The 72,089-nt window shown below is 39.4% G+C and overlaps 6 protein-coding genes across 8 annotated transcripts; 3 read left to right on the plus strand and 3 right to left on the minus strand.

Annotated features, from left to right (window-relative positions):
- Nucleotides 1-15,769: 15,769 nt before the first annotated feature.
- Nucleotides 15,770-25,239, plus strand: LOC121875905. The gene is made up of 4 exons (XM_042380648.1): nucleotides 15,770-16,223; nucleotides 22,541-22,652; nucleotides 23,640-23,784; nucleotides 24,275-25,239. Exons 1-4 carry the CDS (start codon nucleotides 16,179-16,181, stop codon nucleotides 24,603-24,605), a joined length of 633 nt encoding a protein of 210 aa, XP_042236582.1. The 5' UTR covers nucleotides 15,770-16,178; the 3' UTR covers nucleotides 24,606-25,239.
- Nucleotides 20,352-33,408, minus strand: LOC121875902 (protein adenylyltransferase SelO-like). 2 transcript variants are annotated; one of them, XM_042380644.1, is made up of 5 exons: nucleotides 32,483-33,408; nucleotides 31,969-32,099; nucleotides 31,106-31,235; nucleotides 29,738-30,698; nucleotides 20,352-20,466 (listed from the first exon to the last, which is right to left on the minus strand). In XM_042380644.1, the coding sequence occupies exons 1-4, from the start codon at nucleotides 33,130-33,132 to the stop codon at nucleotides 29,747-29,749; spliced, it is 1,863 nt and encodes a 620-aa protein (XP_042236578.1). In that variant the 5' UTR covers nucleotides 33,133-33,408; the 3' UTR covers nucleotides 20,352-20,466; nucleotides 29,738-29,746. The 2 variants fall into 2 exon arrangements, with proteins under 2 accessions (XP_042236578.1, XP_042236577.1); XM_042380643.1 differs by lacking the exon at nucleotides 20,352-20,466 and having other exon boundaries at nucleotides 29,511-30,698.
- Nucleotides 33,409-33,855: 447 nt separating this feature from the next.
- Nucleotides 33,856-37,564, plus strand: LOC121875903 (single-strand selective monofunctional uracil DNA glycosylase-like). 2 transcript variants are annotated; one of them, XM_042380645.1, is made up of 6 exons: nucleotides 33,856-33,948; nucleotides 34,610-34,979; nucleotides 35,972-36,091; nucleotides 36,417-36,560; nucleotides 37,038-37,190; nucleotides 37,423-37,564. In XM_042380645.1, exons 2-6 carry the CDS (start codon nucleotides 34,629-34,631, stop codon nucleotides 37,534-37,536), a joined length of 882 nt encoding a protein of 293 aa, XP_042236579.1. In that variant the 5' UTR covers nucleotides 33,856-33,948; nucleotides 34,610-34,628; the 3' UTR covers nucleotides 37,537-37,564. The 2 variants fall into 2 exon arrangements, with proteins under 2 accessions (XP_042236579.1, XP_042236580.1); XM_042380646.1 differs by having other exon boundaries at nucleotides 33,923-34,060.
- Nucleotides 37,565-37,645: 81 nt separating this feature from the next.
- Nucleotides 37,646-39,675, plus strand: LOC121875906 (tRNA-specific adenosine deaminase 2-like). Its single transcript, XM_042380649.1, has one exon. It carries the CDS (start codon nucleotides 37,646-37,648, stop codon nucleotides 38,195-38,197), a length of 552 nt encoding a protein of 183 aa, XP_042236583.1. The 3' UTR covers nucleotides 38,198-39,675.
- LOC121875904 (methyltransferase N6AMT1-like) lies at nucleotides 39,653-40,385 on the minus strand. Its single transcript, XM_042380647.1, has one exon. The coding sequence runs from the start codon at nucleotides 40,383-40,385 to the stop codon at nucleotides 39,726-39,728; it is 660 nt and encodes a 219-aa protein (XP_042236581.1). The 3' UTR covers nucleotides 39,653-39,725.
- A 573-nt stretch (nucleotides 40,386-40,958) lies between these two features.
- LOC121875907 (SNARE-associated protein Snapin-like) lies at nucleotides 40,959-42,814 on the minus strand. Its single transcript, XM_042380650.1, has 3 exons — nucleotides 42,640-42,814; nucleotides 41,587-41,752; nucleotides 40,959-41,094 (listed from the first exon to the last, which is right to left on the minus strand). The coding sequence occupies exons 1-3, from the start codon at nucleotides 42,783-42,785 to the stop codon at nucleotides 40,978-40,980; spliced, it is 429 nt and encodes a 142-aa protein (XP_042236584.1). The 5' UTR covers nucleotides 42,786-42,814; the 3' UTR covers nucleotides 40,959-40,977.
- Nucleotides 42,815-72,089: the final 29,275 nt, after the last annotated feature.

Genomic DNA, 72,089 nt, shown 5'->3' on the forward strand with positions numbered 1-72,089 from the left:
AAGTGTGGCATTAAAACTTTGGGGATATAAGTATGATGGGATTGGTTTTGGAGAGAGAGGGGGGGGGGGAGAGAGAGAGAGAGAGAGAGGCCACAGCGATATGTCTTGGTGAGTGTCTGTCTCTCTCACAACTCCCCCTTACGCCATTACCACACACACACACACACACACACACCAAACATTAAAAGGTTATAGAGTTGAGTGAGCGGACTCCACCTGCCTGCTGTTTAACGCTCGCTGTCACCTGTCATGGATTACTGCCTCCACTAGTGACCTCATCCTCTACCCCCCACCCCCCACACGGCACCCTCACGCCATCCTCACCCCACACGGCACCCTCACGTCATCCTCACCCCACACGGCACCCCCTCACGTCATCCTCACCCCACACGGCACCCCTCACGTCATCCCTCACCCCACACGGCACCCTCACGTCATCCCCACCCCACACGGCACCCCTCACGCCATCCTCACCCCTCACCCCACATAGCACCCCCTCACGTCATCATCCCCACCCCACACGGCACCCCCACGTCATCCTCACCCCACACGGCACCCCTCACGTCATCCCCACCCCACACGGCACCTCTCACGTCATCCTCACCCCACGGCACCCTCACGTCATCTCACCCCACACGGCACCTCACGTCATCCTCACCCCACACGGCACCCTCACGTCATCCTCACCCCACACGGCACCCCTCACGTCATCCCTACCCCACACGGCACCCTCACGTCATCTCACCCCACACGGCACCCTCACGTCATTCCCTCACCCCACACGGCACCCCTCACGCCATCCTCACCCCACACGGCACCTCACATCCTCACCCACACGGCACTCACGTCATCCTCACCCCACACGGCACCACGTCATCCTCACCCCACACGGCACCCCTCACGCCATCCTCACCCCCACACGGCACCCTCACGTCATCCCACTCCCCACACGGCACCTCACGTCATCCTCACCCCACACGGCACCACGTCATCCTCACCCCACGGCACCTCACGTCATCCTCACCCCACACGGCACCCCCTCACGCCATCCTTTCTCACTCCTTCCTCACCTCACTTCCTTCACCTCACCCCTTCCTCACCCCTTTCCTCACCTCACTTTTCTCACCCCTCTTCTCACTTCCTCACCTCACCCCTTCTCACCCTCATTCTCACTTTCTTCCTTCACTACCCTGAAGAAATTACCTGTATGTGAGAGGTCTCTGTGTTTGCTTGATGTAAATGGGGTTTCTTTCGTCTCATAATTTTGATAGCCATATATTTCATTGTTTTCACACTGACTCACATACAGTACATCTAGCAGCAAGTATTATCCTAGAGGTTAACGTGTATGTTGTTGTAGTGCGTCAACACGAGTAATAACCGAGAATGTAATACAATCTTCCTCAAGTGTAGACCGGTAAAAGCTTCTCTTGGTCAGTGAGTCGGACAGGCAGGCAGTGGCGATTTCTGTTATCTACAACACAAGTCAGTTATATATTGCTAAGTATATTAGATCTATATCAAGATTTTTTACAATAGCTCTTGTTTATCTGCTTGTTTAAAGATTACCGATACAACATTACACAAATTATTTAATAAGTTAATATATCGTCTCCATCTTGCCAACCACACATTACAGCCCAGGATGATAAAACGTGTGAGTAAGGTGATCTTTATGATGGGGACCTCTTAAATGTTCCATCTGTGTGTCGTGTTGTGGGTGGTGGGTGGTGTGGTGATGGAAAGGTAGATAATGTAGTGGTGTGGTGATGAGGTGGTGTAGATAATGTAATGGTGTGGTGATGAGGTGATGTAGATAATGTAGTGGTGTGGTGAGGTGGTGCAGATAATGTAGTGGTGGTGATGAGGTGATGTAGATAATGTAGTGGTGTGGTGATGAGGTGTAGATAATGGTGTGGTGATGGTGGTGTAGATAAGTAGTGGTGTGGTGATGAGGTGGTGTAGGTAATGTAATGGTGTGGTGATGAGGTGGTGTGATAATGTAGTGGTGTGGTGATGAGGTGGTGTAGATAATGTAGTGGTGTGGGTGATGAGGTGTGGTGAGAATGGTGTGGTATGAGGTGGTGCAGATAATGTAGTGGTGTGGTGATGAGATGTAGATAATGTAGTGGTGTGGTGATGAGGTGATGTAGATGATGTAGTGGTGTGGTGATGAGGTGGTGTAGATAATGTAAGTGTGGTGATGAGGTGGTGTAGATAATGTAGTGGTGTGGTGATGAGGTGGTGTAGATAATGGTGTATGTGGTGTATAATGTGTGGTGATGAGGGAGATAATGTGGTGTGGGTGATGAGGTGGTGTAGATAATGTAGTGGTGTGGTGATGAGGTGGTGTAGATAATGTAATGGTGTGTGGTGATGAGGTGGTGTAGATAATGTAGTGGTGTGGTGATGGAAAGGTGTAGATAATGTAGGGTGGTGATGAGGTGGTGTAGATAATGTAGTGGTGTGGTGATGAGGTGGTGTAGATAATGTAGTGGTGTGGTGATGAGGTGGTGTAGATAATGTGTGGTGTGGTGATGAGGTGGTGTAGATAATGGTGTGTGATAGGTGTGGGGTGATGAGGTGGTGTTGATAATGTAGTGGTGTGGTGATGAGGTGGTGCAGATAATGTAGTGGTGTGGTGATGAGGTGGTGTTGATAATGTAGTGGTGTGGTGATGAGGTGGGCGGATAATGAAGTGGTGGTGGTGGGTGATCTCAAAAGTTAACACGGTTAATATTTAAAATTACCATCTAACAATATCCTTTACGTGTTAACTTTGCTAAACCAGAAACTTAACTTCCAAAAATTGCTCTGAAATTATACCAAGACTCTGCCTCAACTAGATACCTTCATTAGTCCGGAGTTAAATGAGAGAATCACGGTAGAAAAGCTCTTAAGATGTACTGTGTAGTTCAGTGATGTCTCGTAAGGTTTTAAGTGAATGGTTAGGTTAGGTTAAGAAGACGTTTGTAATATCTTGTTCTTCATCCTTTCTGCACACAAATTAAAATGCGTAGTAAAAATCTTTAGTTTTGTGGATATTTGGTCAGTTTACTGAGGACAGAGTGTGTGTGTGGTGGGGCGGGCTGAGTATTGTTTTGCCATAATTTAATGAAAATATTTAGTACGTGGTGCACAGAGATGTTGAAATAGAGACCTTGGCTAATAATTAAAACTTTGGAAGGTGAATGGGTGTGTAGTTCATTGTGCTTTTATATTTTATTAAAGAAACATTTATGAATGGTTGGAGTGCACGAGATGATGATGATGATGATGATGATGATGATACAACAAGAGTGATACTCATATTCACTTCTGGTACCAATCTTGGGTTGACTGAACTATTCCTGTCGCCTCTTATCCTTCCGTCGGCGTCCTTGAATAAGAACAAAGAATGGAGAAAACTGCAGCGGGCCTATTGGTCCATACTGGGCAGTCCCGTTTACACCCAACCCTATTGCTCATATAAGCATCCAACCTATGTTTGAAGCTATCCAGTTTATTCGAGTTAATGATGATATTTGGTAACTTGTTCCATTCATCCACTACTCTGTTTCCAAACCAGTGTTTACCTATTTCGCGCCTAAATCTAAATTTGTCTAATTTAAAACGATTGTTACGAGTTCGCTCCTGGTTGGATAGTTTGAGTACCTTTGTAATGTCCTCTTTGTTTAGCCCTGACTTCCATTAATACACCTCTATCATGTCGCTCCTCGCTCTACGTCCTTGAATCATCCGTCGGTATCCTTGAATCATCCGTCGGCATCCTTGAATCATCCGTCGGTATCCTTGAATCATTCGTCGGCATCCTTGAATCATGAGTCGGCGTCCTGGAATCATGGTCGGCGTCCTGAATCATCCGGGTCCTGAATCATGAGTCGGCGTCCTTGAATCATCCGTCGGCGTCCTGAATCATGAGTCGGCGTCCTGAATCATCCGTCGGTGTCCTTGAATCATCCGTCGGCATCCTTGAATCATCCGTCGGCGTCCTTGAATCATAAGTCGGCATCCTGAATCATCCGTCGGCATCCTTGAATCATCCGTCGGCGTCCTGAATAGTCGGCGTCCTTGAATCATCCGTCGGCGTCCTTGAATCATTCGTCGGTATCCTTGAATCATTCGTCGGCATCCTTGAATCATTTGTCGGCATCCTTGAATCATCCGTCGGCGTCCTTGAATCATCCGTCGGCATCCTTGAATTATCCGTCGGCGTCCTGAATCACCCGTCGGCGTCCTCGAATCATCGTCGCGATTCGGCGTCCTTGAATCATTCGTCGGCGTCCTGGAATCACCGTCGGCGTCCTCGAATCATACGTCGGCGTCCTCGAATCATTCGTCGGCGTCCTCGAATCATTCGTCGGCGTCCTGAATCATTCGTCGGCGTCCTTGAATCATTCGTCGGCGTCCTCGAATCATTCGTCGGCGTCCTCGAATCATCCGTCGGCGTCCTTGAATCATTCGTCAGCGTCCGTCATTCACCGCCATCTCAAAAGTCGTTTGGTAGATCGTTTTGATACTCCACTCTGGCCCTACTGAACGTTAGTGTCACCCTTGGGAAGTAAATGAATGAATTAATTAAATTCACTACACCGAGAGAGAGACAGACAGACAGACGAACGGAGAGGGAGAGAGAGAGAGAGAGAGAGAGGACCACTAAACACACACACACATTATTCTCACTTGACTTGGGGTTTATTATTATTAGATGGTAATGCAGTGGAAACGCCCCTTGGAGAAAAACCCGAACCAGCACAACAACATTCAAATTACTAGAAAATGAATTCTCCGTGACCCGTGGAAGGATAGCACCTGTGATTGGGGTGAATGAGACTCACTGTAAAATTTTAGACACTTCAATTCTCCAACACTACAGACACAATCAATAATGGTACACCAACATATGCACACCTCTTAACCTGGCTTAAAACACTACTCTGGGGAACAAAAGTTATACATGATATTGAAATTATTAGAAACTTAGAAAATGCCTTATTAGACAACAATAAATTCAAAGTATTAAGAAATGTTTGCACATGAACAGGCTTAAGGGTTTAAACAAAATGACATCAATCACTGAGAAAATGGTATAGAAAATAAAAATTATTAACTCCACCATGAATAGGCCTTAATGGCACTCAACAAAATAATGTTACTACCAACAGATGCACAGCTCTTAACCTGGCTTAAGACACTACACTGGGGAACACAAGTTATACATGATATTGAAATTATAAAGAAATATTAAATGCATTAAAGGAAATAAATCAACAGTATTACTTACAACAGGAAGGATGAACCTCATCTGAAGACAGTTCCTTGTTATCTGACATCAATTAGTGGCACATAAACATTGGAAAACAATACTATCAAAATATTTCAGAAATATTAACTACACACAGCAAGACAATATTAGTCACTGAAAAATAGTATCACTATATGAAGAGGGTTATTGACCCCACCAATACCCGTGAAAACATGCTCTTAACCTCACACATAGGTTCCACAAGCACCCGTATTTTTCTTAAGGCACAAACAAGCCCTTCACAACCTTGGAGAATGTTCCTCTAAGTACCCACTAGACTCCTGGTCTCAGTGTGTGAACATTCATTCACTCAGCTAGCCTCATTTTATACTCAGTACTTCCATGAAACGGAAGGCAGTGAGCAAATCAGACCTTGTACAGTTGAGGGAGCTCTAGCTTCCTGTTAGTAAAAGGTTTTCACTAAACTGCCTTTAGATTTGTAGCATTGTAGCGAGGTGAAGAGATCTGGTGACCCCAAACGATCGTCAAACGGGGACAGACGCTGGTCCCACATCGTTAGTTGTACACCCAGACAGCTGGTTTCACTCCAACCCTCAGTGTTAACTCAACCGCGTGGGCTCAACTCAGATGAGTGGACGAATTCAGATCGTGTGGACGTTCATACCGTATGGACGCTCGAACGTATGGACGCGTGGGCTCTACAGAAACCCTGCAACAAACCCTCTGTTAGCTATTATAAACTTCTCCTTAAGACTCACATTACCGTCACTCACTTACTGTTTGTTCCTACCGCCCTATCTAAGCTCTGAGAGATCGAATAAAACTTACGAACCAAGGGACCAGATCACGTGACCGTTTCTCTGGCCAACGCAGGAACGCAGGGTTCCGCTCTGTTTGACCACTGCCTAGTGACTGCCCTGCCTTGAAAGAGAGTACTTATTTACCGTGCAAACTAACTGCTTAATTAGGGCTAACGCAAATTTTTCAAACTGGGAAATGACCCATAATCATTTTCAATTTATTAACTGTCATTTAATTTCATAATTACGTCCAAATTAAGTCACAAGAGTATACTTAATATTATATGGGCAGTTCAAGAAACTATCACTACGTGCGGGCAGCGCCAACATCACTGAAATTTCTTTTATATATATATATATATATATATATATATATATATATATATATATATATATATATATATATATATTTATAGCTTTCGTCTTATTCACATTATGCCCGAATAAAAGACGAAAGCTAAGGTACTCAGTTGTTTCCATTTTCCCGTGTGATTTTATCAAGATTTATCTTATCACGTTTTCATTGTGATTTACATGAAATATATATATATATATATATATATATATATATATATATATATATATATATATATATATATATATATATATATATATACACACCACAACTCGAGAAGGAGTGACTAACAACACACTTGCCCAGTAATAACAACACGCTGCAGCTACAACCTAATTTATATATGTCCCCGTCGAGGCGGAGGTTGTGAACCCCTTTGAGCAACAGTGCAGAGCTTGTCACTCCAATATGGTTCAGTGTTAATCTAGTTGACAGATGAAATTTAATGTGGACAAATGTAATGTACTTAGTCTAGAGATGTAAACAGAGAAACCAGATATCAGATGAACAACGATGTTATAGAGAAATCCGCCTGTGTGAAAGATTTGGGAATAATGATAAGTAGGAAACTTAAATCAAGTCTACAATGTGCATTTGCTCAAACAAGGCTAACAAAGTACGGGTTCATACGAAGGAGTGTGTTGATACAAGACTTGCGAGGTTATCTACAGCAATAGCTCGTAGTAATGGTTTTAAATTAGACAAATTTAGATTTAGGCGCGAGATAGGTACATTGGTTTGGAAATAGAGTAGTGGATGAGTGGAACAAGTTACCAAACATCATCAATAATTCAAATACGCTGGATAGCTTCAAACATACGTTGGATGGATATAGGAGCGATAGGGTTGGGTGTAAACGGGATTGTCCACTATCGGTCAATCGGCCCGCTGCAGTTTCCTTCATTCTCATGTTATATTTTAGTTCATCCTGCACTTTACATTGTTTGTTTTTTTTTTCTAGTCCAACCTTACGGCGTATATTTAACTCCGTTGTTCATCCTACTCTCTAATCTTCAAGTATTTTGTGTTATTGCCATATTAGACGTCACCTGATGTACGGAAGATAATCGTCCGCGCCACAAAATGGAGGAGGCATTTTAATCTATGGTTGTAAGTCAGTGACCTTGATGTTTGACCTTAACCTTTTGTCATGGTTTTAGTATGAATCGGTGGTAGTAGGAGTGGATTATATTATATAAAGATAATAATATGACGTATTTCTTATTTCTTACTGTAGAGTTTGATACCTTCACACTGATTACTTACAGGAGATTATGGCGTATCTACGTGAAGTTCACTCCACCACTCGACATTCCATGATTTATACTTGATAAATGATGATTTAATGGATTCATTTAATTTTCAACATCTATCTAGTTACTGGGTATACTTTGTCATAACCAATCAGTCATTACCTTTAGTAATAATAAGATAGGATCACAGATACGGGCAGATAATTGCACTTACATTTATTTGTCAAGCTTCCATACAATGATTTACAATTTGCATGGATATATGATTCACTCACGTTCACGCTGTAATAAAATTAATCTTCTAAAGAGAATTTTAACTTGGGGACACATGTGATTACTCTATGGGTATAACTTAACAGAGCCTTAATTCTTCGTGATTCATTTACTGCCAGCCTGGATTGCTTTGTTGCAACCAGGCTTCATCACAAGAACTTCTTCCCACGGCCATTACAACAAAAAGGTACTCTTGGGTTTACCACACATAGTCTCGCGTCACTGACAGTCACTGTGGACGGTTGTCGCGGCAAGTTGAACTGGTAAGCGTGACTTGAATTAACCATTAGGTGCAATAGACCAGCCTGGATTGCTTTTGTCGCAACCAGGCTTCCACGTGATATTTCCACGGGATAACAAACCTAAGTTAACACACTTAGTCGTGTCGATCACGGTCACGGTAGACGGTGTCGTGCAGGAGAACTCTGTAAGCGTGAATTAATTAACCATTTACTGTAGGTTTGATAGGCCAGCCTGGATTGCTCTTGTCGCAACCAGGCATCCACACGTGATATTTCCACGGGGATAACAACCTGGTTAACACGCTTAGTCTCGTGTCGGCTTCCACGTGATATTTCCACGGATAACAACCTAAGTTAACACACTTAGTCTCGTGTCGACAACGGTTCACAGGACGGTGTGGCGGTGGAGGACTGTGTGGTGTGGTGTCCCCCCCTTTCAGGAGGGAGAGGATGGAACGACGTCTTAACTAACCCATGGCTCAGGGAGTTACTTAAAATGAGGTTTTTGGGTGTGAAGCGATGAACAGTACAACACTGTTTCACTGCCACCCCCCTAAATGCTGGCTAACATACACTAATTAAAAATACATGTCCCAGTTATGCCTCGCCGGGCGTCTCATCTCTGGTAAAACAAACTTTGGAGTTGGTTGTGTGGGTAAGCCTAACGCAACCCATGACACCTGTTGACCATCATGGGGGGGGCGGGGGGTGAATACAGTCTGGAATGAAGTCCAGTCAGTCCTCCATGAACCCTGAGAGCTCATGAACCTGAATCCGAGACATGACACAGTTCACTGGGTGATGCCTCGGATTCACAGGTTCGTGAGTCTCCGGTATTTAAACTTTGGACTTCCGTCTGTTTCACACCAAGGAATATATCACTCATGGTTCACCCTTTACAACACGGAAACACGTAAATAAATAAATAAATAAATAAATAAATAAATAAATAACACACTACAAAAAGGCCACAATCATTGCGTCGTAAATGTGGTACACTTGTATAATGTGAGTCTGACCGTTAATTAAGGCCAAGTTACGGCCTCGTGATATAACTCATTCAGTTGAGTTATTTAGGTAAGCCAACGCGCTCAGTCTCCGTTTATGAAAATGAATGTCGAATTGACCTAACAGAGGAATTTGTATGTCTAGAAATGTGGACGTTTTGTAAACCATGAACAACAAACTGGTCTTATAAATGCTACCGAAACATAGTGTGGTCTTATAAATGCTACAGAAACAGTGTGGTCTTATAAATGCTACAGAAACATAGTTTGGTCTTATAAATGCACAGAAACATAGTGTGGTCTTATAAATGCTACAGAAACATAGTGTGGTCTTATAAATGCTACAGAAACATAGTGTGGTCTTATAAATGCCACAAGCATAGTGTGGTCTTATAAATGCTACAGAAACATAGTGTGGTCTTATAAATGCTACAGAAACATAGTGTGGTCTTATAAATGCTACAGAAACATAGTGTGGTCTTATAAATGCCACAGAAACATAGTGTGGTCTTATAAATGCTACAGAGAAGACGATTTGACTCACTTCAGTTTATTTCAAATTGGTGACGAAAACAATAATAACAAATTAGCAATATTTTGGAAAACCTTCCTACCATCACAGATACACAGATGACGTCACAGAATATAAACAAAAACGGAAAAATACTGCTAACAACAGAACTGCCTCAGCCCACAGAACGAAGTGGTGAGGAAGACTGCTGAGCTCTGGTCCTTGATGTTGAGGAAATTAAAGTTGAAAAATGACAAAGGTGTTTTTAATAAGGGATTACCATTAATTATATACTTGCAGTGTCTACGGACATTGTTTGTATACCTGCAGTGTCTACGGGCATTATTTATATACCTGCAGTGTCTACGGACATTGTTTGTATACCTGCAGTGTCTGCGGACATTGTTTGTACACCTGCAGTGTCTACGGATATTGTTTGTATAACCTGCAGTGTCTACGGACATTGTTTGTACACCTGCAGTGTCTGAGCATTATTTTACTGCAGTGTCTACGGACATTGTTTGTATACCTGCAGTGTCTACGGACATTGTTTGTATACCCAGTGTCTCTACGGACTGTTTGTATACCTGCAGTGTCTTACAGTTGTTGTTTGTATACCTGCAGTGTCTACGGACATTGTTTGTATACCTGCAGTGTCTACGGACATTGTTGCACCTGCAGTGTTTACGGATGTGTTTGTATACCTGTAGTGTTTACGGACATTGTTTGTATACCTGGAGTGTTTACGGATATTGTTTGTATACCTGCAGTGTCTGGTTTATTGCTTGTATACCTGTAGTGTTTACGGACATTGTTTGTATACGTGAAGTGTTTACTGACATTGTATACCTGCAGTGTCTACGGACATTGTTGTATACCTGCAGTGTTTACGGACATTGTTTGTATACCTGCAGTGTTTACGGATATTGTTTGTATACCTGCAGTGTCTACGGACATTGCTTGTATACCTGTAGTGTTTACGGATATTGTTTGTATACCTGCAGTGTTTACTGATATTGTTTGTATACCTGTAGTGTTTACGGACATTGCTTGTATACCTGCAGTGTTACTGATATTGTTTGTATACCTGCAGTGTTTACGGACATTGTTTGTATACCTGCAGTGTTTACTGATATTGTTTGTATACCTGTAGTGTTTACGGACATTGTTTGTATACCTGCAGTGTTTACTGATATTGTTTGTATACCTGCAGTGTTTATGGACATTGTTTGTATACCTTTACGGATATTGTTGTATACCTGTAGTTTTACGGATATTGTTTGTATACCTGCAGTGTTTACGGATATTGTTTGTATACCTGTATTTATGGACATTGTTTGTATACCTGCAGTGTTTACGGATTTTGTTTGTATACCTGCAGTGTTTACGGACATTGTTTGTATACCTGCGGTGTTTGGACATTGTTTGTATACCTGCAGTGTTTACGGATATTGTTTTGCAGTGTTTACGGACATTGTTTGTATACCTGCAGTGTTTGTACCGGACATTGTTTTGTATACCTGCAGTGTTTACAGATATGTTTGTATACCTGTAGTGTTTACGGACATTGCTTGTATACGTGAAGTGTTTAGGACATTGTTTGTATACCTGCAGTGTTTACGGACATTGTTTGTATACCTGCAGTGTTTACGGATATTGTTTGTATACCTGCAGTGTTTACGGACATTGTTTGTATACCTGCAGTGTTTACGGACATTGTTTGTATACCTGCAGTGTTTGGACTTTGTTTATACCTGTAGTGTTTACGGACATTGCTTGTATACGTGAAGTGTTTACGGACATTGTTTGTATACGGTGTTTGCGGACATTGTTTGTATACCTGCAGTGTTTGGACATTGTTTGTATACCTGCAGTGTCTACGGACATGTTGCTTACCTGCAGTGTTTACGGATATTGTTTGTATACCTGTAGTGTCTACGAACATTGTTTTATACTCTGCAGTGTCTACGACATTGTTTGTATACTCTGCAGTGTCTACAGACATTGTTTTGTATACCTGCGTGTTTACGGACATTGTTTGTATACCTGCAGTGTCTACGGACATTGTTTGTATACGCACGTGTTTAGGGATATTGTTTGTATACCTGTAGTGTCTACGAACATTGTTTGTATACTCTGCGGTGTCTACGGACATTGTTTATGCACCTGCAGTGTTTACGGATATTGTTTGTATACCTGTAGTGTTTATGGATGTTTGTATACCTGCAGTGTTTACGGACATTGCTTGTATACATGAAGTGTTTACGGACATTGTTTATACTCTGCAATGTCTACGGATGTGTTGTTTATACCTGTAGTGTCTACGGATATTGTTTGTATACCTGCAGTGTTTACGGACATTGTTTGTATACCTGCAGTGTTTACGGACATTTTTGTATACCTGCAGTGTTTCGGACATTTTTATATACCTGCAGTGTCTGGATATTGTTTGTATACCTGCAGTGTCTACGGACATTTTTATATACCTGCAGTGTCTACGAACATTGTTTGTACCCGCGTTTATACGACATTGTTTGTATACCTGCAGTGTCTACGGACATTTTTTGTATACCCGCAGTGTCTGCTGAGAGTTTGTTGATACCTGCAGTGTCTACTGGGATATTGTTTGTATACCTGCAGTGTTTATGATTATTGCGTCTACTCGCAGTGTCTACGTACATTGTTTGTATACCTGCAGTGTCTATTGATATTGTTTGTATACCTGCAGTGTCTACGGACACATACCTGCAGGTTTACGGATATTGTATACCTGCAGTGTCTTAGACATTGTTTGTATACCTGCAGTGTCTACGGACATTGTTTGTATACCTGCAGTGTCTAGCGGACATTGTTGGTGTTTAGATACGTTTCTGCAGTGTCTACGGATATTGTTTGTATACCTGCAGTGTTTACGGACATTGTATACCTGCAGTGTCTGGATATTGTTTGTATACCTGCAGTGTCTGATGCGGACATTGTTTGTATACCTGCAGTGTTCATGGACATTGTTTGGTATACCGCAGTGTCTATGACATTGTTTGTATACCTGCAGTGTTTACGACATTGCATACCTGCAGTCTACGGTTATTGTTTGTATACCTGCAGTGCTCGGCGGACATTGTTTGTACCTGCAGTGCTTTGATGGACATTGTTTGTATACCTGCAGGTTACGGGACATTGTATACCTGCAGTGTCACGGATATTGTTTGTATACCGCAGTGTCTACGACATTGTTTGTATACCTGCAGTGTTTACGGACATTGTTTGTATACCTGCAGTGTTTACGACATTGTATACCTGCAGGTTTACGTGCATGTTTGTTACCTGCAGTGTTTATGTATTGTTTGTATACATGCAGTGTCTACGGACATTGTTTGTATACCCGCAGTGTCTACGGACATTGTTTGTATACCTGCATGTCGTTGACATTGTTTGTATACCTGCAGTGTCTAGCGGACATTGTTTGTATACCTGCAGTGCTTATGACATTGTTTTAGTACCTGCAGTGTTTACGGACATTGCTTGTTGTATACCTGCAGTGTCTATGGATACGTTTTATGCCTGCAGTGTCTAAGGACATTGGTTTGGTATACCGCAGTGTTTAGGTACTTTGTTTGTATGCCTGCAGTGTCTAGGGACATTTTTTGTATACCTGCAGTGTTTAGGACATTGTTTGTATACCTGTAGTGTCTAGGACATTTGTATACCGCAGTGTCTATAAATTGTTTGTATACCTGCAGTGTTTAGGGACATTTTTTTGTATACCTGCAGTGTCTAGGTACGGTTTGTATACCTGCAGTGTTTAGGTCATTGTTTGTATACCGCAGGTCTAGGGTATTGTTTATACCTGCAGTGTCTGAGTTCATTGTTTGTATACCTGCAGTGTTTGGGTTCGATTGTTTGTATACCTGCAGTGTCTGGATACGTTTGTATACCTGGTGTCTGTTGACATTGTTTGTATAATTTGCAGTGTCTAGGTGCATTGTTTGTATACCTGTAGTGTTCTTGAGTGTGATACCTGCAGTGTCTAGGTATTGTTTGTATACCTGCAGTGTTTAGGGACAAGTTTGTTACCTGCAGTGTTTAGGTACATTTTTGGGTGATACCTGCAGTGTTTATAGATATTGTTTGTATACCTGCAGTGTCTGGGACATTGTTTGTATACCTGCAGTGTCTGGGTATTGTTTATACTTGCAGTGTTTAGGTACATTGTTGTTTGTTACCTGCAGTGTCTAGGACGTTTTTTATACCTTGCAGTGTCTAGGTATATTGTTTGTATACCTGCAGTGTTAGATGTTTGTATACTTGCAGTGTTTAGTGTTCATTGTTTGTATACCTGCAGTGTGTTTAGGTACATTGTTTGTATACCTGCAGTGTTTAGGTTCATTGTTTGTATACCTGCATTGTCTAGGTGTATTTTTGTATACCTGCAGTGTTTAGGTTATTGTTTGTATGCCTGCGTTCTGGATATTGTTTGTATACCTGCAGTGTTTATGGCATGTGTTGTATACCGCAGTGTCTGGGTACATTGTTTGTTTACTCGTGCTGTGTTCATTGTTTGTTTACGGTTCTGCAGTGTTTAGGTTCATTGTTTGGTATGCGTTCTGGGCATTGTTTGTATACCTGCAGTGTCTAGGTACATTGTTTGTATACCTGCAGTGTCTGGCGGACATTGTTTGTATACCTGCAGTGTCTAGGTACATTGTTTTATACCTGCAGTGCTCGATGACATTGTTTGTATACCTGCAGTGTCTGGAATTTGTGTTTGTATACCTGCAGTGTCTGGGTGCATTGTTTGTATACCTGCGGTGTCTGGAGTACGTTGTTTGTATACCTGCAGTGTCTAGGTACATTGTTTGTATACCTGCAGTATAGGTACATTGTTTGTATGCAGTGTCTAGGTACATTCTGCCTTCATAGCTATTCATGCATTTCTATATACATGCTTAATCAATGTAAACTTCTAGACAAATTTACTGAATATCATCTGTGTCTATCTATTCATCTATCTATTCATCTATCTATCTATCTATCGAGACGGACATTGGTTGGCTAATTAACCTTGGCGTGTTAGTTTCACACCTTGGTCAGTCTAAAGGTAGGATATTGCCTATAAGCGTTGGTCAACACCTTGCGTAAGTGCAATGTCGTTGTTGGTAGTGGTTGTAATTGTTATTTGTTATGGTATTGTTGGTAGTAGTGGTGTTGATGTTGTTGGTGGTAATAGTTGGTAATGTTGTGCTTGTTGTTATTGTTGTTGGTACTAATGGTGATGTTGGTGGTAGTGTTTAGTTGTTGTTGTTTGGTGGTGGTGGTGGTGGTGGTGGTGGTGGTGGTGGTGGTGGTGGTGGTGGTGGTGGTGGTGGTGGTGGTGGTGGTGGTGGTGGTGGTGGTGGTGGTAGCAGTAGTTATTATTATTGGTGTTGTAGTATATTTTATTAAGTGTGACAACTAACGAGAACAGTAAAGACGTTCCCTAGATCTGAACTCTTTACAAACAAAAGTAATTTTTTTGTTATTATTAGGAAAGAACCATTTCTCTACGACAGTGTTTAAATCATCGTCGTCAAGGGGTTAAATCATCGTCATTAAAGGGTTAAATCATCGTCATTAAAGGGTTAAATCATCGTCATTAAATGGTTCAATCACCGTCATTAAAGGGTTAAATCATCGTCATTAAAGGGTTAAATCATCGTCATTAAAGGGTTAAATCACCGTCATTAAAGGGTTAAATCATCGTCATTAAATGGTTCAATCATCGTCGTCAACAGGTTAAATCACCGTCATTAAAGGGTTAAATCATCGTCGTTAAATGGTTAAATCATCGTCATTAAAGGGTTAAATCATCGTCGTCAAAGGGTTAATGTCGCGCTACTTACACAATAGTTCCGTGGAGATAAGACGAATGTGTTAAACTTTTAATTTCCTGTTATTCCTTACGTACGAGAGAATAATACAAACTCCAATAAGACAACATTTCATAGACTGATAACACCGTGACGTCATCCACACCTGGGAAAGTACAGCGAAAGGGAGGCTCGGTAAAGCCTCGTTTCCTACCACCCTCGCCTTAGTCTATTGCCAGCAGCCGAGGGGACAACACCTCCGTATTACTCTCCCGTGTTTATTATTGTCTTGCTTCGGGGATTCAATTCTTATAAGGAACTAAGGTTGTGGTTGGTGAATTTATGACTGTTTCTCCAAGTGACTAGTGGCATTAAGTAAGAAGTGGAGATACTATACAGTATAGTGAGACGGCAATACCCTATGAGATAATATTGGTGTAGTTATCGTTCTTTCTCTCTATAGTAGTATAGTTGAGCTTGGTGATTACACTATAACGGTGATTAAGACACAAACTAACCAACGTAAATAACGCATTAATAAAATAACAGCAAGAATTACTCAGTGCGGTACAGACGGGTGAGAAGCTCGCCTTGAGGGAGAGACTAGTAAACACAGCCCAAGCAAATGTCGAGTATGGAGGCCTCACAACCAGACAACAGCAGCAGAGACGTGAGTACGAATGTGTATTATGACACGTGTCTGTTATCACGAAAATCATAGCTAAATTCTGTCCATGATGTTAAGTAAAGCTGGCAGGCAAAGTACGTGAATCATACTCAAGCAACAAATACAATCTTATACTAATTAGTGCAACCACAAAAAAAAAAACAATAATGGTGTGAGTAACTATAGTATTGTGAGTGCATAAACTATAATAAATATAGTTTCAAATGTCAGTATTGAGTGCTTGCAGTAGCCATGTTTCAGATCAATCTGGTGTGTTATCAGTGGGAGTTAAGATATGATATGGATGGATAGGTGTGTTTATGACTTGAGGCCCTGGTTCAGCTTTCCACCGCATGAGGGCGCCACCAGACCATATAGATTTCATTATTCTTTTAATTTGTTATATAGTGTAGTTGATTTACCCGTCTGTCCAGGTAAAAAATCAAATTAATTATCTTCAGATCCATAATAAAGACTATTTTTCAGAATAGCACGAGGGATTTAGAAATATACATCCATATTATATCCACTATGCATCCTAAAACATGTACACTGTGAAGATGGTATGTGGCAACAACAACAACCCCCCCCCCCACACACACACACAAATTGAAACACCGGAAAAACGCAAGTAGAGAATTCATAGAAATTTTACACTTTTTTACCTCATCCTCAATTGCACGCTAAGGTATCCTTCCTCCCCGGTCTTTGTCCTCAATAGGTGTTTCGATGCATCCTCTACCGGAACTCCTGGTTCGAGGGAAGTCGTAGTGATAGTAAATAAAGTGTCGTGAAGTCACTTAAAAACCTGTATCGTGCATATATTCTCTCAAATATTACATCATGTACAATACAGCGTAGCTTCGAGCTACCACATTGCACCACTGAACGATGAGGGGGGGGAGGGGGGACGTTCGGTATGAAGCCAAGGTTACTACTTCCATCGAGACTATGATGTGGTATATCTTGACTTTAGCAAAGCCTTCGACATAGTCCCCCACGAAAGACTAATAAGAAAAGTGGAGGCTCACGGCATTGGAGAAGATATTCTAAAATGGATTAATGCGTTGTTACAGGACAGAAAACAGCGAGTGGGCATTAACGGCACGAGTGGAGTAACGTCACTACTAGTAGAGTACCCCAAAGCTCAGTACTTATTATTTATTATATACATAAACGACATTAATATCGGCGTAGACAGCGACGTAAGTAAATTTCCTGATGACACTAAAATAGGGGGTGTAATTAAATCTGACGAGGACTCCGCAAAACTACAGGAAGATTTAAACAAATTTTTCGAATGGTCTGAAAAATGGCAGATGAAAATCAATGTGGACAAATGTAAAGTACTTGGTCTAGAACAGGGGTTCTCAACCAGGGGGGAATTCCCCCCAGGGGGGGAATTCAGGTTTTCAGGGGGGAGGGAAAACTGATTCGGGAGCAAGAGATATGTTCGATGAGAAATCAATCACAGAATTTTGGCCCTTGATGTGCGATTCCTACCCAAAAGTGGCAGAAAGAGCTATCCGTGCATTGCTTCCGTTTGTGTTGACATATCTTTGTGAGTCAGGCTTTTCAACTCTGTTGCAAATTAAAACGAAGCAACGTAGTAGATTAGAGGTAGAAAATGACCTGCGTTGTGCCCTTTCAAGCACTCCTCCGCGTATCCCAGAATTGGCGAAGAAAAAACAATCACAGGTTTCTCATTGACTGTAATCTTCATCTGAATAAAATTAATTACAAATTTACAATATCCTGGTATTCTATTGAACTTTTTGTTTATTGCATTATGCTTCAGTTTGGTCTGTTAAGTAATTCATTATAAATATAAAAAAACTATTTTACTTTTATTCAAGTTTTATAAATCCATCAACATTTTCAATTGGCATTTAATTTGTAAAACTCCACTATAAAAATAATCCATGTAAAATTGTAAATGTATATGTACTAATATGGAAAAAATAAAGGATTTTCAGTATTATATGCATATTATTTGGAATGCACTTTTTGAGGCAGACAATCTTGGAAAGGAGGGGGGAATGACATTCTGACATATGGTGAAAGGGGTGCATGGGGCAAACAAGGTTGAGAACCACTGGTCTAGAAGATGTAAACAGAGAAACCAGATATCAGATGAACAACGATGTTATAGACAAATCCGAATGTGAGAAAGATTTAGGAGTAATGATAAGTAGGAATCTTAAGCCAAGTAAACAATGTGTATTTGCTCGAAACAAGGCTAATAAAGTACTTGGGTTCATACAAAGGAGTGTTAGTTACAAGACTAGAGAGGTCATCCTGAAACTATATCTTGCGCTTGTGAGACCTCACTTAGATTACGCAGTTCAATTCTGGTCACCGTATTACAGAATGGGGGGTGCTGGTGGTAGAGTGGTACCGCTCTTGCCTTCGCAAGCGAGATGTCACGGGTTCGATTCCCGGGCCGGTGGAAGTTATTAGGACGTACTTCCTAGCCCCCATTAGTCCCTGTTCACCTAGCAGTAAAGTAGGTACCTGATGTAAATCGAAAGTTGCGAATTCGTATTCAGGGACAAGTTGTTGGAGCTTCCAATAACTTGATGACATAAACCATTGACTCTTCAGGCTTCTACGCCCTTGACTCTTCAGGCTTCTACGCCCTTGACTCTTCAGGCTTCTACGCCCTTAATTCATGAGACATAAAGGCAAGCATGAACTTAGCATGCTTCCCTGTTGGGCACTGAAAACGCTTCTGCGCTTCACCTTGCACAAGGCTGCAGGGGAGTGCCCAATAAAAAAAAAAAAAAAATTACAGGATGGATATAGAATCCCTAGAAAGAATTCACAGGGGAATGACAAGACTAATCCCGGGCATTAGGAACCTTGAGTACAGAGACAGGTCAAAGCATCTTAATTTGCACTCCCCCTCGAGAGACGTAGAGTGAGGGGCGATATGATAGAGGTGTATATAAATGGAAGTCAGGGCTGAACAAAGGGGACATAACAAAGGTACTCAAACTATCCAACCAGGAGCAAACTCGTAACAATGGTTTTAAATTAGACAAATTTAGATTTAGGCGCGAAGTAGGTAAACACTGGTTTGGAAATATAGTGGATGAGTGGAACAAGTTACCAAGCATCATCATTAACTTGATTACGCTGAAGAGCTATAGGTTGGGTGGTTATATGAGCAATAGGGGTTGGGTGTAAATGAGACTGCCCAGTATGGCCCGCTGTAGTTTTCTCCATTCTCACGAGTCAGGAGTGAGGGTTGAGGGTGCATCGAAACTATGGCGCGTGAGTGTACAAATGGCGTCACTATTCTACTCGTTAAATATACAAAAAAGAAGTCGATTAGAATACGTGATATATACATCCTGTTTCGTTCATCAATATAGGAAATTAAAAACCCTCCCCAGCTTACGTCACTCCACGATTAAAGTAAGCAGCTACCAAACAGGGAGGTACTACTGCCTGGGAAGATATTGGAAGCATAATGTGTTGTCTAATGGTAGACCCTGCTGCCATATGGTATCACGAAAATTGTGACCAAGTCCCAGGTTGCTCATCTGACTTTCTGCTTCATTTACACACAATTGCAGGGTCTCAATTGTTTCTCTTACCATTGACAACACAACATAGCCTACATATATCGTTTCTCACTTTTGATCTTTTTTTTCATTTTTGTATTTATAGTTCTTTATTATTATTATTATTATTATTATTATTATTATTATTATTATTATTATTACAGTTACTGTATTATTATCATCATCATTATTTTATTATTTTATTTTTGTTTGTTTTATCATAAACTTATTTATTATGAATTATTATGACTATAATTTATTTTTATTATTATTATTATTATTATTAATATAATTATTATCATTATTATTATTATTATTATTATTATTATTACATTTTCGCCCCCCAGGCCCCGATGTGGGTCAGTGACCTGTGTCCGGGTGGGCATAATCCCCATATAAAAAAAAAAAAAAAAACTGAAATTTGGTAGACGGGTGCGGGTGACTTTGGAAAGCCTTGCATTGTCTCACGTCCCTGCATAAGAAACATGGCAGCGTGTGTATGATCAGAAAGTTTCTTAATCCTGCGGTGTGAGACTCTGGCAGGACTAGAGCAATTGCGTAACAAAACGTGAGCAAACTTACCTGGCCATTTAATATGTAATAGAGGTACGGTTAACAAGGACGTGGGCGACAACATGAGTGGACAACAACGAAGAACCACGACCTCCATCACACGTCTGTAATAAACCAAACGAAACAAAATATAATGCCTCTATATCCCTATAATATACATCTAATGGTGATAATTATTAACCATTTTAAAAGTTTGAAGAAAAAAATATATATCGTCACTCTCAATCCACACATCTCAAATCAAAATGCAAACATGTGAGGTGCTGGGAGAGGAGGAGGAGGGGTGGGGTGTTGTTCCCAAGAGCTGTGTGACGCACCCCCACTTGAATTTGAGATTTGTACAGTTGTGATCTTGTACAGTACTTCACACCACTAACCTATATGATAACAGGCCAACACCCCTAAGACCATAGGTATGTACACGTAACGCCCAGACGATGCTGTTGCTGAGTACTCGAAGGGAAATGTACTTTGGTAAATATTCCAAGTATAATGTAGTTTAGGTATGATGTAGTGTAAGTTAGGTTAGGTTAGGTTAGGTTAGGTTAGGCTAGGCTAGGTTAGGTTAGGCCAGGCTAGGTTAGGTTAGGCCAGGCTAGGTTAGTTTAGCGTAGGTTAGGTTAGTTTAGTTTAGTTTAGGTTAGGCTAGGTTAGTTTAGCGTAGGTTAGGTTAGTTTAGCTTAGGTTAGGCTAGGTTAGTTTAGCTTAGGTTAGGCTAGGTTAGTTTAGCTTAGGTTAGGCTAGGTTAGTTTAGCGTAGGTTAGGTTAGTTTAGTTTAGGTTAGGCTAGGTTAGTTTAGCGTAGGTTAGGTTAGTTTAGCTTAGGTTAGGCTAGGTTAGTTTAGCGTAGGTTAGGTTAGTTTAGCTTAGGTTAGGCTAGGTTAGTTTAGCGTAGGTTAGGTTAGTTTAGCTTAGGTTAGGCTAGGTTAGTTTAGCATAGGTTAGGTTAGTTTAGTTTAGGTTAGGTTAGGATGACCCTTAAACACTGACAGCTGGACCACCACGACGAATACTCAAGACCTCCCTCCACCTGTTTCCTTCCCTTGGTATGAGACATGGTAATAATGGTCTTAGTTTATGTCTCCTCTCTTCCCCCTGTCTCCAATTGGCTTATATTTTATTTACACTTAACCTAACCTAACCTAACCAAACCTTACGTAACCTAACCAAACCTTACCTAACCAAACCTTACCTAACCAAACCTTACCTAACCAAACCTTACCTAACCAAACCATATCAAAACCTTACCTAACCTTACCTAACCTTACCAAACCAAACCAAACCAAACCAAACCAAACCAAACCAAACCAAACCAAACCAAACCAAACCAAACCAAACCTAACCTAACCTAACCTAACCTAACCTAACCTAACCTAACCTAACCAACATGAGTCGTGATTAGTTACATTTACCTTTCGTTATTTGTAATTGTATATAAACTATTCATAAAAGACCTATTTTATTTCATTCATATCCGCCATAAACGCCGCAGATTATTGTATTTTTAGATGACACATTACTATTAGCTGTCACAAAGACTTGATGGACATAGAGAGAGAGAGATAGACAGAGAAGACAGACAGACAACGACAGACAGACAGACAGACAGATAGATAGATAGATAGATAGATAGAGAAGACAGACAGACAGACAGATAGATAGATAGATAGAGACAGATATATAGATAGACATACAGACATACAGTCAAATCACTCTAAGTAAACAATGTACATAACCAGTGCAGCTATACAAACAATGTAAACCTAGACAATATAGGTTTACAAACAATGGTAAACAGTGGTGACTCGAGTCGACCAAGGACATGATAATACAGAGACAATGCCAGCTTGAGAGTGTGTGTGTGTGTGTGTGTGCGTGCGTGTGTGTGTGTGCGTGCGTGTGAGTGTGTGCGTGCGTGTGAGTGCGTGTGATATATCAGAGACAGAGAGAAAGGGAGAGGGATTAGTAGACTGATTGCCCCAAAGTCTACAGAACACAATACTATATATACTGTATAGACTTTCCTCTTGGTTAAATTTGTACTTAGAAACGTCCATCACAACCTAACCTATATCTAACCTAACCTAACCTACTCCCCAATTAGCGATCACGTGTTTAAGTGTCACTGTATCACTATATTCACGTGTCACTGTATCACTAATATCCACGTGGTTTACAGTGGTGCGCCATCTGGAGCACTATAGTGGTATCGGTTGCCATTGTGTTCATCGGTATGTCTTTCTTGGTGCGAAGTTCAGCTACTGTGGGCCTGGTGCTGCTGTTCTCTGGCGGTGAGTGTGTGTGTATGTGTGTCTCTCTCTCTTTGTCTATATTTCAACACTTTAAGGCCACTTTTATTTATATTTCGACACTTTACGGCCACTTTGTCTATATTTCAACACTTCAGGCCACTTTTGTTTATATTTCAACACTTTATGGCCACTTTGTCAATATTTCAACACGTTATGGCCACTTTGCCTATATTTCAACACTTTATGGCCACTTTGTCAATATTTCAACTTTATGGCCACTTTGCCTATATTTCAACACTTTATGGCCACTTTGTCAATATTTCAACTTTATGGCCACTTTGTCTATATTTCTACACTTTATGGCCACTTTGTCATATACAGTATATCAACACCTAGAGGTCATGGTGTTTCATTGGCATGGCAACTGTTCCAAAACCAAAACACATCACTTGCATCTAAAACATTGACTTAATCTTTCAATATTTCATGAATCCTTGTTCACATCATGGCTTGTTTCCTCTTATAGTTTTGTAAGTTACCTGACTTACAAACTCTCTCGTACATAACAATACAAAAACAGTTCCTATTCACTTGTCTGGATCCATATATAGAAGATCCTGTATTGTATATTGAGATTTGATCATATCACCATTTATTAACTAACTCGCCATTAGGGCAGCTGATCTGTACATTGTTATGACCTCCATTGTGTAGTGTTAGTACAGTAGTTGGATACTGTAATACCCAGAGAAAACCTCCCATGTTTGAGTCGGGGATTGAACCCAGGACACAGTGGGAAGACATACTGTATGTGCATTACTGTACTGCTATGACATCAATACTGTATTGTACTTGTTACCTCATCAAATAAAACTGTATCTCTATCTACTCTATAACACTACTTGTTTTGTTTTACAAACTTGTGCTTCATAGTGCACAGTAGAGTACTGGGATCTTGTGAAGACTAGAAACCCCAGCTTTTTTCACTTGATTAAACACCCTGTATTAATCTTAAATTTCTTACAGGTGGCTTAATGGTGCTGGCTGTATGTGCCTTGGTGGGCAAGTGTAAAATAAACACTAACAAAGACCCTCTGCCAGACTATGACCGCCCTCCCTCCTATAGGGTCTCTTGGAGAAGGTCTTTCCTGCGCCGCATTCGAGAAAGAAAGTAGGTCTCTCTCTCTCTCTCTCTCTCTCTCTCTCTAAGATGTGTTCTTTTTCATGTTAAAAACTATATATATATATATATATATATATATATATATATATATATATATATATATATATATATATATATATATATATATATATATATATATATATATATATATATATATATATATATATATAATATCAATAACTGCAACCTTACTAACAGGGATTATCTTTTTTTAAATTGGTTGAAGACATTTCTTAAATATTAACACCGTAGTTGCAATATACAGTACCAATGTACACTGTAGACTGAGTGTACAGTACAGTACAGTATATAGTATTCTTATTTTCTCCTGTTGTCTAAACCCTGTACTGTACTGTACTTTAAATGAGGAAAATGTATGTCTTAACTGTTTGGTCAAATTATATTACTTAAATACACAACAAATATTTTTCAATATTATTTACTATACAGATTACTTTTATTAACGTTATTATTTCAGCTCACCAGAATCTGACCTAACAGAGGTATCACACACAACAAGTCAGATTGATCCACGCAACACCACCCAAGATCATGCCTCCAGCACCCCACACCCAGTCCCAGTCCACATTCAAACAGTGGTCACCTCTGTCCCTCCTATTCAGGCCTCTGTGAACACCTTAACAGAGTTTGGGAACAGCCTATACTATGACCCCAGCAGCAGACATGCCCAGTCACTGTCCAATATTGCAGACCCACCACCATACGAAGTTGCCCTGGCCGGCATGGACGAAGGCACGCTTAGGAAACTTAAGTCAGAAAATTGTTTACCCTTAGCACCACTTGACTGATGCCCAAAAAATTAAAGTGCATGATTAAAGTGACTCTTTGAATTGTAGTCTAACTTTATAAGTTATGTCTTGATTTTATATTTCAGATGATTTAAAGAGGATAATGAATATCCACAGAAACTCGTACACACACAAGTCCTCAGTGATTTCCTGGATTTTGTATATTTATGTGAGTTTTAATATCCAGCAGCTGTGGCAAGAGCTGTGCTTATTAATGCCAGCAGTACTGTGTGTGCTTAATACCAGTAGTACCGTATGTGCTTATTAATACCAATAGTACTGTATGTGCTTACTAATACCAGTCAGAATAAAATAAAGTGATTAATTACAGTATAAGCAGTTGTTAAAAACATACAGATTCCAAATAACACCTGAAATTTAAATTTAAACAAAGACAAATCCTAAACTGAAAAAAGGATTTCCTTTTACATAAGTTTTCATCAAGATGTTTATAATTATCTGCAAGTTTATTTACATGTATACCTGTATATGTTTTATGTGAATTAAAGACACAGTAGGTGGGAGATAGTTATAGCTTAACTACCAGAAATAACTGCAGACTGGTGGTGTGACTTATGACGTGTAAACTACTTAGCCATCTATATTAAACACCCTGTTCTTGAGTGCTGCACATTACGCTTCTATCATTATCCATTATGAATTCCAGGCATAATTTATCAAACTATAACTTATTCTTATCTCCCAGCACTTTTACGTGTAAGAATGATCGGAATGACTTGACAAATATAAAACCAAAAAATAGTTATGAAATACCTAGTCAAAATTGTGCTGTGAATTAGTATATCAGTTGATAATCTGCCATCTGTGGTTAAGGATAAAGCATTAATGAAAGCCTTAGGAAATTCAGACATAGGACACTTAATTAGCCACATGTATAGTGACCAGTTCAGTAAGTCATGTGTGGCTGAATAAAATCGTCTGGCATTAGCAAGAATAGAATACCTAAGGGCGCCGCTGCCCTCTAACAGGTTAAGGAGAGCGATTCATGTGTTATGGTAGTATGAGAAGCCAGTGATTCATGTGTTACTCTAAAATTCTGCATGTAACAATTTGTTTTGGCATGTTTAACCATAAGTACTTCTTTGGAGCCTACAGTAAATGGATACTGTACTTCATTCTAGTTCATTCAAATAGTATACAATAATACAGTACAATACTGTACAGAGGTATTGTACCAGTTGGCCTCAACATTATTTGATCAACATAAATGAGAATGATTGTGTGTATGTTTGTGGCAGTACAGTACCATCATGTTGTTTTTGGACTAGTGGACGTGTGAATCAGCCTGTGTGTGTGTGAGATACTGGTGATATTTTATACTTCTTCTCTTTGCCACAAGTCAGCTCACTGTAGTAGCTGGTCAGATGATGACACTGCAGCTGTTGAATCGATGATTTATGGGAAACCATAAGTGATACGGTATGTCTTAAGCTTTTTTATTTAATTATATATTACAAGAAAAATACTTAAAAACTACCCTGTATTATGAATATAAATGTGCTCAATTTTTATACAGGTATTTCAAGTATAACTTTTTTATAAATAAATTTCAAATATATTTTGTATTTATTAAAAAAAAAAATTCTTCAAAATCTCTATACGTGTAGCTCCTGAATGCTTGTACATATTGTACACACAACACTTAACAAATGTACAACTTGCCTTATTCAATTTAACCAGATAGACAAGTTCCCATACTCATGACGGCAGCCATCCCTACAGCTAGCTTCCTCTCATTATGGCTGTGTCCCTACAGGTAATTTATACTGATGATGGCAGTCATTTAAGGTGTAAAAAAGAGGGAAAGCTACATATAAAAGACTACAAAAAATATACAGTACAATCAGACTCAGAGTTGAAGCATTATAGACTGCAAATCTGCAGATGACACAAAGCTATTTGGGAAGGTAGCAAGTCAAGATGTTACAACCATACTAAAAGATCTGCACAAGCTATTCAAATGGAACAGTCCACCAGCTCAAGATGTGGAATCAAGAGCAGTACAGTACTGGGCCTCAAAATAGCCCTTGACATGACAATCAAAAACAATGGAAGGATCCTACATAGCCCACTGGCCTCCTTCCCTTGGCATGACCACCTCTAGATGGGTGGCCATTCGGAAAATATGGAATATACAGACTTAGTGATACCTGTGAACAACATTTATATGGTAATAAAGTATTTCTCTACCAACCTAAGCTATTTATTAATTTACCACTCATCAGCTTACTAGCCATTTGAGCAGCTGATCTGTTCTTCGTTATACAGCCCAGGGCTTGTGTGCTTTGAGATATTGTGATAGTAATGAGAGAAACATGAATCTTTATGTCCAATAAATACAACAGACACCAAATGAAACTAAATTAATGACTTATGACCAAGACTTATTGCCGAAGCTGTCCTTTCAACGATCTGCCTTGGAACTGTGACAAAAATATGGTAAACTATAATATCAAGTAACTCTGGCCTTACCCAAGATGGGATATAGGTGTCAATTTATAAATTCTAATGTTGTAATAATATCCTTGTTAATTTTTGTTTTTATATATACAGTACAGTGATCCCTCGGTTAACGATTTACCTTCCATAAAATTCTTCACTTCGGTTAACCAGTAATCCCTCCATTAACGAATTCCTTACGAGCGCCCCTCAACATGTTTTCGCTTGCTCACTAGCTGTCGTATTAGTACGCCAATACGGTAATCGGTTCTAGGGCTTAAATTCCTTACCATTTTAGTAAATATCAAGATGGTTGTACTATTCAATCATTTTAAAAGTTTTATATTAAATTTTTTAGCCATTTTAACAATTATTGAACATAATTGAAGTACAGTGGGGTATGCTATAACGAACGGATCCTACTACGAATATTCCTATAACGAACGGTTTTACCTATAAAATTGAGAATGCTATAACGAACGCAACTCCTACAACGAACGCGGATGAATACGGGACTACTTCGCCTGGCGCATGAATATTGTTGTACCACGACCACAACAAGAGCGTCAGGCGCCATCTTTGTCTCATTGTGTAGCCAGTGCACCACTGTTATTGTTGAAATTTCGTCTTTTGATGTGGAAATTCGCGTTATTTGTATAACTATTTTGTTATACAAGTATACAATTGTAACAATGAATCGTCCAAAGCGAGTGAGAAAGCTAATAACCCTTGAAACTAAGAAAGAAATTGTAAAGAAACGTGAGAATGGAAGAAGCATTGCGAAACTTAGTGATGTATGGGATGGCTAAATCGACTATATGTACGATTTTGAAGAATAAAGAGGAGTTAAAAACTGTGCAAGTGGCTAAGGGAATCTTTAGACTTAGCAAAGCAAGGTGTAATGTGATTGAAGAGATGGAAAATTTACTCTTAGTGTGGATAAAGGAGAAAGAAATGGCAGGTGGTAACATTAGTGAAGTGAGAAGACCAGACAATTGTTTGAGGACCTTAAAGCCAAGACTCCCAGTGGAAGTGATAGTGATGTGCCAGTGTTTAGGGGTACCTGCATGCTGAATAACACTAAGGTAAGATAAAGTACCGTATTTTTTACATTTTCCACAGAATTTTTTCAGTGTTAAGTGGTTGTATTTGGGGGCCTGGAAAGGATTAATCCTATAACGAACGAATGCTATAACGAACGAGGTTCTGGAACCAATTACGTTCGTTATAGCATACCCCACTGTACAGGAAACTAGTTTTATGTCCGCCAAACAGCCACTCAACACACCAACTTGGAGTCAGTTTGTTTACAGGTTCAGAGGAAGGAACATCTTGTTTGAGACTCTTCAACATAAATGCCTTTTTTCTGTTTCTAGACAAATTATTGGTCAATTTGAAATATACAGTGCAGTGCAGTGTTGATTTAAAGAAAATAATCTTGAATTACACCAAGTGAACTAAAATTTTATGGGTGAAATGGCGGCATGGGGTGACTTCTCTTCCACCCCAATGCCTTCTCTTCTCTCTTCTCCTCCACCCCCATTCTAATTCCCATCATCATCATCATCAACCAGGAGCCTTCTACATGCACACCTCAATGTAAGTGTACTTTACCGCATTTATTTTTCGTTTGTGTGTAATTTTGGGTGAGCTGGAACCAATTACCCAAAAACCCATTGAAACAATGGTTTCGGTTAACGAGCAACCTTCTGGAACGAATTGTGCTCGTTAACCGAGGGACCACTGTATTGCATAACAGGTGAGGACAGTTACATAAATATACAAGAGAAATTACAACAACCATTATATATTACCTTAATGTTCTACTGTACACTACTGCAAAATACTGTACTTTAATTAACATACACTCACCCCATCATACCCAGGCTATATAAAATGTCACAAGCTAATATATATAAGATAAAATACCGGTACAGTACTATCACCTTAAAATATGCCGTACATCACATCATGTTATAAAATACACGAGATGAACCACAAGCTATCCACTGCTTCTGAGTTTCTTTACAAAAACTGACTCTATGATGTACACATATCTGAAGCCTAAGTCTGGGTACAGCATACACATACATTACTGTATACAGTGGGGTATGCTATAACGAACGGATCCTACTACGAATATTCCTATAACGAACGGTTTTACCTATAAAATTGAGAATGCTATAACGAACGAAACTCCTACAATGAACACTATTTAATTTTTTTTTTTTTTTTTATTTATTGTTTTTTTATTACAAATGTTAATGATATTCTTTATTTCAGGGGTTTAGATGCATATTTATGCACTTTTTTACAATTTTATATTATATTTTTCAGTGTTAAGTGGTTGTATTTGGGGGCCTGGAACGGATTAATCCTATAACCAACGAATGCTATAACGAACAAGGTTCTAGAACCAATTAGATTCGTTATAGCATACCCCACTGTATACACCCACTGGCAATCTGATTACTACAGTACTACATTCATACTACTGATGAACAATAATATAAATTTCAATTACTATATACATACTATTGTGGTATTTAGGTCATTATACACACACACACACACACACACACACACACTGGAAACAATTATTAATGTAGACAGATACTGTTTATATACCACAACCAAAACTACTGTAGTACTTTTAAAACTTTATGACTTACCAGTAAATGTTAGCTGGAGCAACTAACTCTCAACTTCTGTGACCAGCATGGAGGAGCATTAGCATAGCCTTTCTTTTCAGCTTCATCTTGACTATGAAAAGGATTTCTTAGTATCCTTAAAACTAGATCTAAATCATGAAAGCTACTCTGCTCAACTTTCTCAATCACTTGTTGGGCAATCCAGTTTCTTAACACATATCTGGGATTGACGGTAGCCATGATCCCTCGCCGGCTATCGTCACTCAACTCTTCTTCTTGTAGTCTTGACTTGTACTTCTCCACAAACTGGGGAAACTTGTCATCGTTTACAATTTTGTCCAAAGCCCAAAACTTTCTTGACAGTTTCTTTGCTTCCAACTCCTGTAGCGTTATGTTTCCCAACTCCCAAAAGGTCATTGTAAAGTCTGCTTCATTAATCTTCATCATATTTAGCAAATTTTTAATAAGTTGTTCATCCTCCTGTTTGAAATTTTTAAATCCCAGTTTCTTTGAGAATAAAGTTAGATAAACTTGTCTGAATTTTGTGTCATATCCATCAAGAATAGTTTTCATCTGAGGTGTTTGGTCTGGAGTAAGAAGTTGGTCCAGCGCATTACCTAACCTCTGTAGGTTATTGAACCCAACACCCGGCTGGTTCTTATAGCTGTACATACCATCTTCATCAGAAGAATTGGGTACAAAATCTGGGTCATAAGTGTCCAAAAACCCATAAGGTCCGTAGTCTATAGTGACCGACACGATGCTCATGTTGTCAGTGTTCATTACACCGTGCGTGAAGCCAACACTCTGCCACTGGGCAATCATTTCTGCTGTTTCTTCCACCACAGTTGAAAACATACTCAAATATCTATCTGGATCAGTCACTGATATCGTTGGGAAGTGTTTGTTGATGATGTGATCAACCAAGAATTTCAGTGACTCCACCTCTTGCCTCTTGGCCAGTATTTCCAGGGAACCAAACCTAAAACATAAAAACAAATATTGATTACCCATAAAACAAATCATATTCACTCAAGTAACAAATTTCAACAAGTTTGTACTCTTACAGTAATGGAAAGCTCTTCAAGCACTAAAGATCAGTACTGTACAGTGCTTAAATTAATCATGGTACAGTACACCCATACAAAGGTCCCATATTTCTGCAAACTAAGATACCAACATATTAAATTTATTTTTTCCTGGTACCTGTATCCCAAAATTTTTTGATGACTCCTTTTATCTTTCCTTAATAAAATTCAAGATTAATTGCCCTTCACATAATATACATACAGTACATTAATTTTTTTTAGATGTGAAATACAGCAATCAACCACTATCTATCTATCACTTCTCCACAGTACTTGGTGTCAAATTATTTCCTCAAGTTACCTGAACCAGGTTGGAGCCAGCCTGAGTACCACTGCAGTCTTCTCCATCTTAAGGTTGCCATTGTAGAACTGGTCCCTCTTAGCCAACTCGTCCCCCACCACCAGCGATGCACTTCTTGATGTACGGAATCCTGAAAATAACGCCAAGTGTTATAAAATACGTACAAATAAAGAAAAACTGTCATCACTGGGTGGAAAAAAATGCTGTACAGTATTTAAATTTTGAGGAGAATGTAGATATTACTTTCCTTCATAAATTCATACTGTATACCGAAGAGAACAACATCTATGAACATTCACTACAAGTTTAGTTTAATTCTGGTATTTTGTATCAACCCCAAAGTACCTAAACTGTGATTCATTTCAACAAGTGAACATAGATCCTTCTAACACAAACAACACATTTTAGCATTTAGAGTTTCATCAACCTCTTATAACGAGCTTTGCAAAAACATTTACATATGCTAAACTATACTAAGGTAGTAAATTCATCCCATTGAGTACTAATAAGCTAATTCACTTCAGCTACTCATTAATGTATACATACAGCCAGGGTTAAAAATTTGCTCCATCCCAAACTGAAGCAATCTCGACCCCAATTGACTATACAGTACTGTAATTCCTGTGACTCAGTTTCACCAAGGGGAGCGAACTTTTTGGTGCGAGTGTACAAACATTTGCACAGACTAGCCTTACATACAAACTGTTACATGCAAAGAAAACTTCATCCACAGGTAAAATCAAGGTCTTTAAAATCAACCTCTCTAAGAAACACAGAAACAATCTCAAGTTCCTCCAACACATTTTAACTAAGGTGATATGAAAAACCTACTCAGTAACCAAATTCTTAAAGCTAACTGTTACCTAGTGCATCCATAGCTTCAGCGGCTAAAAATTCCCGGACGGATGAACGTATGACAGCTCGACCGTCCCCATAACGGGAATATGGCGTCTTCCCCGAACCTTTTAACTGCAGCTCCCACCATTTTCCTCTCCTGTAACAAGTACCAACATTTATTATACGGTACAGTATATATACGTATCATGGTCACACTTAGGGTTCAACGAAAAAAATAACAAAGCTGACTACATGATTATCTATTCTTTTATAGCAACAAATGATAAAATTTTATACAAAAATATCTGATGCTCTTAAAAACAACTGAAAACATCAGCCATGACTCTACAAGATAAGAAAACCTAACATAACTTAACTTACCTTTACCTAACCTAACCTAAATATCTTGTAGACCGCACACTATAGTAACACCACCTCACCTAACATGACCAATCCTAAACCTCCCAGGAAGCATTTATTAACTATACAAGTAAGTAATACCGTACAGACATTTTTAATATACAGTACTATACAACCAACCTGTTAGTATAATGACCCAGAAGATGAGCTCTGCCGTCCCCAAGCTGCTGCGCCCACCACCCAAACTGGTAGCCTCCATAGCGATGTGCCACGGGAGTTGATGATGGATGACGCCAGGCACCGGAAGCAAAGTCCCGGAATATAGACGACGTAGCGACGGAGGGGAGTAAGTCGATGAGGTCCAGAGCTGCCGATGATATTCCAGCTAACACCGTCTGCCCCTTAAGTGGTGTCGGCTCTACCACTGAAAATACTGCATTCGGTACGTTCCTTCTGTCGTAGTTTTCAGATATTGAGTCGAGAGGGAAAGTTAGAAATTCACTTGAACTAAATTTCCAATCTTCTTGAGTAATATCTTTGTACATATCAAGATGTTCCTGAGATTCTTCTTGCTGGCTGGTAGCTTTTAAGTGTATTTCCTCCATTTTATTATTAAATGTGAAAGGCTTATAATGTTTGTAACAGGAAGTTCTCTCTGTATAGGTTAAAGATGTACAGACACCTCTCTCAATAGTGACCCAGTCATTGTTCTCAAAACCATTAGATAGAAATATGGATGAAAGACATGGCCTTAACTTCGTTGCATTTACACTATGTGGAACAAAGACAAGCACAGATAAATTAGTTACCAGTATTCTAAGTGTGAACATTTTGTGGTCCTGATAACACTTATAATAACTATCGCCATCACTTGATCTGAGGCAAACGGTGACACGTGCTAATTCATTCACCTCTAAATGACGTCCATGTCAGTCATTATCTCACACTTACATTTACTTCATTGGTTCCTTATGTATCACAGATATAGCTTAATCACAATTTTGTTCTTCAGAATATTTCACCACCTGAGAAATTATGAGAAACATTTCCTACAGTGAAGACAACCTGTTCAGTTACAGTCTGGCACAAGAACCTTAACTCCCTACCTTAACTAACTTTCCAAACTTCAACATCTTAACTTCATGATAACACTAACCAAATTTTAAATCATATTTTTAATTAATTATAATTAATTTTATATAAGATTGGATCATACATTGACTGATATAGAGTTTAGTTAGCAGATAACGCTAACCTTAACTAATTCAGATTACTTTAAAACCTTGCTTTTAATGGTAAAAATAATAAAGGCTTACCTTATATATATATTTTTTTATGTTTGTTTATTTCATTTAAGATTAAATCATTCAAGATCTATAACAGTACAAATGGCTCTCTTAGCAACTTGTGCTTCATAAAGATGTTAAATAACGATCACTTGGTTTTAAGTTTATAACATTTGTTTAACAATACTAACATTATCCTAAACTTGTTCAATAATAAGTATCGACATTAAACTATAATTATCCCTTAAATAATGCTCTTTTATTGTGTATTATGGCTTAATATTTACTAGTTGGCAGCTTATCCTCCCATCACTCCATGTTGCGACTCTTGTGACTCCACCATAAAGAAGTTACTGTCAGGTAAACCAAACAAACTATTTCAACACCTTTATATCTCCAGCCACCACTACATCACCCCCATGGCCCAGGCAGTTAACTATTGATAGACTGATGTTGTAATAAGGGAACGTAGGTTAGTAAATTCCGTATCCATCATGTGCCTCCCAAGCTTATGGTAAACGTCATTGAAACTGATAGTGATTAACAATAGACTTCCCGGATATTCTACCACCCAGGTTATTGAGTGATATAGCCGCCCTTCAGATGTAGTGATAGGTAAGGATGTCAGCTGCTTTGTGAATTTGGTTAACAAGTGGATAATTAAGGGTCACCCCCCCTCCCCTACTGCTGGTGAAATGAAGGTTAAAATATCTTCCTGCTGGTGAAAGGAAGGTTAAAATGACATCCTGTTGGGTTAATAAGAGACGGCTTTTGGGCTGTAAATTGATCGGTAGATATGATGAGGGATGTAGTTTCTCCCATCTCAAGTGGTCATGGCCAGATACACAGACCAATAACCCCTTTTCACTTTGATATGCATTGTTTTGTCCTTAACTTTTTATTGTTTGTCTTAATATTGACTAATAAGTATTGCATGTATGATAGACATAAGTGTTATAGCATTGTATCAAAGAAGAATTTTGTTCATGTCGAATGAATGTAATTTTGTGCCTCTTTTTAGGGACTCTCGAACAAGCAGAATGGGACCCAAACGTAATAAGAAACTAAAAGTAAATGACGAGAAGACAAATGCTGAAGATCAGTCTCACTCTGCCGATGAGGAAAACAGCACAAACACTAGCGGTCCAAAAACTGTTCCAGGGAATCCCATTAACTGTGGGACACTTCCTGAACAGTTTCTGGACATTGAGAAAGATCAGTGTGAAGAACTCCTGAAATTAGACTATGGACCAGGGATATGTTACATATATAATCCTGTCGACTACGCTCATGAAATTCACTCAGATTTTGTCACAAAGTTCTGCAAAGGACAAAAGAAAGTGCTTATATTGGGGATGAACCCAGGACCATGGGGGATGGGGCAGACTGGGGTTAGTTGTCACTGTTTTTAATGGCGATGAGTTGTGTTTATATACAAAATTATTATTTACATATTTTTGGGTTGTGTAAAGATTTGACATCCCAGTTAATTTTACCTGAAGATTAAACATCATAATGCGTACCTTAATGAAAGCTAAATTAACCTAACTTACACGACTTAACCAAACAGAGCTAACTTAACAAGACCTAACCTAACTTAACCTAGACTAAACCCTTAGATAGCATAAGGGTGGTTAATCTCCAGGTGTAATAAGTTAGGGTGCGTAAAAATCTGGTGATCTATTTTACTGTATTTTGCACTTCTTTTGTAAATGAGAGTTGGTCAAGATGTTGTAGTACTGTAGATCTTCTGGTCTTATTCTACAAAAACCTTGACCCAGGGAGATGTAGAAGGTTATCAGAAGGAAATATAGTTTTAAGGTTTCTTCTCCATTGTTATTTCTTTCAATTTTTTTTTTTTTTAGTCTTCCTTGTGTCCAGCCAGACTAAGTTACTGCACCACCATACACTTATCTCTTGAGTAGCCTTTGAGAAGTTTATAGTGAACTTGAGTTTTGGCTACATAATTTTTCCTGTTAATTATAGACTGTCTCATAATTTCGTGTAGGTATACAATTATTATTACTTTCCATTATTTCCTGGTAACATATCCACTTCTTACATTATACCGTAAACTAAAATGCCTGTATAACTTTGTCCGTTTAGCAAGTCAATGTCATAATAGTATCAATAAGTAGATTTTTATTATGTTGTATCAGGATGATTCGCCTCATTACACCTTGTATGAAATATTAAAAAAAAAATAGAACTACATTGTCATAAGGATTAGATCAGTTTTGCAATATCATTACTGCATTATATAAGTACAGCATAGTAGTGTTGAAATTTACCCCCAAAAAGAAAGAATGTATATGATGGTATTTTATTGGAATATAACTTTAATCTTTATTGAATACTATAATTAAAAGGTAATTGTTTGCAGGTACCTTTTGGACATGTTGCTTACGCCAAAGATTGGTTGGGCGTCAAGGGTCGTGTTTCAAAGCCTGCAAAGGAACATCCCAAGCGTCTTATTACTGGACTTGAGTGTACAAGGAACGAGGTGTGATATTCTACAGTTTTAAACATTTAATTATAGCAATATCTATCTCCATATGTCTTTTCCATTGATGATTTTCTGAGGGCTATGTTACATAACCTTGGTGAAATTGCCTCACTTTTTACCATTGTTTGTATACCATTAATGTACAGTCTGTGACTATGCACACTGTACAGGGGTATACTGTACCTGTAATGTCTATATACAGGCTGAACTAATTATAAACTTGTATGATGATTTTATGGAATAATTATCTGTCTGTATTTACTGGAAACAACCTCCAAGTTTCCTGAAGAAAATATTTAATGAGAAAGATGATCTTGTGCAGGTGAGCGGTGATCGTATGTGGGCATTACTGAAGGAACTGAGTGGCACCCCTGATGTGTTATTTACCCACATCTTCCTTCACAACTACTGTCCTCTCTTCTTTCTCAAGGAGTCTGCAAAAAATGTTACACCTCCAGAACTGAAAGTAAGTTTGTACTCTTATCTATATTGATGACCATTTACCAGTACCAGTGTGTGACCTGCTTGTTAGACACTTATGTTTATCCATCTCTTTATCCCTGGCAGATGATGAGGATTAGGTTTCCTCCTTTCCTTGTACTCTAGTCTGGTTTCCTCCTTAGGCTCTAGCCTGTAGTTTCTTGGCAATAAAATAAATGCATCATGAGGTTTGCTTACCGATGATGGAAGTACCATTTGGTGGACTAAAAACCAAGGGGACAGGGTAACCCACTAGCTATTGAATACCATCTTAAATTCAAGGATATTTTTATTTGCCAAGTGTCCTGTTCAACATTGAATTTGCTCATATTAACAAACAAAAAAGTGGCAACTGTTTCATTCACAGCCCAACCAGTATGCATTATTCCACAGCAGAGTTTTATGCCTTAATATTGGTTAGCTGACATAGTTTAGTGTTGAGATCATAACTCTTTTCTTGCAGGTAAAAGAACGGTCTAGCTTAGAAGCAATCTGTGATGCAGCATTAGTGAGGACAGTTGAACTTCTTGGGGTTGAGCATGTTCTTGGTGTGGGGAACTACGCCAAAGAACGAGCAAAGGCTGCTTTACGGAAGGCAGGCTTGGAAACTGTCCAAGTATGTATACAGTATTTCAGTACTACAGATATCAATGTTTTCATTTATGGGTGTAAACTTATCAATAACTTTAACATTCTGGGTGTTGCATAAAAAGAAGTGAAATGTTTTATGAAATGAGGAATGACTGACTAACTGGATGAATACACTTCTAAATTACAATCTACAGTATAAGTGTGTTGGTATATCTATGTACTGTATGGTTCAGTTTTCATATATTTGTCTTTTACAGGTTAGTGTATTGATGCACCCCAGCCCGGTCAACCCAGCGGCAAATAAAGGTTGGAGAGAAATTGCCATAAAGCAGTTGACAGAAAATAATATTATACAATACTTTAAGCCATAAGTTTAAGGTTGCTCATGGGAAAGACTCACATACTGTATTACAAAAATTTTACCATCATTCCTTGAGGCATAAAAAACCCAGGAAGTACAGTATACAAGCGTATCTTTATATGAACAAGTGTCTTTGTTTGGTAAATGCTGTATTCAAAATGACTAATCAGCAAAAAGAACAGTGGATGGTTGAAGCTTTTAGCCAAGCAAGAGAGGCATTAACTGCCGGGGAGGTGCCGGTAGGCTGTGTGTTTGTTTACAATAATGAGATTGTTGGCAGAGGTCGAAACACGGTCAACGAAACCCATAATGCCACCAGACATGCTGAAATGAACTGTGTCGATCGAGTACTGGAGTGGTGCACGGTTCATCAGTTAGATTACAAGACTGTTTTTCCTCACGTGAGTGTTTATGTGACTGTGGAGCCGTGTGGCATGTGCGCTGATGCTCTGGGTCAGTTGAGTGTGAAGGACATCATATTTGGTTGCTCAAATGATCGCTTTGGTGGATGTGGGTCTGTTGTTGATATACCAAAATTATATAAGTATCCCATGAATTTCCAGAAGGGTGTTCAAGCTGAGGAAGCAATAGAACTTCTGAAGGAGTTTTACAAAGGAGAGAATCCTAATGCTCCAACAGGGAAAGTCAAGAGAAAAGTACCCAAGAATTAAAGGTACAATGGCAAGATGACTGAAGAAAATATTTTAGTTTTTAGTGCTTTTTATCTGTAGTTAAACTTTGATTCTTCATGTATAGCAAATAATTTTAAGGTACTTTTAACGTTTATTTCAACTTTTTAAAGTCGAGGTAAAGATTGCTCAATACTGTATGTCCATGAAAATATCATCAGACCCGACGACACCTGAATGTGGGTCTGATTGGCCTCGTAATCATCACTGATAGATCTTGTACCCGTATATGTTTCTTTAACTGTGATCTTTTTTATTGTTAGTTTAAATCTTTCATGAACAAGCAAAAGTTTTGCAGAAATTCAACTTGGGAGGAAAGGAAGTTTCTTGATGGCCAAAAGATGTAAAGATTATCCCTATGCATACTAGAAAAGCTTGTTAAATGTGATTTTAAAATTATTGGTATATAGGTATTTGTAAGAAAAAGAAGCATTAGAATATCACTTCACAAAGTACACTCGCCCCTCCCCCCCAAAAAGTTTTCGAACATTGGGCACTGCAGGTTACAGAATGAGCACTTGGGTTCGTGTCATGTCGGAATGGTTGGTATGTGTGGTGGCGAAGTGACTCAATATTTCGTAATAATATATGTTGCTCATCCTTATTGTATTTACAGGTTAAAAGAAGTAATTTAATTTGCAATAAAACTTCTTCAGAGAGCAATGATCAGATTTCTTGTTCATTTTGTCATATTGTATGACCCTTAGAGCGTTTGAGATCTTTTGTGGCGAGTGTACATTCAGGTACATACAGTATATTAAAATAATTTGCTTATTATTTAGGACAAGCAATACATAATTAGCTTGCTACTTAAAATAATGGCAAAATATAATTGAGGCTTCTGCAGTAGTAAGGCACAAGTGACATCTCTTTAAATGTCACTTGTGCCCTTACTACTGCAGTGGCCTATCTTATATTCACACCTCCACTCCTAAGGTGTGTGTTGGTGACCAACAGTGGGAGTTCACTGCAAGATATCTGTATCAATAGGTTTGTCCTCTGATTTTTGCCTCTCTGCACTGTACATTGTTTGCTTTTATGCTCCTACTCGAGACATTACCATCTTGGGTTGTTGGCCATCTATTCATTAGCACAAGAGTTTGACAATGTCATCTTCAAAGTTAATGCTCTCACTACAACTGTTGAGTTAGTTTAAACAGATTAATGTAAGTTAATTAATATAACCATGTTTATAATCTTGGAGAATTTCCTTGATGATTCCACACATGACCGTAATCTCTATAATTAAACCCATAATTTGCACAGGAGTGTTTTCACAAAATAAATCAACCAGTAAAATTTCTTATCTTCAACGTAGTACAGTAGTTATGAAAATTTTAGAAAATAATGAAACTATTCACAATTACTGTACTTCACATATGTTGTCATCTTATCATCCACAAATACTACAGTTGATAATGTAATAATAAGAATAAATAAAATAGATCTTTTTTACTGTATACATAGTTTTATTCAGATTCTATATTTCCAGTAATTAACAAGTTTCAATTTATCTTTGGCGAGAGAACCTTAACACGGACAAGTTCTCCGGTCCAGTCCTACGAGTTATAACACACGAACACGAATATCCGAATTTGGCCATCACGAGTTCAATATCTGCAGGATCATTCTCCTTCAATACCAATAGGTAAAATAGCCCTTGAGGGGATAAAAGGGAATCAACACTTGGAAACAATCTGTCCATGACCTCACGCCCATGCTCACCGCCCGCCCACGTGTGTTCCAAGTTTCCCCGCCCAACTTCGTCTGACGGAGTGACAACATAAGGAGGATTGAATAACAAAATATCAACACTCCCTACATCTTTATCTATCACACCCGAGACCAGATCTGTACACACAGCCTCGATGTCCACACCATTTAATCTTCCAACTTCTCTGGTCGTGTGACAGGCGCGGGGATTGATATCCGTGCTCATGTAGACACACGAGGGACCCAACACTGTGCCCAGGGCGGTAATTACAACACCTGAGCCTGATCCAACTTCCAAACAGAGTGATGGTTTTCTCTCACGTATAAGATGCAGATCCTTCTCTAAAGCATCAATGAGCAAGAAAGAGTCTTCAGCTGGCTCATATATGTGTTCCAGATCCTCACTTGTGATGTTTGAGAAGACTGGTGTTTTTATTTTGTTACCGGACTCCTCCATCTTTTGAGTACAGACTTTATGAAGAGATAAGAGTAAAACTAAGGATGATAGAAAATATATTACTAAACCTTAACTATTTAGCCTAATTAATATCAGCAGATAACAAACTTATTAACATTTCCGTTAAATGGATACAAGTTATAAACACAAATATCACAAGATAGATAAATGACTAGATGTATGATACACAATAAGCCTTTAGACAAGACTTATTAATGTGAACTTCATATAAAGAGTGTCTAACAGGTAGTTGGCAAAATTATAATGGAATGTCAATCACAAAAATATTGGCACAAAATATTTGCCTCTTGTACTAACTTCAGGCTATATTTTGAAGCAATACACTACTATGGAAAACCAGCATCTAAAGCAAAAACTGCTTAAAATGTTCAATATTTGACAAATTATTTACTGGACGTGAAACACAATCAAATCTCAGTCCCAATGCAAGTACAATACTGTACATCTGCATCATTACCTCATTCAATAAAAACTAAAGGTACTCTGGATATCACTTCAAATTTACTGATTTATAATAATTGAAAGTGCAAAGCATTTTTGTGAAGCAATTTTCAAATCCTCTAAGTATCAATTATGGAGCATGAAGAGAGGTGGAAGGTGTTGTTGACGAGGGTGAGGTAGTTTCTAGCAGAGCGCGACGGCGTGCGTTTTCCTTGTTTACTTGAGTGTGTAACTTGTTGAGACGGTCCTGCAGAGAAAAATCAAATAAATAGAATTGTACTAATGGTCAGGGTTTATAGAGGGACTGCATATGGCGAGCATAAGTGAAAATGTATTAATATAAATCTTGTTTAGGTCTACCATATACAGCTCCTCCCCGACTTACGACCTGCCTCAGGCGTACCAAAATTTTGTCAAATTACATATTTTCGAGTCCCAACGTCAGTACACAGACAAAATTTTCGTTTGTAATTCACTTTAAAATGGCTGGCAAGCTTAAAAGTGAGAGTTTTGTGGTGCTAAGAAGAAAAAGAAACACCCATTTTAGATTTTCTATGCATTATTCAAGCATTTTCGATTTACGACCATTTCGACTTACGACCTGGATTTGGGTCCCTAACCCCGTCGTAAGTCGGGGAGGAGCTGTATAATCATCCACAGTTTAAATTTGGACACTAATATGAGTCAAACAAGACAAGATTAGGGTTAACTCCAGCATACACTCGATCACATACAGTACCTGTGTGTTTTGAAGGATGTTATTAACTACAACAACTCTTCTTTTAGCATTCTGGAGCTTCTTAATGTAGGCATCCAGCTGTAACGGACACCTGGTCTGCTCCTGCACTCGAGCCAACTCTGCTGCCAGTCCTTCTAGCTGCTGGTGAAGCTCACTCTGACTCACCCTGCAAAACATAATCTTAACTAATACCACATGAATACAAAGAAACGATAATTGTATTGTAACATTTTTGCCCCAAACCAAACCAAACCTAGCCAAAAATAAGCAATCTTGTATTTAAATTCAAGAAAAAAGTTAATATTAAAAGAACCACTCACAGATTATGGCAAAAGGTTATTGTCAGACTAAACTTAGCGTTTCTCGTACACATTTTGTCAGTTTCATGAGGTAAGAAAGCTTTATTTGATAAGAGAAATTTCCTAAAATTGGTGTTACGGGTTATCAAGTAATACCTGTTATTCTAAACTTGCTACACCAGAAAAAAAGGCATCTATATCATTTTACCTCAATAAGTGGCAGTGAACCACCACAACTTGTCGCAAGATTCCATGCAAGACAACAATGAAAGTAATATTATAGTTGCAGTCATCCCTGTATTTAGATATCTAATCTAACTAATTAACAAACCAACCTAACCTAGCCACAGAACCCATGAGCTATATCTAACCTAACCAAAATTCCTAAGATTCCCCAGATGACCGAAACTAAAATAATGCCACAAAGAAATCACAAATTAGGACAGATGAGGATGGTTTAAAAAACAATGGATAGGAAAGGTTAAATACAGTGAAAATAATCCACCATAAAGAATATAAATGACCATTAACCTAAAGTGTATTATTTACGTACCACACAGATGCATCCATATGTTAAGACAATACGACTCCAAACTATAAAACCAAGTACAGAAGCTGTTTAATATACAGTCCAGAGCAATTATACCAACTGCCACTAACACACCCACAGTACACAACTCTTTCTTCCTCACTTCTCAGAATAACTTTCAAATTCATACCCTCGAAGGCTGGACATCCATCATGATGGCCTTACCTGGTGGCACGAACCCTGTCATCTAATTGATCTAGACAAGGCTTGAGGAGTCCTACAATACCGTCGACAAGGGCGTCTCTGGTGGGCGACACAAGGTCCTCGGTGCGGTCGTCCACAGAGGTGCAGGTGCTCTCTGTGTCCGCCATGTTTGTTTACACACCCCCACCTGGCACACTCCGATTACCTCCCTTCTCTCTCACAAAATATCTACTCGTAATACTTAATAATCTATACTTCTGTAAATTAATATAGCATTTTTTGTATCTAAAATGTCCTATTTATGAATATGGGTATTTATAATACGCAGGGCAGGGCCCTTGTTGAGCAGAGAGGAGCAATCTGATTCTCTAACTTCTTCACACAGGCGTCGTGTGTTATGAAAATATTATATAAAATAACACATTTTTCTGGAGTTTGGATATCTGTATTTCTAAGTTTGTTATAAGATTTCGACATATTTGTATTGTATTTAGTTTGCGCAGATCACAATCATCCACATAATTCTTTTGATGTTGACATAGTCGACTGAAAATAATTACACACTGGCAGTCGATGATAGATAGATAGATTGATAGATACTATCTTTCTGTAGTATACGATATTATTTTACCATTGACAACGTGCAGATGAAAACCGCTACAATAAATCAGTCTATAACCTTTTTAATTTTAATTTACCCCTTGACGAGGAAATAAAACTGGTATGCATAATCAATCTTCTGAAAATTATTATTTTTTTATAATAATAAAAACCGTTGTGTTATCTTAAATTAGAGTTGGGTAGTTGTATGTGTATCCTATCTACATTATGTACTGCACAACGAACACTTTAAAATCGTCAAAACTAAAAGATAATTACTACTGTTAATATCTCCTTGAAACTCGAAATTCGGCAAGTTTTATTATCTTATTTCAGAGTGTTTGAGATAAAATGCTCAAACAAGTTTCAACCTAAAGGCCGGAGAGTTCATAATGACATTACTATAGAAGGGCTGCTCGTGACGTCAGAGATCAACTGAGCTGATGTGCGTTTACCTAAGGTAGTCAGAGCAGTCTGTCACCAACAAAACGATTTCTTTTTTACCTTAAACTACAAAAGTATTTAAATATTCTTGTGTTGAGTGTACAGACATACAACCAAGAGGATGTTATTCAAGTGTGTGCAAGAAATAAACAGGATGTATCAACAGAACTACGGTAGGAGGGAGCGATGCACGAGGCTCAAAAGGTTAGTTAATGCTGTTGTCACTCATTGCATAAACAAACTGAAAATAACTTATTCTAATCTTTCCATCAACATTCAATATTTTAAAAGATAATTTAACTAAACAAGTAATATATGAATGTGTGTGTTATGCAGTTTCGCTGAGTCTAGGATTGTGTTAAGTTTTACATTGACATTACGAGTTATAGAAGTGAATAATTATGTACGGTATTATAACTTAGAATTACCACAAGCTTAACTGACAGGTGTTTTAAGCTGATGTGTAATTATGACAATTTCTCCTTCAGATATCTCAGGCTTAGTAATAAAAAAAATTCTGTACTTTGATAAAAAAATGGTTTCTCATTTCAATAACAATTTTGGATCACGGGAAAATTAGCCCATTCTTATTTCACCAAATAATTAGATACAGTACCTTAATTTTACCTGGGAGGGTATATATTACGTTAGGTTAAGGTGAAATATGCAAGGATGCCTAATCGATTTTCAAACAAGTTACACTATATAACTCTTAATTGTATTCTAAAAAAATAGCTTATTCATACATGTAAACAGAACCGTCTTATCTCTCCCTCCGCCATATGTTACAAGAAAAGAAAATAGAGAACCCGTTGTTGATAATTAGTGTGTGACGGCTCGACCCAAAATAGTTGAAGCTTGGGTTTTAATTCTCAAAGATTCATGTTATCATTTTTTTTTGTCGTAACTCAAAGATGTGAAAACTCATTTAACTGCTCCCTTTAAATATGTGACAAACTTGGTATTCAATTTGTGTTGTGACTACGGTAATGAAATAGTTCTTTATCCCCAGTCCCACACAAACAATGAGATACTAGTCTTTAAGAATTCACGATTTAGTTTGGTGTAAGACCCGCGGTGTTTGGTGTACCTCAGGGCAGCGTTCTTGGACCTATTGTTTTAGTAGAGAAGAGGCTAGTGAGCTTGAGTCACAGGCGTGAGCCTCTTCCAGAAGATCATCTGTGAGTATGATATCTGAATATTAATTGAAAAATATCACATGGCAGATTAATATTGTGACTTTCAGTTTCGTATAATAACTGGTCTTGTCAGGTAGAATAAAGTCTGAAGGTAGATGTGTTGAAGTGGAAGAAAATGAATCAGGAAAAGTCACGAACCTAACCTAACCCAACCAAACAACCATTTAAATGCCTAACCTAACTTCATTTAGTCTATTTAAAAATGTACCTATATCTAGTAACGCTTCTCCTAGCCAAAATTGTGACCTTTTCTATGAGTTATTTTTCTTCAGTTTTTTCCGTGTCTAATCCCTAAATTACCACCAATGGTTTTTTTTTTTTTTTTTTTTAATCTTCCGTTATGGGCGGTGTATACAAACTCACGTGATATTGAAGCTACTGGTACCATGATGGATTAAAGAAGAGAAATGAAAATAAATATCACAAAAGCCAATGATGTCCTCGCCTTACTATACACACACACACACAGACAGTCATGTAATCTGGGATCTTACTCCACAAGTCCTCAGAAGCCATGTTGACGTCATAGGTTGTGGCGAAGGATTTATTCCCAAGCTGCTGCTGCTGTTTTAAGAGTCTGGGAGTTGGTAGACATGTTTTATCGCGCCGTCTGTTCCAATATTACCTCTGACCCGGACCCTCAGTTAGTCCTACGATGATTTTTCCCCCTTAGAATACGTTTTTACTGGGTCCTGTCAAAATGGCGCTGAAATTGCATTGAAATTCTACCTTACTTTGGCGCACTTTCTAATTCTCATATGTGGATTGATTTCAAGGTTAAAAATTTATAAGAATTATTAATTTTTAACCTGACAACCGATATTTTATATTAACATTTTATCATAACTAATGCTGAATAATGTCTCTTGGTGATTTTAAGCTAGAAAATTAAGCTTCATAAATTTTAATATCTACTAACAGCTTGACTCGTCTGCAAAGCCCTTCCAAGCATATGTCAGTGATGGTAAAAACAACAGTCGCTGTATTTGAGAAGAAAAATTCAATCTATATTATATTAGTTTCTTATTGGGAATTCCTCTTTCTATTCGTCTTTGTGCCAAATATTTTGTTTCATTCTTTTCTTCTTCTACGATAGGTAACTGTATTTATTGATATTTATTCGTGTGTTCTAGTGTTCCGTAACTTGATACTTCACTCTCACGCGCTTGTGTCGAGGTGTTGGTATTTGTACTTTTTTATTCTGACACAATGATGCAAATATACCATATGACACACACACACACACACACACACACACACACACACACTCACACACACACACACACACACACACACAGAGGTAAAACGACAATAATGAAATAAGAATCTTGGCTGTATGTTGTCTGATCATAAACTATACGTATATCTATTTCGGGAAAAGTCGTTTACTGTATATTCACACCAGCCACAAAGACCCTATCATGGCCAGCCTTGTGGAACCATCATTAATCTCTTAAAGGTCTCTAGCACCACACACGGTGTCGTTAAAAATAAAAGCTGGACTGTGATTGGCTGATGCGAAGTTATGTGCAACTTATTGAATCCTTGTACGTGATTGGTCAATAAGTTAGGCACAGCGAGATCTTGATTGTGATTAGTGAATGAGTTATACCTGATATTATGCATCTTAGGGTAGTTTTGAAGTGTTGGTGGGATTATTATATAGCATTATTGAATATTTTGTGTAAGATCAGTGCCGGATTTAGACCTGTGGAGGCCCATGGGCAGCCTCTTTGAGGAGGCCCCCCTCATTATAACTACCCAAGAGGGTGGGGTGGCGAGTGAAGCGAGCCTAAACATCTGGGAGTTCCGGGGGGCGCTGTAAGTCCCCCGGGAAAATTTTGAAATTTGAACACTTATTTGGAGAATTTTGAAGCGATGATGGAATAGATAAACATGAATTTTAAAGAATGAAAATAAAAATAATCCAAATGAATAAACAAATAAATCAAATATTGTAATATGTGGAGGCCCCCAGATTGTGGAGGCCCCTGGGCAGCTGCCCACTTTACCCACTCCTGAATCCGGCCCTGTGTAAGATGCTGTACTTACAATGTTGAACGCCATATGCATACTGAATTATATTTACCTGTATTGTCTATATTTAAGCAGAACTGTATACCTGGTGTCTATTTTGTCTACATACACACTAACCCAATTATAAACTTATGTGATGAATTTATTGAATATCTATCTATCTATCTATCTATCTGTCTGTCTATCTGTCTATCTATCTATCTACCTATATATCTGTCTGTCTGTCTGTCTATCTATCTATCTATCTATCTATCTATCTAGAGTGTTGTTTATGTTGACACTGGAACGGAAGTGAGTTGGGGCGCTGGCTTGGTTGGCGGAACAAATGACAAGCACTAAGAAGCAGGTGGTGAGCGAGGACATGACAACACGCTGCTGGAGGTGTAGACGGACGGTGTGTGGTCGCTTGTCTTATTTATTTATGATGGCTGACAACACGCGCTGCTCTCTCTCTCTCTCTCTCTCTCTCTCTCTCTCTCTCTCTCTCTCTCTCTCTCTCTCTTTCTTAATCACAACAATTTACGAACGTTAAAGATTTCTGTTTATCTTTGTGTCATGGTTTTAGTGAGAATTTATCTTTTATCCTAAGTGAGCTCGTCAGGTTAATTCTCATATCAGGGAAAATTGAACTTAGGATAAATATTTTAAGAATTCATCTGTGTCGTACCGTAAGTTAGTCAGCCAGATACATTTTTCTCATTACTATTTCGTGAGGAAAAAATTACTATACAGAGCATTAACGTATTGTACTGAAGGGGTTGGAATAGCTCATAGAGTTAGGATAAACCATAGAGTGATGACAAAGACTAGTCAAGATTGTATCAGTGATAGAACAAACGAGCTCTTCCGATCCTCTAGATAAGGGATCTGACCCTAATTGAACCTGGGGAAAAACACGAGGTATTTCTTCTTCCTCAGTCCCTGATGCTTATCTCCGTCCTCAAGGATACTGGCCGGTGGTGGAACAGGGGGTGTATATAGTACAATAGTAATAATATTTGTTATTTGTTACAACTACTACAACTAATAATAATAATAATAATATTGAATACTTAATAGCTGGTATTAACATTATTAATTTTAGACTAAAGATAAAAGCCACCCATTCGTATTACAAGACTGGTTTCAACTCCACCTGTCTTCTCAAGTTATCAGTATATTTAAAAACTTGTTTGAGTTCATCTCTACACAGTGTCAATATCACGCTAGTTAACCAGTTCAAGCTTAACGGAGATATACCAGTAACACAGTTAAAGAAGTTTCCTGTTGCTGTCCAGGAACTAGACCAGTAACTTCTGTTCCCTGCCTCTCAAGGTGGGAGAGGTTGACCATTGCGTTGACTTCTTCAGTAAAGCAGCAGCCTTCAGTGTGATCACATCATAACCTGGCTCTCATATTCTCAAATCTATTTAGTTATGGTAGTTTGTTGTGTTTTATTGAGTTGTAATATATTGACACGTGCTTAAGTGTCTACTGACGATAATTTAATGATTTTTTCCTCGATCGGTATACTCATAGACCATATTTATTTCTTAGTTATGTTGCTTAGGTATGTGTACATCACATCATCGCATAAGACAGTGTGTTACTAATACTTGTACTGTTTCTAAATATATAAACAATACCTTCAGCAAATGGAAGACATGGGCTGTGAGTAAAGTACATTAATTAGTGCAAAAGTTGAACCAATGAAACCACATTTAAACAAACGCCACAAAAAATAAATTGCTGGAAAACACGATGACTGATGAAAATCTTGGAGGCCGATGCAGTCAGAGTTCCAGCAATTTTTTTGACGCTGAGGGTGGAGAGGGCATTTTATTGTGGTTACACCTTCAGTATTATATAATATACATTTTATGGGTTTTTAATTGCCAGCCCTGCATCTACTACTATTACTACCTGTACTACTTTTTTTAATGGCCTCCAGCCTCCCTGTACTACTACTACTACTACTACTAATAATAATAATGATAATACCATTTATACTGTTACTACTACTATTACTACTACAACTACTTATAATAATAATAATAATAATAAAAATAATCATAATTATTATTACCTCCCCACACTCGCACTTGACAGTAACACTCACACAAGCACCTCCTTGTCTACCACACTTAATACTCCGTGTTAATCACCTTCCTAAAACACACTTCTTAAAATATCTCGAATAATTGCGACAAAAACTTTCAAATTTAACCAAGAATTATAATTTGTTCTAGGAATAAAAAATAAAATTGAACGTGCCAAGGTGATGGAGAGTCAGATAATAATGTATGTTTAGGTCAGCTTAATAATTCGCAACTATTTACAGAGTACTTTACGTGTACTCAGTATATGTTTTTGCTGTTTGGAAGTAATATGTATGCAAATTTATCTCTGGTTTAAGGATATAATTTACATAAGCAAGGAAGAAAATTGGTCCTAATATTCACCTTTCGCTCGACTACCTTCGCAAGCCTAGCCTCAATACCATGGCGCACTGTGAGACTCCATTGTTTTGTGATGCTTGGCGGTTCATCCCAAGCAACTCAAATCGCCAAAACACACCCAAATATAGCCACGAATTTATGTTTTTCTTTTAGTCAACATTAAAAAACACTTATAATAATAAAAAAACATTTAATAAAACATAGAAAACACATGATATTATATGACATCTGGGGTTTAATCGTGCCGCCGCCGAACTGCCCTGTGACCTCCATATTTGTGTTTGGCTAATGTGAGGGATCAGTCCACCTTGGAGCGATATATTAAAGTTGTCCTGAGTTTAGCGATTCATTTCAAACAAAGTTTTTTTTTAGCCTGTCAGTGTGCTTATCAGTTAGGGTAGATAGATATTTATTAAGTTTACTCGTCGTTTAAGTTTACATTTGGTTCAGCATACATATACACAACACAGGTATACAGTTCACCACGCATATAGACGAACCAGTTACCCAGGTAAGTCGTTCACTAAGCTGTTTAACGACGATGAACGCAGGTAAATCAAGATCTTATCCGAAGCTGATATGTCGTAAAGTTAAGCGTTGAGAGAACTTTAGCTGGTGGTAATTTTTTTGGTCTTAACATTCACTTTATTAAGCTAATATCTCAGTATCTGATGGTCGGTATATCAACGGCGTGCAGGCTGTGTGATGACTTACATTTGGAAATAACCTGAAGATGCGCCCTCTCCTCTAAGCTTGTTTCACCAAAAGATTACCAATCACATCGTAATGTTTACCTAACCTAATCTCGTGGTTAGGTTAGCGTTAGGCAATGATAGGTTTGGTTTGGTTAGGTTGAGTTATCGTTTGGGTGGTTTATCTTAAGGTGGGCAAAGCTGAGGGAGGGGGGAGTCCCTTTTCATATCTTTATTAGTCAGTGTTTACATACATACATACATACATACATCCATACATTCATACATACATACACAAGTATATCTTAGCCTGGCTGCTAGATATTGTTTTAGTGATGAAGTTTTTGTCCAGGGGGGTGTGCTGTGGGTGGAGGGGGTGAGTCATGTTGGGGAGGGAAGGAGGGGCTGAGGGCAGGGCAGGGCAGTAGAGGGCTGAGGGCTGGATCCTCCTCCTCCCTCAGACGGCGCCTCTCTGGGGACGTGAAGGTCCAGCCGTCTGGGTCTTGCGTTCATTATGCCTCACACACACACACACACACACACACACACACACACACACACAATGCATTGCGATCTCTGGAATATAATTTTTTTTCTCCGCCTCTGTATAAGGCCGTAAGGGTGATAATGTTATATAATTTACTGTGGTAGGATGTTGTCTGGAACCTCCTGAAGGTGGTCTTGTGATCTGCTATAATACGTGTGGCCCCCATCATCCTTATCGTGTGGACCCCATCATCCCTGGTCGTGTGGCCCCATCATCCTTGTCGTGTGGCCCCATCATCCTTGTCGTGGCCCCATCACATGGTTGTCGTGGCCCCATCATCCTTGTCGTGTGGCCCCATCCTTGTCGTGTGGCCCCATCATCTTGTCGTGTGGCCCCCATCATCCTTGTCGTGTGGCCCCATCATCCTTGTCGTGTGGCCCCATCATTCTTGTCGTGTGGCCCCATCATCCTTGTCGTGTGGCCCCCATCATCCTTGTCGTGTGGCCCCATCATCCTTGTCGTCGACCAGGTACAGTACACACTAACGCCTGTCATCACATACTTAAAGTCTTCCAATTACTGCAATGTTTATGTTACCATCTGTTGATAATTAAAAAAAATCGCAAGAAGTTAAATCTGTATTAACGAGTAAGGTTATGTCGTATTATGTATAACGATGTATATAAACTAACACCCTGTTTTACGATGTTTCGATATAGCGTTTTGGGTCCTGGAGATTATTATTTTTTTATCGACAGTAATTCAGATACATAAAGAGAATTAAGAACACCCTAACCAATCCTAACCTAACTTCATAAAACCTAAACAAACTTAACCTTGAGCTAACCTTACCCTAACCTAACTTAATACAGTACCACTTGTGCTAAAGCTAACCTAACCCTAACCTAACCAAACTTCGACACGAAATATTAAAAAAAAAACCTTTGTTGAATTCTTCCCTTCCCCACACGACCACCACTATCACCCCCACCACTGCAACCACTATCCCCTCTCCCCCACCACCACCACCCCCCTACCACCACTACCTGGGTTTGAAGGGAGGCTTGTAAACTGCGGTGGCGTGTCAGTGCAATTTTTAAGCCATTTTCGCCGTCAACACTGTCTCGTAAGTTAATGGACTCACTTAAAGAGGTGTTCTCACGTCTCCAGTTAAGAGAAAACATTTAAACATTCGGAACCTTTGAGAATTTATCTTTGTGTCGTAGCTTAAACTCTAAATTAGGTTAGGTTTGGTTAAGTTAAGCGACGTTCCTTGTCTATACCTTCTTTCTGGTCACTGAGGCTGAATCAGAAACACTGCTACTACACGCTAACTAAAATCACCACAGCAACACGTCTCAAACATTTATTTTTTTCACTGCCACAACTACCACAGCAACAAGTGTCTTGCAACCAACTACTACCACAGTAACAGTAGATGGTAACAAAAGACTTGTTACCATCTACTACCACAACAACCACCACCACCGCCTTAACCATACCACAACTTATCCACTAATCACCACAATAACTGTGCTACTAGTATTACCCCACTACCAGTACCACCCCCTCCACCACCACCCCTGTCTACTACCATTACCCCCTCCACCACTAACCCCACCACCACTACCCCCATCATCAGTCAAGTAGCCAAAAATATCGCCACCAAAGGAGAGTTAGAAGGACGAGAGCAATCGCTTCCTTTTTAAGTTTTAACTCCGAGAATGACCCAACCATTGAGCAGCCCCTCGAGTATGTCAACTCAGGCACCGCAAGCACCCTCACCTCCCAAACACACACACACACACACACACACACATCGAACAAACTACTTGACCACTCTTCATCAAACTCAGTACCCAGATAGCCACTGTCTAGGACTATCGGCTCTATGTCTTATAGCTATTTCCGTCGATACTTTGTTGTGATTTTGTTTGAAGAAGATTAGAGGAGTAAAGTGCACGTTATATCTCTTTAGTCAGGATTGGTCTACTGGAGAGATGTTGAGGATCATTCACAGTGTCTCCTGTCCAGTGGTGGAGATGGTAATAGTTTACTTCGTGGCCCCAGTGTGTTCGTGTATGGCTTTAGTAGTACAATGCCATATGATATATATATATATATATATATATATATATATATATATATATATATATATATATATATATATATATATATATATATATATATATATATATATATATATATATTGAGAACGGTTGACTATCTACACTGAGACTCTTTAACTTGAAGGTAATTAGATGACTTCTTAACATTTTTAGTTACGATGGCTTGAGAATGGGTTATGGGAGGGAAAACGTATCGTACCGTACAGATCTTTGCTGACTAACTTAATCCACTCTCACGTCTTCAGTTAAGTTACTCGGCAAATATATTTACTTAACGATATGTTTTCCCTCCCTTAATTCACTTACGTCTTCAATTAAACTAGTCAGCAAATATATGATCGGTACGATATGTTTTCCCTCAATCCTCTCTCACGTCTTTAGTTAAGGGGTTCGGTAGCAAAGCTCTGTACGGTACGATATGTTTTCCCTCTCTTAACCCGCTCTCATGGCTTTAGTTAAGGGAGGGAAAACGTATCGTACCGTATGGATCTTTGCTAACTTGTCAACATCGGCCGCCGCCCAGCCACACACACACCCCTCAATCACTACATAATTATTAGTATCTGGGTTTTTGTTGATGTATATATTTATGGTTGTTGTTGTTAAGGGGTTATTTTTGTGTTTGCGGGTGAGCTTTTTGTTGTAGTTGATGTTATTGTTACTGTTGTGGTTGTTGTTATTATTGTTGTTGTGGTTGATATTGTTATTTTTTGTTACGTAGGGATGACGCTTTAAGTGCGTATGTTGTTATTTTTTAGGAATCTTGTTTTGTGTGCATGTTTTTTTTTTTTCATGGTTGTTGTTGTTGTCGTCGTTTATGTTGTTAAGGGAGCATGTTTTTGTGGTATGAGAGAGAGAGAGAGGAGAGAGAGAGAGAGAGAGAGAGAGAGAGAGAGAGAGAGAGATCTTAACCAACCTACACAAGGGCGTGTATGTCTATTAGATAACCTTTGAGCGAGACTGATGCATCAAGTATGTGTGTCATGTGTGGGATATATGGCCTCGTGTGTGTGTGTGTGTGTGTGTGTGTGTGTGTGTGTGTGTGTGTGTGTGTATAAGAGAGAGAAAGAGTGACAGAGAACACAACTTATCTCCGACATTGCCTCCTCAAAACACAGAGAAATCACTTAACTATCCTGTTTGAGTGTGTGCTATATTACCCCCCTGCACCCCCCGAAAAAAGACCTGATTGAAACTACGATAAAGTCATTCAAAGGTCAAGGTCATCCAAGAAGGTCATATAGTTCTTCATCGACGGAGAAGAGCTTTTAGGTATTAGTGTTTTAAAAGGTCAGTCAGTGTTGGTAATTTAGTTGTTGTGGTTGTGCTTATTGTTGTTGTGTTGTTGTTAGTGGTGGTGTTGTGGTTGTTGTGGTAATTGTTGTGGTGTTGGTTTGTTTGTTTGTTGTGTGAAGGTAGAAAGGTTTGTTTGTTGTGGTTGTTGTGAAGGTAGAAAGGTTTGTTTGTTGTGGTTGTTGTGAAGGTAGAAAGGTTTGTTTGTGGTAGTTGTGAAGGTAGAAAGGTTTGTTTGTTGTGATTTTGACAAGAATATATTGGTTTTAAAGATGGTTTATTGTACCTGCTTCTTTCTCCCTACTCTTCTCCTCCTCCTCCTGGTCTTCTTCCTCTTTCATCCTCATTCAACTACTTCCTCTCTCATCTTCCTGCTCCTTCTCCTCTAACACGTATACACCACCTACTTACTCGTCACCTGGACTCGCCTAATCCTCACTCACTCACTCACGTACCCACCACTGACTCACGCCTCAGAGAGCAGCTCCTGAAGAGGGTGTGAGAAAGGACAGACAGGACGTCAGGTCCTCCAGCCACCCATGTAGGGAAGACACTCTGTATACAGCCACCCTCCTACACCCACCACCCACTCTGTATACCACCTACCCCTCTTATTAACACCCACCACCCATCTAGGTCCTCTCTACTTCACCCAACCCCCCATCCCCATCCTCACCCCTCACCCCATCACACCATAAACTCTCCCACATCACCATCACCCATTCTCCCGACGGTCTTTCCCCATGCATTTCTCTCCCAAACCTTCCTGCCTTCCTTTTCCATATTCCCATCGTTCCTACTAGCGGTTTCTTCCAATATTTACTGAGGGTGTCGTCTGGCTAGTGATGGGGTGGGGGAAGTGGGATGTGTGGATAGTGAAGGGGTGGGAAAGGGGTCGTTTGGACAGTGAGAAAGGAGGAGGAGGAATAAGAGTCATTCGGTCACATACAAATGGAGAAGAGAGGAGGAGGAGGAAGGGGGGGGGGGAGATATTTGGTGGTTTGATTAATCTCATGACAGCTAGAGATATGAGAATTGGACACAGAAATTAATCTCACCGCGGGGGAACGAGCCAGCCTCACCCTCTAAGGAGGTTCATCTCACAGGCGTACTGTATATAGAGATCTTAAGACAAGCTGAGACGCTCACTGATCTATGGTACGAGACAGGCCGCTGGCTGGTTGTCAGAGTCCGTCTTAATTCTGGGCTGAATAGAAACCGGAAGATGGTAGGATGCAGGAATCGATCTTATCACAGAAAATGGGTGATGGGTGGATACAGGCATGGAACTTGTGGTAGAAAACGGAAGATGGGAAGATACAGGATTAATTTTTATGACAAAACAAAACAGAGGATAGGAGAATACAAACATCGATCTTATGTGAGAAAACGGTAGACAGGAATTGATATTTACGGCAGAATATGGCGATAATACACTTAATGCATCAAGATTATGATATTGTTTAGTCTGTTTGAATTCTGGATCAAGATTAGGAATATCTCTGCTGTAAATATTATTATCGTAACTATGACTGCTTTAAATACGTACGTGTGGCAGTGAGTCACCCTCGGAACCTGAACAAAGCCGCCTGGTAAAAAAGTTCTCTCAGCGAGGGAGTGAGTGAGTGACGCGTGGCTAAAATTATATACAGGGATGGTGATCGAAAAGTCCCTGTGCATCTGGAATAATAATCAATATAGTCACTCCTTGTTATACTTACATTGTTATTTAATTTGTTCTACTTGAATTAATTATTAGGAATGGCCACAGTAAATTTTGGAGTAGATATAACATCTCCAATATTTACTTTAAGTAGAACAAAGTATATAACAGTGTAGGTATAACAAGGAATAACTATATTGTTCTTTATTTCATCTGCACAGGGACTTTTTGATCAACCCTGTGTTAAACCTTTTTTGGGGTGTGTGGGGAGAAGGGGGAGGGCAGAGTACCAAGGAGAGGGCTGGATACCATCATAGGGGGTACATCTTGATGGACATGTGAAGGAGGTAGTACCATAGTGGGGGTACACACAGACAACAAAGAGCTTCATGGAGGGTAGGATGTCCTAATCTAAGTGTATATTTGGAGGGACTCGGTGTGATCTGATCGTAGAGTGTATATTATGTTTCCCTATATGGTACAGTGTCCTGAAACCCCCCCAACCCCCACCCACTCCACCCCCCCCTACTCCCTGCCCCTCCCCACCCCTCACCCCCCTCACTGCAGGGTAATATAAGGCTAGAATTTAAATTTTATGTGATGCAAATGCAACACAAATATGACCTAATCCTGTTATGTTTATTATTATTTCCTGTGAGGGCATTATTAGCATTAGTTGTGGTAATATTGAGGATAATAATGTAAATAATAATGGTAAGTCTCTGTTATTATTTATATTATTATTATTTTTATTTTTCCTTTCTTTTTTTAGTTCTTCTTCTTCTTCTTCTTCTTCTTCTTCTTCTTCTTCTTCTTCTTCTTCTTCTTCTTCTTATTATTATTATTATTATTATTATTATTATTATTATTATTATTATTATTATTATTATTATTTTAGAATCTGGCTCCATTATATTGAGGGCCATTTCGATGTAAAACCTCCATCTATATAGAAATGAAGTCCGCTATATCGAGGGACAGACAGATATAAAAATACCCCATCTAACGGTTTATATAGAGAAAAATCTGTTATATGAAGGTTTCACTGGACCACTTATATGGACCATCTGTGTGAAGTACCGCTTGTATGGACCAGTTGATGGGTTGGCCACGTCTATTCACTCCATCCAGTTTTTTTTAGAGTTGAAGAGTCACCGTAGTGAAGCAGTGGCCAGTACCGCTAGTTTACCCTGCCGAGCCTTTGAGTCTGTATGTCTGAGAGTCTGTATGTCTGAGAGTCTGTATGTCTGAGTCTGGGTGTCTGAGAGTCTGTATGTCTAAGAGTGTTTGTTTGAGTGTATGTCTGAGAGTCTGTATGTCTAAGAGTGTTTGTTTGAGTGTATGTCTGAGAGTCTGTATGTCTGGGAGATATGTGTCTGAGAGTCTTTGCCTGAGTCTGTGTATCTGACAGTCTATGTCTGAGAGTGGGTGTCTGAAAGTCTATATGTCTGAGTAGGTCTTGAGGTGAATAGTTGTACTTAAATGGTGATACGAAATAGTGGACTACCTGAAGATTAAATACCCGAATGCTAACCTAACCTAATCTAACTAAATGTTACTTTGGGGCTAGGTTAAGTTAACTTTAGGGTGGTTAATTATCAGGTGAAATAAGCTGAGGTGACTAATCTTCAGGTGATCTATGTGTGTTTGTTGGATACGTTCTCACATCACCAATTAGAGGGGAAGGGGGAACGTACGGTCCTTTTAGAATCGTTAAGCCGGGATTAACTCACGTTTTTTACTGTGTGTAATTCAGTAAAATATTGTTATATTCTTCCACTGAAACAGTTTTTACTTTGTGTGTGTATCTTTACCCGTCTGTGTGTGTGTACTGTCTAATGTTGTATGTTGCGGTAGGTGTGTGTGTGCTTCTGTATGTATCGACGTGTTTGGTTGTGTAACATTGTGTGTATTTTTGCATTTTAGTTATATACAGTATTCAGAGAACGGTACAGAAGCAGCTGGAGTCCAAACAGTAGACGATAACTAGTGAGGGAGGGAGGGAGACGAGGAGTGTCAACAAGCACACAGGCGCCAGCAGTCAACGTGCACCAGCCACCCTCCCTAACCCACCCCGCTGCCACCTACCCATATCTCCTCTAATAAATAACCCCTTAATCACCTCCTGGCAAATAAAAGCCTAAAACACCAGCAGTATTTAGATAACATATAATAACTAAAGATAATAATAGATGGTATTTTTAATCGTAAGGGATTAGATAATTTATATATGTAAAACGTAATTGGCAACTTATTTTTTCCCGCCACGGCGACTCGGCTGAAATTCGCATTATTAAATAAAAACACAACTTGCCTTCTGCTGTAAACATGTAGTGCAGCCGTTTTTGTGTGGCTGTTCATTCATTGTGCTTCTAAGTGTTTTAAAATAGAGTCTATCCTAAAATTACTGTACGCTGGTGCCTATTGCTGAAGGTTTACGGTTGTTGGGAAGAGTTGGGCCATTTCCCTATACCACAAATATCGCTTTTGGGTATTCATTTATTGTTTGTTTTTTTATATTACTTGGACAAAAAAATATTAAAGTATGTTACCCCACAAGTGCCACTAGACATATCGTCACTTCGTCACTTCCCTGTTGCAGTCATGAACGTATTTACCGCGCCAGAGAGGGAGGCGTTTTGTTTATAGCTGTCCCTGCCACGACTTCCTTGTAAGATAGACAGGGCTGCCAGTACACGATACATACTCACAATATTTTACCTTATAAAACCTCTAATGGAAATATATATCGCTTATGATTTAACTGGTAATGGCTTTTGTATTTATTAATCTAAAATACACACACGCACACACACACACACACACTTGAAAGACCTTAGTTGTATATTATAACTTCAACAAGACCTTTATAACATCAGCAAGACCTTTAAGTTATAACATTAATAAGATCTTTAAATTATAACACAGCTTACAACTTATATATCGAGTGATTGTGGCTAATACTGTTATTCTCTGTTTTCATTATTTCGTTTTCATGTTTGTTTTTTTCGCCTTAGTATTTTTCCGATGTTAAAGTTTATTATTATTATTATTATTATTATTATTATTATTATTATTAGTAGTAGTAGTAGTAGTAGTAGTAGTAGTAGTCGTAGTAGTAGTCGTATTATTACTCCGCCACTCACTGCTAAACAACATTTCTCAACTTGTGAACTAATTCTTCACACATTTACAAAACACCACAAGCTTGGTCAGAACTTCTCCTTATGTCGTGTTGTTATTGACCCCCAAGGAGAAGGTCAAGAATCAATTCGGTCATTCACTCTTGTGTTTAAATGAACGCGACCACTATACTCACTTCCCTGCCATTCTGCTTTATGTATTTGTTGCATAATGTCTGTCTGTCTGTCTGTCTGTCTCGTAATATATTCTTTGTATTATAGTAAAGAGTTTATGGTTAATAGGGACATGTATCTATGTATGTATATCTAAATTCAGTTTACGTGACGGTTAGACAGTTTAGTTTATTTCAGCTTAAAACCTTATCTAACCTAACCTAGCCTAACCTAACCTAATCTAATCGTCACAAACAATCTTTTATCAGAGCAACATTACCCGATAATATACTTGAATGGTTGCGTCGAGTTTTCATTCAGTCCAATTTTATTGCTGGCTGAGGGTCTTTATTTAACGTGATATTATGGCGGCATCAGTTTGTGCATTATACTTTATCTTTAACTCAAATAATGTAGTAAATATAATTAGAGTTATTATCGAAGTTTCATTAGCAGTAGTTGGGAGTTGGGTGACCTTGGCTGAGACAGAATAAGTATTGTGCTTAAACCTTAAGAGTAAGAAAGGGGTACATTCACTCCCTCACTCTCCCGCCACCCGCTGCGACTAATGTTGGATGACGATATTATATCCTCGCTTCTCGTGGTAATGCTCCTGATATTAAACGTCTTACATGTGAGTGATGTCATTCGTGATATAATGTTAGTAATGTTAATATTATTTTATAACAAGTGCATTGGTAGTTTGAGGATGGGGGTATGTTAACTGTGGAGGATGCTGAAGAGAAATGTGTAATACTCGGTAAGATTATTTAATTAGGAGGACTTGTTGTAGTTGGTGTTAAAATAGGGTAGTAGAGGGAGTGTATGAGGGTGGTGTTTGTGTATGGTGGGGGCTGGGAGTAGCCCCACGTGGTATAGTAAGGGAAGTATCTGGCAACAACACCGGTAGTGGAGGCTGAGTGGTGGGGCTCGTAGACTGTGTGAGTCAACCATACTGGACTCGCACAGTTCAGTGTCGCCTTGGCTGTTTGGAGGTAGGGTGTTGCGTTGCTCCCTCGCGAACACTACCAGTGGTGTGACGCTCGCTACGTGTCAGAGATGATGTTACTCTTCTGTGTGTGATTAGTGATACTATAGGTGACATAATGCTGTGGTTGTCACTGATGGAAGCTGCCGCGTAACGTAGCCTGAATTATATATAACCATCGTGTTGAATTTTTCAGCAAGTTGCGTCTCATGCAGGGGAGGCTTTAATAAGTTTGTTAGATGTTAAGTTATGTTACGGCGGTAATTGTGTTGTGATGATGATGTCACTGTCAATTAGCGAGTGTGAGGGCGCGGCCAGTAGTGTCACTAGTGTGGTGTAGTGTAGCCGAGGACACCAAGGGCTTCCCGCCGCCTCCTACTTCTGGCAGTGTTATTCATTGATCACTGACGTGTTTACTGTGTGGATGAAAACTACCATGGTGCCTGGAGGCCCAGCTGAAGGGAGGCCCAGCATGAGGTTGGCGAGGGCTGGTGACCCCCAGACAACCGGCGTGAGGAGGGCAGTGCCAGACACACAGTGCCACCCACCACACAACCAAAACAAACCCTCAACCCTGGCTAGGGGCGTATCCAACACGTGCGAGCAGCTGTCGCCCTTATCGGCTCGAGACAGGCCGCATGTGCCGCTTATCCTGGTTCTCATGACTGTGCTTGTAGGCCTCGTGCCCCCGGGGGCGTGGGGGCACCCTGCCAAGGGCTCAGGCGGCGTGTGGAAGCGGTGGGGCGCCAGAGAGAGGAGGGAACTGATCAACGATGACACGGTAAGTGGTAATGACCTCACGTGGTTTGAGACTCGCTATAAGCCTCAGCAGTGGTCAACACGGTCTGGGTGTAGCAGTTGTTCACTAGTTACTGATGATTCATGATGACGGTTACATGACGTGTATAAGTATATTTATGCAAGCCACAGAGAGGAGTGTTATTACTTTACTACCAAAGAAAAAAATTATTTTCCTGCTGCCGCGACCGTAGAAGTTGCCAAGAAGTTAAACGGGTTGTTTTTGACCCAAATATGACAGACTTAATCAACAGCTGTAACACAGATGTAAGAAATTTTTAAAAAGGTTCATTAGGAGCGTTGAGTAAGTCGTGTCGTCATACCTAGCATTAATGAGCTCTCAGGGACACGTAAAATTGTCAAGTTTCACCTTATTTAGGATATGTTTGACCACCTGTACTTCTCAACGACCATTAAATCAAAGAAATCCTATGTAGCTCCTGTTCCTACGCCTTATAAGCGATTCGTATGTCTTTCGTTCTCATATTTTGGTTAAACACAAAAAAAAACCTGCTTAAGAGTGTGATGAGAACCACAGCGAATATAGAGCACCACAATAACAGTGTTGGCTAGCAAAAACATAAACCCTGACTTATTTGTACGAGTGTTTTATGGAAGTGGGGTGTAGAGTAAAGTAAGGAGTGCTTTTATAACTCTCCTTGGCATATATGTTATCAGTGCATGTGTCTCGTTTTGGTGCCTTGAGGTTTGAGTGCTTTTAAAGGGGACCCACCAACTGGTAATAAGTATATCAGGCCTTCCTTGGCTACACTTTGCTGTTTATTATTGTTTATACATAAGCACTGTTTAGGTACATTGGAAATTATATACCTGCACGGTCTATGTATAGTGTATATTTACATTATCTATATACTGTTTATATATGCTGAACTGTATACCTGCATTGTCTATATTCGTGCTGAGCCAAGTTGATTTATTAAACCAAACTCAACCAATGAAAACAATAAGTGTCTTTTTCCCAACAATAATACTCTTTCACATCAAACCTTAGTATAGATTAGCCTGATTTTATCGTGTAACCGACCAGTCCATTTATTTTAATTACTCGTGGTCGATTCCTAGACGAAAATATCCTCCACTTAATTTAGAAGTTATCGGCTAAGTGGTTTAAGTGTGTTGGATACATTATTAAGAGGCCCTCGGTTCGATTTATTGAGCGGAATATCCAAAGTTCCATAATTCATTGCGTTTGTATAGCATTTAGCCTGAAGGTCCCTTGTGTGGTGCCTGCCTTAACCTTTCTTCTTAAATATAAACTAGGCTTTTTATTATCAGTTTTTTGGGGATATTTTAGGTACCGAATACTTAAAAATTATGAAAAGGTATATATATATATATTTCTCAATGATTCTTTTTAACACCCAAATATTACCCCTAAACGTCTTATCGGTGGAAGATAAGTCACTTTTAACCATGATGATTCACTATAAAGCTCCTCAGTCATGCCTCCTCCTCCCTCGGCGTCGCATCCATCAGCTTGTTGAATGACCAGCGATACATCACTAGCTTGGAGTGGGCGACCCGAGTGTTTACATTGCAGCGGGTGATTGCAAATAACCTTCGTGATTTCAAACATTTATCATTAAAAAGCACAAAAATACCCAGAGGAAAAAAAGAATGTTTTTTTTTTCATGATGTGTAAAATCAGGAAGATCATTATGAGTCACTCAGTATAAAAGCCGTTGTTGACCCGTGATGGTGGTGAGTACAGCACAGCCAGCCTCACAATGTGTCACTGTTGAGGATGGTATTGTTGGCAGTGTCTCAGTAACTGAATAATGTATGTATGTAAAAGATGACCAGGGGCCAAACATGTTTTACTCTGTGTGTGTGTGTGTGTGTGTGTGTGTGTGCTCGCATGGGTATCCTAGCATGGGTATCCTAGCATGGGTATCCTAGCATGGGTAGTAGATTCACCTGGTTATCTCCCTCTCTACCCTCACATACCTGCATTAAGGTGTGCTGATACTGCTAGCTTCATTTACATACAGTCTTGTTCTTCTGACCTGTAAGAAAATAAATCAAGTCAAAATATATTACCTCATAATATTTGATTTACATTTTAGTAGTTTTTTTTTTCGTTTTCTGTCCTGTGATACGAATCTTGCATACTGAGAACTAATCAGTTTTACGGTATATGTGTAAATCCCTCGTATGGTATAATAAAACAAAGGTATTTTGGATTACCTGAAGAGTAGACACCCTCGCTTATTTCACCAGATGATTAAATAACCTAAATCTAACCTAACTCTAACCTAACCTAACCACCAGCGGTAAGCGAGGTAGAAATAAGGAGATATAGATAACGAAGCATAGCGTAAGAGAAATAGGGTGACAAGTTAACGAACCACAAGCGCTAAGTGTAACAGAAATAGGGAGGAGGAAAAAATAGCCTAGTCTAGTTTCGTACGTCTACACACACACACACACACACACACACACACACACATGGACCGTCCCTACCTACCTACCTACCTAACATTCTCTTCCTAGATGAGAAGGAGGAGCAGGAGGAGGTGGGGCAATGAGCCAAGTTGCCCCCGTCAACCGTACACTCTCTCTCTCTCTCTCTCTCTCTCTCTCTCTGCCACGCCCAACACAAACAATGTCTTTTTCAATTTTGTCATCTCCTATTTAGTGGATCTGACAAACTCTCACACATAGTAACTCCTTTAGTACTAAGAATATTCACTCGTTGGTAATATATCAGGCGTTAAGTTGAAGCCAGTCGCTGAATAGAACCATAAACAATGTATTTTTTTTTTTTTGCTTTTTGTCTACGATATTGTCACCATCTACTTAGTTCTGCGTAATATTTTTTGTCCTTAGTTTGAAGTGTGTGTGTACAGTGGGTCCTCAAAGAGTGTTTTATTGTCACACCCTAATTAGTAAGACGTGGGCTGTTTATTTGTTAAGATGGTATTTAAAGTGTTTAATTTGGCTCGTGTAAGGGAGAAGCCATGGCTGGAGTATAGGCTTGTGTGAGTGAGTTAGGTTGGTGAACGAAATTATTAACGTGCCCCGCGTCGTATTATGGATGAAGAGTTAGGGATAGCAGACGTTAGATAGATATTGTTAACATGATCCCGTAATTATACCGTGAATTCCAACTAAATTTATGTGGATATATGACAGCAACATCGTATATACTTTCGTTAGTTAAGAGTTTCAGTTAATAGACCAGATGTGTTGTTCGGTGTTTCATCTGTTTTGCCAGTTTATGATAATTGAATCGCAGAAACAGTAACCCCGCCTAGTGTGTTAAGCAGCAGGTGTTAGCAGTATGGAGGATAAAGTCTAGTGTTATGGGAAAGACCCTTAATCAAAGTCTATTTAAGTCTTAACCCGACCACATCGTCCTTATCATTTCAAACTATTTTCTCCGGATATATGACCAGGATTATATAACAATAGTCACTGCCGTATGCCTTAGACCATTTACACCTTAATGGGTTATAAAAATCAGTTGTAATTATAGGTAGGGTGAGGTAAATATGGATGATAGCGGGTTGGTGTTCGTTCACTCTTGTCAAATAACAGTTCGGGCTGTGTGTTGGTCAGGTCTACCCGCTTGTTAGGGGTGGGGGAGGGGTCAGCTACTCCCGGTAACCCTTTTATGAAGAGGAACCGGTTTTAACCCCGTAATTTTCGAGTATTAAGTACAGTGGCAGATTGAATTTAATTAATCTCCGCGTTAATTCTGAATCTACGGGTAAGAAGTGAACTAGGATTCTGCGCATGCGTAGTATGACCAAATCGACCTCATATTTACAAGATCCATTCTGTCAGTTCTTACAAAAAATAAATTAGGTATCGTTACTCATTATATTTTTTCTTTAAATTTCGTATTTTTTTTTTTACAAACTCTATTGTGATTATACACCTGATTTATATACTAATGGATGACTCGTGTTTGAAAGTTCTAACTATACCCATAACATAATCGGTCTTCTTAACAAATAAACAAAACCTCTAGTTACTTTTATTTGTTTTTATTATTTCGTAGACTTATTAAAGGGACTATTAAGGTTATATATATATGCAAGTAAATCACTGTAGGTATAGAAGAATAGAAGGTTGCTGTTTATGGCCTCGTGTTTAGTACCATACACAATGAGATGTGGTATGACCCCCTTGTGGGAGATCAAGTATAGCAGCTTTGTTAGGTGCCGTAAAAAAGGTGACACCCTTCCTCATCCTCCTCTCCCTCTTCCTCCCTTTTCTCCTCCTCCTCCTTCTTCTCCTTCTCACCCTCCTCTTCCTCCTCATTCTCGTCGTCCTTCTCCTTCTGTCCTTTTTTCCTTCATTTCCTCCTCATTCTCGTTCTCCTTCCCCTTCTCTTTTTCTCCTTCTCTTCCTTCTCACCCTCTTCCATCTTCATCTCATCTTACTCTCTCGTTCTTTTCACTCTGTTTTTCTCTTTCATCCAATTCCTCCCCTTCTTTCCTCCCTTTGTCTTCTCTTCGATTCTATGTCCTCCCTGTGTCTCTTCTCTTCCATCCTTCTCCTCCTTTACCCCCTCTTGCCTCCTCTTCCCCTTCTTTCTCCTGTGTGTTTCTTCCCGTTTCCATCCCACTTTCGTTCCCCCCTACTGTTCTTTTTCCTTCTTTTTTTTCCTCTATGTGTTTTTTTTCCTTTCCTCCATCTCCTCTCATTACCCATTTGCATTCTCCCTCCCCCTCTTCTCTCTCCTGACTTTTATATAGCTGTACTTAAACCACACCTTGTGAGGGACAGATTTAGCCTCTCTCTCTCTCTCCGATTAAAACTAACTTACTTAAACCTTAAAACTTTGATGTTAATTAACCTTACACTAACCAAAAACCATTGACGTAACCAAAGTAGGAACCAATCAAATGCCCTGTGACCCTCATACGCGTAAGTTCTGCCTTTAGAGCGGTATGGGTGAAGGATATCAAGAAGGATGGATGCCTGAAGGATGCCACAAGGATGTATACTCATTCAGCCTTTATGATGCCGTGTGCACCACCCAATCCTATCGCGGTGGGGATCTCACGTTGTTAGGTCCTTCGTGGTGGGACGTCTCTTGGGTAGGTGGATGGTTAGTGGAGGGTGGGTGGAAGGTTAGTGGAGGGATGGGTGTAGAAGTGAGGGAAGGAGCCAGAGTGTGTGGGTGGAGGAAGCCAGATGGGTGGGTAGAGGGAGCCGGAGGGGTGGGTGGAGGGAGTCGGAGGTATGGGGTGGAGGGGTAAAGACCGCCCAGGTTATCGCGTGCCCTGGGCGGGGTGGCGGGTTTGGCCTCATATCACTCGGATCGTGTACCATTGTGGCGGGCTATTATTATTATTATTATTATTATTATTATTATTATTATTATTATTATTGTTGTTTAGTAATAATGAATATCTGAAGTCGGGGTGATGATAATATTAATAATACAGTATTATTAATTTAAAATATTTATCTTCAGGAAATTTAATTAAATGCGAGTTAGTACTGTGATAATTATGATAAAAAATATTACCGTGAAATATAATTCCAAATGTGTGTGTGTGTGTGTGTGTGTGTGTGTGTGTGTGTGTGTGTCGCCAGAGGTCTTAATAACCAGGTTGTCTTATGTTGATTGTCAGCGGCATCTGTCTCCGTCTAATTTCCTTATTTCAGCCACTGTACTTAGGTTTACCCTGGTGCTAATAATGTGTTGTACCGTGGACCAACCCCTCACAGTACCACACGAGGGATTATTTTCTTATTATATAAATGTTATCGTTTGTGTGTGTGGAGCGGAAGGAAAAGAGGATGGCAACGATAAACATCTTAATACGAAGAAAGACTCGTATGTCATGATGGCCTTTAGAGGAAATATGTAATAGGAAAGACCACAAACAATATTTTCCTCCGCCTCTTGTATGTGTCTTAGTGTGAAAGACTATATAAACTGTAGGATAAATCTGATGAGTCACTTTTATTATTGTTGGCTCTGGTAAGCGACCCACAGTCCGGTTCTCAATTTTCCTTATGCTGGAGAGCCAGATATCACACAGTGTAGCCAGTGTAATGTGAAAACCACATATGAACTAGAGGGAAAACCTAACCTAACCTAACGTAAGTTAATGTCGCTCGCTGCGTATGTGAAGTTAATCCAAATCATTTGTTTATCTCTTGTTTATCTTTGAGCATGTATTCTGAAATAAATCCACTCACTAGATAAATATAGGTAAATCCGGTTATCTAGTAAATTTAAATTGAAAACCGGCCGGATTGGTTAGCCGTTAGGGAACCATAAATTTAAAAACTGTCCTTGTATGTAAATTAGAATGCCGAGAGAGTTATAGATGAATAAAGCAAAAAAAGAAAAAAAGAAAATCGTGAGGTCATAAAGTAATCCAAATCTACATTTTACTATCGATACGATCTTCACTTGTTTTTTTTTCCTCCCTCCCGTTAGCGCCACTCGACACCCAGCGTTAGATAGTATCGAATCCTTTACCGTAGAATAAACGATCACTTTTATATATCTGTGATCCTCTTCCCTACGTTCGGAATATAATCTGATTCTATTTATTGTCGATAAGAAGACAATATTGGATAGTCTTGTTGTGATCCGGAGGGAGTTAGATAAGTATTCAGGTGTTTATATTTTGAGTTTTGATCACATGTTGTGTAGCGTCGCTGTTTGGGGGGAAGAGTGAGTGACTTGAGGTGGCTGTGCTGCTGAGCGTTGAGTTTATATTTCACACACACACACACACACACACACACACACACACACACACACACACACACACACACACACACACACACATATACACACACACACACACACACACATACACACACACACACACACACACACACACACACACACACACACACACATATACACACACATATACACACACACACACACACACATACACACACACACACACACACATACACACACACACACACACACACACACACACACACACACACACACACACATACATACACACACATATCTTTCCCATACATAAACCAAAACAATCAGATATACTTTTGATGTCCCCCAAAAAGGACAAATTAAAGTAAAAAAAAAATCTTCCATTACCTCAGCTTGGTAGAGTTTTTTTTGTGTCTTATCTGAATGTCACAGTCTGGATATGACACCACCGGATAACTGTTGTTCTGGGTAATTCATTCATTTTACTGTGTGTGTGCGTGTGTGTGTGTGTGTGTGTAATACACACTCAATTTGACCTTTCAGTTGTGTCACACCCTTTATGAGTCATACATACATACATACATACATACATACATACATACATACATACAGGTTCTGGGGCGGTAGCTAAAAATAGATGTCTCTCTCTCTCTCTCTCTCTCTCTCTCTCTCTCTCTCTCTCTCTCTCTCTCACACACACACACACACACACACACACACACACACACACACATCAGCCTTTCTTTGTTTCTCGAAATATTTAGAATCTATCTATGTATGCGTATGTTAATAGCGTTTGTATGTGTGAGAGAGAGAAGAGGGAAAGGAGAGAGAGAGAATGGAGAGAGAGAGAGAGCTTATAGCGTGACCCAGTGTTTCATGTTAATAAAAGGTTCTTGGAAGGCTAAAACACACTTATTTACACGCACGTTATTATTAAGGTTGTTGCCCCGACCTCTTCTTTCTCCTTTTAATAATAATAATAATAACAATAATAATAATAATAATAATAATAACAGCAATAATAACAATAATAACAACAACAATACTACTACTACTAATAATAATAATAATAATAATAATAATGATAATAATAATATGATCGTCAAAGAAACTGTATAAAAATTGTAGGTATAACTCTCTTAATTTTTCCCAACTGATAGCATCGCGTCCACTAATACTACTAATGCGACCTTAATGACAGTTTAATTATCTTGTTTGTATATTTGAGCACTGGTTGACCTTAGAGGAGATTAAATACTTAAGTCAACGAGGGAATTGAATTTTTATTACGTTTTAAACTCCGGTATTAATTTATTTGTGCATTAGCATTTAATAATAGTAATTCTTTAAGAGGTAATAATGGTTATGGGTAAGGTCGTGTGTGTGTGCTTTATTAGCTACTGGTATCGTGTTTAAGAATGAGTTATATAATGTTACTGAGTTAGTTACGAGTTATATAGTATTTAAGGTCGAAATATTTAATGGTAGTGTTTCAGAGGGAGGTGTTGTGTGTGTGTGTGTGTGTATGTATGGGTGTTTGTAATCATTTCCTAGGCCTATTAACTTGAGAAATAGGCCTATAGATAAGATAGGTGATAAGGGTGTTCCTGTATCAGTGTTGTTGGGGGGAATATAATTTTAATGTGTAGTGACGGTGGCACAAGAGGGAGGGGAGGTGGTGCAAGAGGGGGAGGGAGGGAGGGAGGTAAACACAGTGCCGGTAACATTCAACATATGGCCATCAGAAGGGGGCGTGGCAGCAACATTACCCTCTACGCCCTCCCTCACACCACACGCCCATGTTAGTGGACGTGTAGGATTGGTATTGCAAGTATGTGGGAGGGAGGAAGGGGGGGGGTGGAGAATGGTTGGAGGAGGGAGTGGAAGGGAGGGCGAGAGGGAGTAGAAAGAAGAGTTAGGGAGGGGGAGGAAGGAATGGAAAGGAGAGAGGGAGAGAAGGGGAAGGAGGGGAGGGAAGGGATGGAGAGGCTTCAGTGACCACAGGAAACCCTCAGTGGGCAGGAGGGTAGTCAGATAATCCTTAGTAGGACCTCCCCCCCTGCCCTCACCACCACCCCATCCCTCTTCCCTCCACCCCTTCCCCCAACCTCCCCCCTTACCACCACCACCTCTCCCTTAACACCCCCAACCTCCGCCTCACCCAACACCCTGGTCAGTCGGCAGCTCCTCTTACCTTGTTCACTACTCCCCCTAGGCCCAGTGTTCAGAGGCTCAATCATACCTGAACTCTACCTGGTGTTTAATGAGGTGACTTAATTAGCTTTACAGATTTGATTTACACCTTAATCTATTTTAATTTAATCTAACCTAATTTAGAATAACCTAATCTAACCCTAACGTAATTTTCCCTTAACCTAACCTTACCTGAACCTAATCAAACCTTAACCTAACCTAACCAAGCACAGAGGAATACATTAAATTAAAATGTTTGAATAAAGTTTTCCTGACTTGACTTATATGAAGAGAGAGAGAGAGAGAGAGAGAGAGAGAGAGAGACCTTGTCCACCTAACCTCCTGCTTTGACCGGAACTACTCACTCACCCCCCTCTTCCTTCCCCCCCCTTCTTCCTTCCCCCTTCTTCCTTCCCCACCTTCCTTCCCCCCTTCTTCCTCCACCCCATCCTTCTCTCTCTCTCTCTCTCTCTCTCTCTCTCTCTCTCTCTCTCTCTCTCTTCTCTCTCTCTCTCTCTCTCCCTCCTTCTCCTCTTCTTCATCTTAATTCTTCTTTTACATTCTTCTTTACTACATCCTCCTCGTCTTCTCCTCCTCCTCCTCCTCTGATCAACAGGGCGAGAGACTGGATCAACATCTCACCCTTACTACCTGTCTCTGTTTGCCTTTATTGTTTGTGAGGGCTAATTAGTGCAGTCCCCCTCTCTCTCTCTCTCTCTCTCTCTCTCTCTCTCCGTTAAATACTATAATCAGTACCGAGAAACACAGAGGCGTAGGTTAGGTTAAGTTAGGTTAGGTTAGGTTAAGTTAGGTTAGGTTAGGTTAAGTTTGTTTAGGTTAGGTTTGGTTAGACTAATTTGGGTTAGGTGAGGGATAGCCAGACGCTGCTGACTGCCTCCTCTGGCGTAAGGTAAAGTCACACGACAACACGGGTGCCATAAACACTGCCATTGAAGCTGTTAAGACGATACTAACTACAGTAAGGGCCTCGTTAATCTGGGGAAGGATGGTTAAAGGGTACAGTTTAATACAAGAGTTCTCTGGGAAGCCTTGGGTGTTGATTAGTTTTTTGTGTAGTTACAGCAGTGTTATTACAGTTGTAGTTCGTTACAGGATACAGTTGAATACAGTGTGTGTGTGTGTGTGTGTGTGTGTGTGTGTGTGTGTGTGTGTGTGTGTGTGTGTGTGTGTGGGCGCCTCAAGGAACCTCCCATCTTAACAGTACACACTAAATTCATCACCAACATCACCCACACGGCCACCAGCTGCGGGCGTGTGGGCGTGTGTGCGTGGTGGTGATGAATTTAGTGTGTACATGGCTCCTGTACACATAGACAACTGTGGTACTGCTCTAGATGACGTTGGTGTGTACTTTCATGTCCTAGACCTACACGGAAGAATGTACACACACTATCAGGAACAAATTGTGGGCGTGTGACCTCGTGTACACATCCCAAGATGCTACAGTGAGGCATTTTACGTACATGACCTAGGCTGTGTACATTATCAGGGGCAAGGCAGACGTGGGCGTGTAGATGGTGTAAACTTGTGTACACAGTACTGGGCATTGTTAGATGTACAGTACATTACACACAGCTAAACGTTCATGTACGGATGAGCCATGAACACATGTGTGTAAAAATGCTATATCATGTCTCAACTATAAATCCTTTCCATATATGTAAAAATTATTCTATTACATATATGTTAAAAAAATAACTTTTCCATATATGTAAAAAACTTCATGGCATTTAAAAGAGTAAATCTGTAAATAAGGAAGAACCCGACTATGTTAAAGTGTTATAGACGTAAATAGACCCAAGTACGTGTGTGTGTGTGTGTGTGTGTGTGTGTGTGTGTGTGTGTGTGTGTGTGTGTGTACCCACTCACTTATAGAGCTAATGTATGTACACTAAACTGGTTTACACAACGCCATGAGAACGTGTACAATAATGTCTTAAGTACACATCGCCGTGATTATTGTGCGTAAGTGGCGTATGTACACACACACACACGACGTATGTACACATAGACACAAGACCCTATTGTGATGCTTCATGTACGCACTTGAGGTAACTTTCACTGCGTACACACATCACTGATGGTTTTGTGTGTGTGTGTGTACATAGGATGGGGCGTGTGGGTTTGTGTACACACCAACACGTGGTCAAGGTCGCCACGCCCACCACACGCCCTCCGCTTGTTGACACTGCAGTTGAACCCCGCTAAACTAAACCTCAACCCTTATAACTTAAATCTTCCCTCGTATACCCCGTTAAACACACACACACACACACACACACACACACACACTTAATTGAACAAAAGGTTTATTGTGTTTACTACCAGCAATATGAGATGAACGCTAATTGCCTTGATAGTACCTGTGGTAGTTAGCATAATGAGCTGGTTTGTGTGTTATTTATTAATTAACAAAAAGAGGAAAGCTTATCATCTTACGTGTAGGTCACGACTCAACCCGGAAATAATACGCCTCTCTCCTTCCTTAACCCGGAAATAAAT

Source organism: Homarus americanus, unplaced genomic scaffold, assembly GCF_018991925.1.
Source record: "Homarus americanus isolate GMGI-L3 unplaced genomic scaffold, GMGI_Hamer_2.0 scaffold14730, whole genome shotgun sequence".
NCBI classification, from domain to species: domain Eukaryota; kingdom Metazoa; phylum Arthropoda; class Malacostraca; order Decapoda; family Nephropidae; genus Homarus; species Homarus americanus.

What these genes read in the sequence shown, in the direction of transcription:
- LOC121875904 (XM_042380647.1), bottom strand. Translation starts at nt 40,385, where the DNA reads ATGGAGGAGTCCGGTAACAAAATAAAAACACCAGTCTTCTCAAACATC.
- LOC121875903 (XM_042380645.1), top strand. Translation starts at nt 34,629, where the DNA reads ATGGGACCCAAACGTAATAAGAAACTAAAAGTAAATGACGAGAAGACA. An exon ending in GGGGGATGGGGCAGACTGGG is followed by an intron (nt 34,980 to 35,971) that starts GTTAGTTGTCAC and finishes AATTGTTTGCAG; the next exon opens with GTACCTTTTGGACATGTTGC. An exon ending in TTACACCTCCAGAACTGAAA is followed by an intron (nt 36,561 to 37,037) that starts GTAAGTTTGTAC and finishes CTTTTCTTGCAG; the next exon opens with GTAAAAGAACGGTCTAGCTT.
- LOC121875905 (XM_042380648.1), top strand. Translation starts at nt 16,179, where the DNA reads ATGTCGAGTATGGAGGCCTCACAACCAGACAACAGCAGCAGAGAC. An exon ending in CAGACAACAGCAGCAGAGAC is followed by an intron (nt 16,224 to 22,540) that starts GTGAGTACGAAT and finishes CGTGGTTTACAG; the next exon opens with TGGTGCGCCATCTGGAGCAC. An exon ending in GGTGCTGCTGTTCTCTGGCG is followed by an intron (nt 22,653 to 23,639) that starts GTGAGTGTGTGT and finishes AATTTCTTACAG; the next exon opens with GTGGCTTAATGGTGCTGGCT.
- LOC121875907 (XM_042380650.1), bottom strand. Translation starts at nt 42,785, where the DNA reads ATGGCGGACACAGAGAGCACCTGCACCTCTGTGGACGACCGCACCGAG. An exon ending in GACAGGGTTCGTGCCACCAG is followed by an intron (nt 41,753 to 42,639) that starts GTAAGGCCATCA and finishes TATGTTTTGCAG; the next exon opens with GGTGAGTCAGAGTGAGCTTC. An exon ending in ACATCCTTCAAAACACACAG is followed by an intron (nt 41,095 to 41,586) that starts GTACTGTATGTG and finishes TTTTCTCTGCAG; the next exon opens with GACCGTCTCAACAAGTTACA.
- LOC121875906 (XM_042380649.1), top strand. Translation starts at nt 37,646, where the DNA reads ATGAACAAGTGTCTTTGTTTGGTAAATGCTGTATTCAAAATGACTAAT.
- LOC121875902 (XM_042380644.1), bottom strand. Translation starts at nt 33,132, where the DNA reads ATGTTCACACTTAGAATACTGGTAACTAATTTATCTGTGCTTGTCTTT. An exon ending in TGAAGCTATGGATGCACTAG is followed by an intron (nt 31,236 to 31,968) that starts GTAACAGTTAGC and finishes CGTTATTTTCAG; the next exon opens with GATTCCGTACATCAAGAAGT. An exon ending in CTGGCTCCAACCTGGTTCAG is followed by an intron (nt 30,699 to 31,105) that starts GTAACTTGAGGA and finishes TTTATGTTTTAG; the next exon opens with GTTTGGTTCCCTGGAAATAC.